The 72,089-nt window shown below is 42.6% G+C and overlaps 2 long non-coding RNA genes across 4 annotated transcripts; one reads left to right on the top strand and one right to left on the bottom strand.

Moving 5' to 3' along the window:
* Positions 1-21,485: 21,485 nt before the first annotated feature.
* On the bottom strand, positions 21,486-61,087 carry LOC311599452. The gene is made up of 3 exons (XR_014779898.1): positions 60,550-61,087; positions 33,575-33,679; positions 21,486-21,672 (listed from the first exon to the last, which is right to left on the bottom strand). It is a non-coding gene; the product is annotated as an uncharacterized lncRNA (long non-coding RNA).
* Positions 37,191-54,299, top strand: LOC311599224. Of its 3 annotated transcripts, none has more exons than XR_014779819.1 (7): positions 37,191-37,538; positions 39,282-39,379; positions 46,229-46,902; positions 48,774-48,857; positions 52,181-52,356; positions 52,488-52,645; positions 53,173-54,299. It is a non-coding gene; the product is annotated as an uncharacterized lncRNA (long non-coding RNA). The 3 variants fall into 3 exon arrangements; XR_014779820.1 differs by lacking the exon at positions 46,229-46,902 and adding an exon at positions 43,163-43,261; XR_014779818.1 differs by lacking the exon at positions 46,229-46,902.
* Positions 61,088-72,089: the final 11,002 nt, after the last annotated feature.

Genomic DNA, 72,089 nt, shown 5'->3' with positions numbered 1-72,089 from the left:
TTGAATTGCAAGCAGGAGGCAGATAGTGCACTGGAGATGGATGGATGTCTTTGACACTTCAAAACCTGCCTCATGACAGACCTGCTCCATCAAGGTCACACCTCCTAATCCTTCCCAAGCAGTTCCAGGTACCAGAGACCAAGGATTCAAATATATAAGCTGAGAAAGGTCATTCTCACTCCAACCACCACAGCACTTTTCAGTCTAGAGGCTCCACGTGATCATTGTGAAATCTAACTCTATTGTATTGTATTGTTGTCTCTAGAAATTTGCATTCAAATGAACCACGTGTGTGTGCTGAATTTGAGGTATTAATAATACAATACAGTGTTGTTTTTCCTATTCTAAAACACTATCTTTCAATCTTTAACACTTAGTATAGCTTTTGATATGGGACCTGTGTCATCAATTTTTTGTTCTTATTAGCACCTCATGTTTTTCTTTCATATCTCTTTTTTTGCCACTTGATTACAGAGTTTTAGAATTTCATTTATAATCATTTTAATCATTATTTTAACTGACTTTACTAGTGCTTAAAACATTAGTTTTTCACTCTGGAGTTAACATTTGAGTAATTCAGGCTGGAGAGATGGCTCAGCAGCTAAGAGCACCTGCTGCTCTTACGGAAGACTAAGGTTCTATTCCCAGCACCAATATGGTGGTCAAAAGCCACCAGTAGTAGCTTCAGTTCCAGGTGATCTGATGTCCTCTTCTGACCTCCAAAGGCACAAGGAATACATGTAGGCAAAAACACTTATACACATAAAATAAAAACAATCTACAAGTTAATTTAAGCATTGCAGTACTTCATACCTAGAACAGAAATCTCTTAACCGTGTGAGCTGGCTGCCTCTTCACTGGCCTTTGTGTATCAGCTTCCACAGACAGCCTATCTGCATCCATTTTGTGGGACTCGTGTGTCAATGTTCTAGTTTGCTTTGTACGGTCGTGTACAGTTTCAATGCAGCATCTCAGCACAGATCACTAGGCTGCCCTGCGTCGTTACCTGTGCATCCTCCTTTCCTCGGGACAAGCAATCCTTCTTGTTTCATTTCCCTTCACCATGCAGAGCATCCAGCCTCAATTTCTAGCAACTCAATTATCTTACTTTTCCTTAATTTGAAAAAAAAAAGAAGTCTTTATTTCACCTTCGGCCTGAAATGCTTTTGTTGTTTTTAGAGTTCTTTTCAACGTTTGCATTTAGGACTTTACAGGTTTTGTCCCATCCTTCTCAGGCCTGGCAGACTATTCATGAGAGATCGGGTCTTCTAGTGTGTTCCTTTTCCTGCGTCTGCCCGCCTTCACAGCTTTTCCTTTTGGTTTTCAGTACTCTAACAATTGTTGGCAAATCATGCTTATTATCAAATGTTAGTCTCTTTGGGACTCGCTAAGCTCCTTGGATTAGTTTGTTTTCTTCAGAAATAAAACACTGTCAGAAGTCTAGATCACTACTTCTCTAAATAATTGGCTTCTTTTTCTTACTCCTCTCTTTTCAGGACTGTCACCGGCGGCACGCCTGAACCTTTGAACATCCCCACACGACTTTAACAGGCTCTCAGTGTGTAGGGTCTGCATGTGTCTCTCTCCTTCACATCGTCCTTTGGTCTCTGTCACTTCTCTGCCTGCAGCGTTCTCTGTGATTTCCTCTCCTTGTCCATCCTGATCCTATTTATTTACCTGATGGTTTCTAAATGCCAGGTGTTAAAATTTTTCCATTTCTAATGCTCACCTGTAGCTTCTAATTTTTCTGTTGAGAATTCTTCGTGCTCCATCGTGAGCATAGTTAATTTTCTCTACGGTATATCTTCCTTGAAGGACTGATCTCTTAACATGGGCACCCGAGTCTTCCAAGGTCGGGCCCCTGTGCATTGTCTTTGCTTTTGAAGACAGGTCCACATTGTCCTGATTCCTGGGATGTTGGGTCACTCTGGGTTGTATTCCGTGCTTTTCACATGTGCTGTTTCAGAGATTCTCTGTTTTGTTATGTGGCTAAGAATATTTGTATGTTTTTGTTGGTGGTGGTTTTGTATTCATGTTTGTGTTTTCTTGACTACTAGGGTTCTTCACAGGGATTTTAACTTGTCTAGATGAAAACCAGAGAGTGTAGTTCCTGTGAGGGATGGGAGCTTCTATTCAGGCCATATCTTTCAGCCTTGTTCAACCTGGTTTTCAGTTGTTTGCCAAAGCATCATTTAGAAGTCCATGAGAAGCTGGGTGTGGTGGTGCAGGCCTGTGATCCCAGTACTTGGGGAGGCAGAGGCATACAGATCTCTGTGAGTTTGAGACCAGCCTGGTCTACAAAGTTGGACAAAGACCGTTAAGGCTACACAAGGAAACTCTGTCTTGGAAAAAACAGGTCCCCCCAAAATTAGTCCATTAGAACTTGAGATAAGTTCAAACACTAAATTAAGGGGCTTTTATTATTTGACTTGTTCCTATTGGAAATTTCCTAATTTTCTAGTATCTTTTGGTTTGCCACAAGACAAACCTTGGTTCATTTAAGGGAATGTCATAGCTAGTTTTTGTCAATTTCACAGAAACTTAGACATACCTGGGAAGATGGAATTTTTTTTAGATTATTTGTGTATTTGTATATATAATCCCTCTATTTGCATGTATGACTACATGACAGAAGAGAGGATCAGACAGAAAAGGGCATCAGATTTGATTGTAGATGGTTGTGAGCCACCATGTGATCAATGGAAATTGAACTTAAGACCTCTGGATGAGCAGCCAGTGCTCTTAACCACTGAGTCACCTGTCCAGCCCAGAAGGTGGAATCTTATTTGAGAAATTTTCACCATCAGATTAGCCTGTGGACATGTATGTGGGTAATTTTTCTCATTGATGATTAATGTGAGAGGGTCCTGACTACTGTGGGTGATGTCATAGGAAGGGCAGGTGGTCTTGAAATGTCAAGAACACAGACTTAGAGTCAAGGGAAGCAAGGCAGTATGCAGCACTCCTCCAAGGGCTCTGCTTCAGTTCCTGCCTTCAGGCTCCTGCCTTTAGTTCCTGCCTTGTTTCCCTCCATGATGAACTGTAACTGTAATCCAAACAAACTCTTTCCTGCCCAAATTGTTTTTGCTCGTGGTGTTTATTAGAGAAACAGAAAAGTAAGATGTAATAGAGAAGAAAAAGAATTATCTAGGGTTCTAGCCACTGGGTACCAGGTGGTGACTCTGGTGCATTCAAAGTAAGGCTCTCAAAGGCAGGGAACTCCCTTCAGTTGCTTCCCTCATCCTCTTTAAAATCAACTGCATCTGGTTGGTCTCCAGAGCCTTTATATAGTTCATCCTTTGTGTTTTCTTCAGAGTTCTGTCCCTAGCAAAAGTAGTTCACTGCTGCGTGCTGTGGATAAAATATTAGCTCCATTTTTCATGCAGTATATGGTCAAGTTTATAAGTTTAAAGTTCCAAGAAATTATTAGCAGAGACAAATAAAACTGTTTTTCTAAACATACCAATTCAGAAATTAAAGTTATGACTCCCAGGTGGCAGGCTTATTTCACTGTCAGCACTCAAATCACTTTCCTATTCTATTTCATTTGCACGGCATTGAGAAACCATGATTTATATGAGGGTAGAGTTGCAAAAGATTTTTAAGAAAACAATTTATCTTGGGATATCAAGTCAATAAACTAGGAGCTTGATTTGGAGGATTTTAAAGAGGAGGCATGTAAAGAGGAGTCAAATTGGCAACATGATCCCCTAATCCACATATCTTACAAGCATCCCATGGGAAGCAGACATCTGTTGTCAAATTTTGCGTGGCACATTCCACAAGAGAATCAGAGAATATCCAAGGCTCCAAGATGTCTTTTTAATGTCATTTAACCCCAGTGTCTCCCAACACTATTTTCCATGCAATCTTTCTTTCAAGCGGTACTCATTAGCAATTTATAGAATTGGTCATCTGGTGGTGGATATGTAGGCTGGGTCCATATCTTAGCTATCCTATACAGAGCATCGATATATATAGATGTGCAAATACGTCTATGGTAGGACATGTATATGCCAGAGGCGGTACAGTGGGCAACAAAACTGTGGTGCACCTATACAATGAAATAGTATTCCGAAAAATGAAGTTGTGAAATTTGCAAGAAAATGGATAGACCTGGGAAATATAATATGAAACAAGGTGGCCCAACTTTAGAAAAAAAAGTCATATGTTATCCTTCATACCAAAAGCACAGCCTTTGGTGTATTCATGTATATACATATAAACTGGTATAAAAATGTGGGTAAAGCTTTACAAAGTAAAGGAGACCAAGAGAGTGTGACATTGGGTGAATGTAGGCAGAAGGACCATAAGTCACGAGGCAGGTCAGATTGCTTTCCTAGTTTCGACTCTGTCATTGCCCTCCCCACAAATGGTGACATGTGACTTCAATGTACCATGTATTGAAGTAGCAAGAAACATTTTTTTTATATCACAAAAGAATCCACCATGTGCTCTTTCTTTGAGGAAGTGATTTCAGTAGCTGAGCTTGCCTTTGGGTTCCATCAACTGTTAGTGCAATAAGAAATGAACACGGTGAGTCACTCAATGAGTTCGTCTCACTGAATCACTTAGAAATGATGTTTTTCAATTGTGCTTAAAACTATATTAACTCATTCTATTATTGTGTGTTGGAGGTTGGTCTGATGTATTTTGATCTTAATTACTGCTTGCTGTCTTTTAATGTGTCTCAAGTATTTTTATGTAACTTGTCTAAAAACTTATTCCTATTTGACCAGTACAAAGCCAACCTGCCTGTCCAGGCAAATGGGCCCTAAGGTTCAAGGGCCATTCAGGACAGAGAGGATCCTGGGAGAGAAAAAAAACAGGATGGAGGAGAAAGAAGAAGAATGGCCATGGAATAGGAAAAGAGCCATGTGGACCCAGAGGAGGAACTCTGAAGTTCCTCATGGAAAGAGATGGCCAAAAATAACAACCTTAGTAAGTATTTTGGATGGGAGGGAGCCCAAATAGAAAGTATTAGAAGCAGATGGAATGGGCCGGGGACTGGGAGGTAATGGAGGGTAGCTTAGGAGGTACTATCTGCCTTGCCGCAGGTAAAGGCTTATTCTATGCCTATGTCTTTTTTTTATTGTAAAAGTGGGTTAGATAACACCTTTATCATAACTATAGCTTAATAATAAATATCCATTTGGCCATACTTTTCAATTAACCCTAACAACTGTGAAAAGTAATAAGTAAATTGTATTGTTGTACATAAGATAAAAAATGTTTTTAAAAAACAAAATATTAAACATTTTATTGAATTACTATTCCAAGTTTGAGCAAAACAAAAACAAAAACTGTTAGTCCTTTGGAAAAAAAACACACATACACAACACACACCAACAGACACATACATAGCACACACACACACACACATATACACATACCCACACACAACAACACACACATACATAGTACATACACACACAGTACACACACACACACACACACATACATACACAAACACACACACAGACTCCACCAGATGCTAGGAATGAGATGAGACGGATGTCAGCACCATAACTTTGTTTAGTCTTTTCAACTGGATTTAGAAAGTTTTATATGTATGTTTTCATATGTATGTTTTTTTTAAAAAAAAAACCTGAGACATAAGAAGATATTCTAAAAGCATCCAAAAGAAGTCTCACTTGCCCTGAGCACGCAGTGTCCTTGCTCAACTAAAACCTGTGGCTTCAGCTCCACCCAAGCACGCAGGAGAACTTGGATGCACGGAGCTGAGCAGGGTCCAGAGTCCGAGGACACTCAGCAGGGCAGCGGGAAAGGCAGCCATCTCTGTTGAGGAGAAGAATCACAGTCACGGCCAGGAAATGGTGTGAGCCGTAGAAATAATGAGTCCAAAGACAGGCAGGAGTCCAGCAGGGACATTGAGGTGAGAGGAGGAAAGGAGTGAGACAGACTTCAGGACAAAGATGAGAGAAACAGGCTCAGAAAAGGCAACTGTCTCACAAGAGGGTTAGGGTCTTCGCTACCGATGCATCTAGCTTTCCCTGTGGTTAATACGGGAGGTAATACATTTCCGAGTGAGTTGAAGATGTTGGTAGGTGTTAGAGGGAATACAGCGACAGCTGAGGTCACTTCCTTGAGGAAGGGTTCTTAGGCAGCCCTTGAACTCCAGCATCAGACAGCCACAGAGAGAAGGAGAGAAGCATTTATATAGTTATTAATAACGTCCTTTCCTACATGTGGGACAATATGATGATATGATATAAAAAATACAATAAAGGGGCCAGGAAGATGGCTCGGAGTGCAAAGGCTCTTGCTGTGAAAACCTGAACTTGATCTTCAGAACCCACATCAAGATGGAAGGAAAGAGTCAGATACACAAAGTTGTTCTCTGACCTCCACACACAGACAGCACACACCAATACACACAGTACACACCAACAAACACACTATACACCAGTACGGGCAGCATCTGCTCCCCTCACATAGCACGCACCCCTCAGCATGTGCCCAAACACATACACGGCACACACCAACACACACATACACAACACACACCAACACACATACATAGCACACATACCCACACACAACACACACATACATAGTACATGCACACACAGGACACCCACAGACATACATATGCAAACACACACACAACACAGTGCATGTGCACACACACATGTAAATTTTTTTAATTTGAAATTTTTTGAGAAAATAACTTGTAAATTTCAGACATTTTCAACTGTCTACGGAAATTCTCAAAGAAACGTCACGGCACTTGTGTATTTTAAGGTGTAATGATTAATTTTACTTTCCTTATCCAAATACTTTCGCAAACTTGTATTTCATCATTCAGTTCTTTAAGGTGTGTGTGTGTGTGTGTGTGTGCGCTCATGTATGTGTGTGTGTGTGCATGTGTGTGCGCATGCGTGTGTGTGTGTGTGCGTGTGTGTGTGTGTGTGTGTGTGTGTGTGTGTGTGTGTGTGTCCATCAGAAGACATGGAGTGGAAAAGAAATCACACATTTTATGAACTACAGCATGTGACTTCCTGGCTCCAGAGTCATTTTCCATTCTATAATTATCTATGTGAGACAAGTGACAATTATCACAATATAATTCTTTAAAATATGGAAACTTGATTTTTCCAACATTCTTCAACCTGTAGTAAAATCCTGCCCACCCTGGACTTGTGTCACCATGGTCCACTCTGTGCTCAGGAGTCTTTCTAAGCTTCCTGGAGACAAGGATGTTGTCCCTATATCCACTTTTTAAAAAAAAAAAACGTCATTTTCCGCTATGAAAATGATCGAATTGAAACAAAATCAGAACAAATGTAATACAGTCATAGTGAAATCTATGGAGAGGTTGTAATTCTTTTAAAGTGATTTTGTATTTTTTTTTCTGCAGCCTGTTACTGGTGTATATACTTTTCATACAGTTGTAATCAGATATTATAAATAAAATATTCAGAGTTCAAAACTATTATATTTTCTGGGACTTGAAAGATGGTTTAGTGGATATGACCATTTGTTGCTCTTCCAGAGGACCTGGGTTCTATTCCCAGAACCCACATGGAAGCTCACAAGCTTCTGTAACTCCAGTCCCAGGAGATCTGATGACCTCTTCTGACAAGCATCAAGCCTATGGTGTGGTGCACAGATGTGCATGTAAGACAAACACTTATATATATATATATATAAGAATAAAAAACTAAAAAAGATTATACTTTCAGGTTATTACTCTATTAAAGCATAATATTAGGTAATTTGAGAGTTTAAAAAGTATAAAAAGAAACCATAATGATATGAAATCCATCCAGAATTTATTTTAGTATTTCTTAGAATATTTTTTAATTTTTAAAGGTTTATTTTATGCTGTACAATTCTTAAAAGTATAATAAATTAAGAAATACCAGAAAGGAGCAAAATGTATGATTGCTTAACAAGGGAGTTTGGGTCTGGTTATATTTGTAACAAACTGGTTTCAAGTCAGAGCAATTATGATGGTTTTCATTGCAGAAAAGTGTTTAAAAATGGCCCTAACACTGAACAAATATGCATATGCTTATATAAATCAGCACTTAATAATTTCACCATCCTAGTTTATATGTAGGAGGGAAACCTTTTCCCCTAGTAATCTGTGTATCTCAAGGCATATCTGACATGCATTTGTTTGCTGGACAGGTGGCAAAGGCAGAGATGCTTTGCTCTGTGTAATGTAGGAAATTCCACTGAGTGGCAGAGCATTGTTATGTGAGGGAGGAACATTTCTAATACTGGGGAATTACAGCAGCAATGGCAGCACTGTTATGTGTGCTGCCTCTGCAGTGCCTGCTGCTTGCCAGGCACTCTGCAAACCACTGCACACATTCACCACATGGACTTATTCATGTATTTGATGTATGCAAGGCTGTCTGTCAGCTGTCAGGGATATAATAACAAGAGAAGAAGCCCATCTTCGAAGGATGCTGATTTGTTCTTCTGCCACTTAGAAAAAAGGCAGACTTCACCAATAACAACCAAATAGTAACACACAAAAGAGTTAGAAAGCAAGCCCTACTGTCTTAGAGTTTCAATAGCAGATAAACGTTAAGCCTGGGCATGTATGGGGTGTTCTCTGAAGGATCAGCCTTACTAGGCCTGCATGTTGACAGGCAAATGCAGCAAAGGAGAGAGCATGGTTGGAAGAAAGCAATGTATAGACACAGTCATTATAAATAACGGGAAGAAGAATTTCTGCCCTTGTAGAGACAGTGTGAGTTACTGAGGTACTCTCAAACATGGAGGGGAGGGAGTGCAGATCCACATGCCAGAAGGTCATGTAGACACAGCACGGTGGGGAAGCTAAGGCAGGGCTGAGTTGAATGACACAGCCTGAGTGAGGGCGGTGGCAGCAGAGGTTGAGAGCACGATGTGTGCTCAGGGGAATGCAAGGGATAAAGGAGAGGTGCAGGGATTCCCTGGGTTGGATTCTGGAGCTTTGGGAAGCAGACGCAGACGTCCAGCCCCACTCCTGGGCTTTTTGTTTGTATCTTTCCCTTTCTGTTTAATCAAAGGTTAAAGTCTCATTGATCTGGGATTGATACGGACTTCTTATCATTTGCCTTCAAAGGGGACAGGAGAGGGGAGAGGGGAAAGAGAGGGGGAGGGAGGCAAGGGGGATCCCACTAACTCACCAATACCTAAGGTGGGGGAATTCAGCTCCTCTGGTGCAGATGGACAGAAAACAGGGAGGGAGTTAATGCAGGGTACAAATATGGCCAACTGTCCTGAGAGCAGAAGACAGAGAGGGTGTTTAGGGATGCTGGTAGCATCACGGATACAGTGGACTGTCTAGGTTAAACTAGATAAAGAGTAAAACAAACAAACAAACAAACAAATAATAAGTCATGTTTGACAGTAGTCACACATAAGTCCACTAGAAGGACACTCGAGTGAATTTAAAGAATGTTTGCACAGTTGTCCAGTTAACAATAATAGCACAACTAAAAGGTCTCATGGTGATGGGGAGAATTTAGGGTGTGGCATTGAGGATATGTGATAGGATCACATGATGCTGAATAAGACTAATAGAGAGCCTGGCGTGGTGGCGCAAGCCTTTAATCCCAGTACTCGGGAGGCAGAGGCAGATGGATCCCTGTGAGTTCAAGGCCAGCCTGGTCTACAAAGTGAGTCCGGGACAGCCAAGATAGCATAAAGAAACCCTGTCTTGAAAAAACAACATCAACAACAACAACAAAAATAAAACAAAAACAAGAAAAGGAATGGGTAGTTGAAACGGAGTGATGGAGATAGTTGTGAATCCAAGTGAGAGTCCAGAACTGGCTTTTCCCCCAGGGAGATTACCAGGAGTGGGATGGTGCAGGTCCCTAATTCTGCCTGAGATAGTCAGTGAGAGACTTGGAGCAGGAGATACTGGTGCCTGGATCAGGGCTGGGGTGAGGATGTTGCAAGCAGGCACAAGGAGAAGAGAGGTTTTGTAAGGTGCTAAGGGCAATGGGGATCTGGAAGCAGAAATGGAGCATAAGGCTTAGCAAACTGCACTCCAGTCCTAAGGTTCACCATTGAGAAGAAAGGGCTCCTGCTACAAAAGGATACACAGGGAAAGCCAAGCCTACATGAAGCAGGTAGTTGAGATTAAGTGCATCAGATGATGCTGCCTGTAAGTTGTAGGGGCTTGGTTGGAGGAGGAGGAGGAGGAGGAGGAGGAGCAGGAGGGGGAGAAGCAGGAGGAGGAGGAGCAGGAGGAGGAGAAGCAGGAGAAGGAGCAGGAGGAGAAGCAGGAGAAGGAGGAGCAGGAGGAGGAAAAGCAGGAGGAGGAGCAGGAGGAGCAGAAGGAGGAGCAGGAGGGGGAGAAGCAGGAGGAGGAGGAGCAGGAGGAGGAGCAGGAGGAGGAGAAGCAGGAGAAGGAGCAGGAGGAGAAGCAGGAGAAGGAGGAGCAGGAGGAGGAGAAGCAGGAGGAGGAGCAGGAGGAGGAGAAGCAGGAGAAGGAGCAGGAGGAACAGGAGGAGGAGCAGGATGAAGAGCAGCAGGAGGAGGAGAAGCAGGAGGAGGGGAAGTAGCAGGAGGAAGAGGAGCAGGAGGAGGAGCAGGAGGAAGAGCAAGAAGAGGAGCAGGAGCAGGAGGAGAAGAAGGAAGAGGAGCAGGAGGAGGAGCAGAAGGAGGAGGTGCAGGAGGAGAAGAAGGAAGAGGAGCAGGAGGAGGAGCAGAAGGAGGAGGGAGCAGAGAATGTGCTGAGTCCAGCCAGTGGGGGTGGGGTGCAGGGAAGTGCTGGCTCCTGCTACTGCTGTTTCTGCTAATGGTATCATTAATCAACATCCTTCCCTGCAAGTGTGAAACTCACAAAGTTTTGAAGAACTGTGAAGGGGCTGTTTGGTTTTGTTCTTTTGCTTGTAACTCTCTGTGAAATATCCATTTGGCAGCCATCCCCACACTGTTTACGAGGCAATCTTTTGGCTCTATACGTACCACTTACTGTGACAATTCAAACATTGCTTCAGGAAAATAAAGAACTGATTGCATCATGGAGTTTTCTCTGGGCTCTGTTTGTGGTATTTTATAATACAGTATTGTAAATCCCAAGGTCTCTCAACTCTGGAGCACATGTGGCTGCAAGGGTTCGCAGGTGCCCATTGTGATTGTCAGCTTGCTGTGGCATTTTTCCTGATGACAATGGGGTTGATCCTATTGTTCTTCCTCACATGTCACAAATAAGAATGATCACAAATGCCATTAATTTTGTGTTCTCAAAACTAACGTTTAGAATTACAATGTGTATACATATTACGGTGCTGCCGTCGCTGGCCACTGTGAGGGAGTTTATTGGCCAGGAGACCTTTCTCTCTCATGTACCGCTGAGGCTGCCTCGCTGCCACCACTGTCTGAAGATTACCCACAGTTCACAACCGCACAGTTTAAGAAAGTTGGCCCGTGGCCTCTTCCTTCTCTCGGGCTGTGGTTCTGGAACCATAGAGGCAGAACTGGGAGAATTTTAGCTCATAGGAGGGACAGACAGCTTTTGTGGCTCTTCTGTCTCCATGTGTCCTGGAAGGATGCAGCTTGTCACTGCCAGCAGTCAGCCCTCTGCTTCTTTCCCATCCACCACTGTAGTGTCTCTGGTCTCAAAAATAAATAGAAGAGACATTCTCCTGATGCTTTAAGTGGGTGTTTTTCCAAATTTCTGGCCCGAAGTTAGGTGATCTTGATATTTAACTACTGTGACTTTTTGCCTCTTTCTACATGTCCCTGCTTATTTTTTCATGAGGTAGCAAGGAGAGCTGTGTCTGAAGCTAGGCAGCTGTGGTTTTAAAGCAATACCCGTGTCCTGTGTCTTCTGATACATTCCTTCTCCCAAGAGTCTTAGCATCCTGTCTGGTTTAGAATGCCATGAATTAGTGCTAATTAATGATTTGATTTATCAAGAATCACACTTTCCTGAAAGCCCCAACCTCTGCTTGTAATTTTCTTCAGCCTTTACACTCCTGGGTCCTAAGTAAAACTGAAACTGAAAAACAAAACAGAGCAAACCAACAACTAACCAGACTTTCCCCAGGACAGCTTTCCATCTGCAGCAGTGTGAATGCCTTCCTGTCTGAAGAAGAGGATCATGGGAGACAAAGAGTTTATTGACTGACAGAAGTTGAAATGGGAGGGCAGATGGTTGAGTGTTGACCCTGTCGCTCACCCAATGGCTCAGTTTCATTTAATCATTAGCGTCATGGCCATAGGCAGATTACCTGAACGTTGTACTGTTTGAACATGGCTTCCTTCTTAACAATGTGGCAGGGCACTATCTATCTTGTTGGGTTTAGTATTACACTGAGCTAATGTATATAACGCCCCAAGCTAGCACCCTGCCTAGCACCGTAAGCCTTCCATATGAGTTGACTTCATCATATACATTACACTGTAATACTGATTTATCACTTACAGTATTTTTATGCATTTAGATAAGTATTTTAAGGTTTCCTAAGCCATGAGTTACTAGTCACTTCTAAAGAGGTTCTATCCCCTTTGCCAATGACTTCATACGCACTTTCAGTACAGTGTTATAATTTCCCAAACCCGTAGCCTTTTCTACTTGTCTTTGACTCATGACTGCACAAAGGCAAGAATGTGGCCCCACGAGAGAGGCCATTCGGGAGAGATGAGTCAGCATATCACCACAGTAGCCATGGCTAGCCCAAAACTTCTTATGTAAGCCAGGCTGTCCTTCAACTTGTGATCTTGCCACATCGGCCTCCCTCCTGAGTACTAGGATTCCAGTCATGTGTGCCACCATGCCTGGTCCTGGGTCTTTCTACTCCTAATCAAAGTGCCTGACGTGGAGCCTGGGGTGGGGTGGGGGTGTGTGTGACAGAAATGTCTCACAGGATGATGTTAAAGATTAAATGCTGTAACTCAAGCCAATGGCCACCCATGTTAGGTGTCAGCTCACTTTTTCCCTTGCTGCTGTCTGTCTGGAGGAATTGGAATTGCCAGCCGGCTAGGTCCTTCCCACACGGGAATGTCTAAGATACTGTGGGCATGGAAGGTAAACATTCCGTGATGGCTCACATTCCCGCTCCACCTTGGAAAAACCCGCAGCTCGGAAGGGTCAGATGTGTTCAGCAGTCCCTTTACTCTTGTTCCTGGCTCTGCGGTGACAGTGCTCTGTGTGTGCTCAGAGGTTAAACATCATATCTGCTCAACCAAATATGCTGCCGTCACATATTAATTAGGCGACTCACTTAAATCAGGATAGAATTTCGTAGCAATTTAAAAATGTGGCATCTGCAGAGTATAAGGACTTTTTTTTTTTTCATGCTCTGCATGTAGTGAGGCATCTGTTACGGTGCCGCGCTGGTCATTCTGTGTCCCTCCTGCTCATGTTAAGCCCCACTCCCAATTTTAAGAGCATCTAGAGACCCGCCCACCACCCCAGATCCCTCTTTTAGCAGAGCTAAAAAGAATTTTGCCTTTCAAGCAAACAATATTTGCATTTGTCTTTTGGAAGTGAAGAAAGTTCCTCTTTAAAAATACAGATTATAGTTCATTGTTCTGGCTTTTTTCCCCTTTTCTCACTCTTAAGATGACACTTTTAAGATATTTTTACCAATTCCTCTTTAGTTTTCTGGGCATATTGGAGACTAAACCTAGGACATAGATAAGATATTTTAATAGTTAATATTCTAGTTATATTTTAATTAATTTGATCTTTGATAGTGAATAGATGCCTTATTCTGATGTCCTTTAAACACACACACACACACACACACACATACACACACACACACACACACACACACACGCACACACACACACACGCACATACACATGCCTGCTATTGAGATACTGGAATTGTTTCCACCAGCTCTGAGGCCAGAGGGGCACTGCCACACTGACACAGGCTTTTGAGTCTGCGCTTGGCACCCCGCAATGCCCTGTTTCCCTTTTATGACAGGTTTACTAACCCTAGTGTTCTCACAAAGTGGTGCACAGTGAGGCTATGATCACTATCCTTCCTTTTCCCCAAGTCTCTGTCAAAGAATAAGTGAAAGGTCTGCTTATTCACAGGAACTTTTGCAAATAACATTTTGGTCCACACACCAGATCTTGAATACCATGGTATGATCCCCTCAGTGGAGATGAAGGACATAACACAAGAACTAAGCAGTGATGGCGAAGTCCCGCAGCCAGCAAATCAGATTCTTCCCAGGTAAGCCATATGGAATTGAAAGAACAGCTGTGCCTTACCATAAGTATCTTCACCTACATTGCCAGTAGGAATGCAGATGTTCACCCTGCAACAACTGACGGTGGACCAAGGCTCTGAGAAACCTAACAGATCTGTGGAATCTTGCCTTAAAAAGGCCTCAGTGTCCTGGGACATAGAGAACAGAGCAGCAAGAACACAGTCACAGATTCCTGCAGTGGCATCTGAATGATTCACTAAACAGGAGAAGGAACAAGTCGCACCCTGTGACCAACGCTACAAAGACAGACCAGCCCACTAAACCCCAGAGACCGCTGACAGCCTCTTTCCTGGGCGACGTGGGAACCACAGGGCCACCAGTTTACTGGCAGTGCATCAGCTGAGAGCGGGGAGGCAAGCAGCAGCTTGAAGGACTGAACAGTCATGAGGAAGAGACCACATCACTCAAGAGGGTAGAAACCAGCACTGTTTCCACCATGGAGACAAACGTCTCCTCCCTCCCGTCGCTGCTAAAGAGAGGGATGCGCTTTGTCAGCCAGAACATGGAAAGGGAAGCCAGCTGTGTTTCTTATCATGTCAGGGTCATGATAGCTTCAAGAATTCGATCATCCTGCTTAAAGTGGCCATCTCCCAAAGAAGCCTGTTTAGAACTTAATTATTGGAAGTTCATTGGAAAAGTAAAAAGGGAGTTACTACTTATAGCTGTATTTTTTATTGTCACTTATTGCAAACTTATTCAAATAATACCTCTTTCTAAAATCTCTCTCTCTCTCTCTCTCTCTCTCTCTCTCTGTGTGTGTGTGTGTGTGTGTGTGTGTGTGTGTGTGTGTGTATGATTGTACATGCCTATACATGGGCATGAACAGAGGCCAGAGAAGACCCCAGGGGTGTCCTCCTCCATCTCGCGACCCTTATTTCCTTGAGACAAGGTGTCACACTGAACCTTGAATCCCACCTAGTCAGCGCCACCACCGGCACCAGCTGGCCCCCTGACTCTCCCGCTGCAGTGCTGGAGTTACAGGCATGCCTGAGCCCTCTGGGCTTTTCCCACGAGTGCTGGGGATTTGAACTTAGTTCTCCATGCTTGCACAGCTGTGATCTTACCCACTGAGTCATCTCTCCAGCCCATCAAATAAAAGTTTTGATTGTGTTTTGGAAGTTAGGGAGATAAAAACAAACAAACCTGAATTCAGTGTATAATACAGTGAAGTTGAGGTGTTTAATAGCTGGTCCAACTTCAATTAGCATCTGAAGTACAAAACCAGCACTGAATTTGCATTACAGATGACTCCAAAGTTCACATCTTTTCCATCTCACCACACCAGCTAGGTATCCACTTTAAACCATTCTACACTTACTGACTGATTTGTTTTCAAGGACCATATATACAAATTTTTCTCTTAACCATTGCTCTGATCTTCTTTATGGAAGAGATAGCTCAGTGATGGGTAAACGCTCTCACCTCACAGCCTTATAACCTGAGTTCAGTTCCTGGAACCCAGGTAAAGATGGAAGGAGAGAAGCAGCTCCGAAAAGTTGTCCTCTGAGCTCTATGCATGCACCATGGAACATTGTCTCCTTCCCCCAACGCTCACACACACACACACACACACACACACACACACACACACACACACACACACACACACACTGACACCACACTGACACAGTTACGCACAATAACAACTAATTAACAAAAAGCAGCCTAGTGCCTATGCATTTATGGCAGCTGGCTAGTCATGCAGCCGACATTTTTGTCAACTAAACCCTACCCAATTCTGAGCAATTACACACCATAGCTGTGGTTCTAGGGATGGCCCCCGGGTTACAACCTCCAACAGACCTGGAGATGGGCCACATCAGAAGCTGGCGTGCACCCCAGCAATACATGAGTCAATAAGCTCCGTAGGTAATTCGGTTGATAATATTGACAATATAGCTTAGGAACCGCTGTTCAACAGGCAACAGCAATGATGTTAACTCTCCTGAATCTCAACATCCCTCGAAGGAGACCTAAACACAGAAGACGAGGGAGGTACTGCTAGGATGCTGAATTGCTGCTTACAGAGATACCCGTTTGTCGATCGCAAGCAGCTCAACAATGTGATTCCATAGATGAAAGAATGAATCCTAGAGAAGGTGTTAAAGACAGGCTCGCAGAGGAAAATAGCACCAGGGATACAGTAGGATCCATAAACAACATGATGGCCTTCCTCGAGCAGTATTTCCTGCTGAACCAGAAAGGGGAGGGGGCTGCGGAAGGAGTTAATAAGTTTTATAAGCCAAGTTGTAGGATCTGGTTTAGGAACCAGCACACAACCAGGGGTCGGGATGGAATTTGACACCCAGGTTGGGACCTGGATAGGCCAGCACACAGCAAGGGAAAGGAAGGAGAAATCTGAGAGGGGTCTGGGAGGGCGCCTCTCCCCGCGCTGCCCAGCTCTGGAGGCCCCAATCCCACTTCTGCTGTGCCATTTGGATGAATTAGCTCACTCTGCGCCTGCTTCCTGGACCCTGCTCTCCCCACAGCTGCGGGATCTGATCCCCATCCATCTTCACCCAGGCCAAGAGCCCTAGAGAGCTCAGGGGAACATCCAGCACACAGCAGTAATGAAAAGCAGGACGTCCAGGAGCCTGCTGCTGCCAGGGAACCGCATCGCCTGCCTAACCAGTGGGACGCTACCAGGTGTGACTGGGCAGGTAGGGAATGTTTTGTTTGTGGGTAAGGAGACTCCATGATCCTGAACCTATCATCTTTCCTAGGGAGCAGTTGACATGTTTTGTTTTGCCAAACCAGGACATCATTGGAAAATACTAGAATGTTTCGGATGATGTAAATAATGGAATTTTTTGCTTTTCTTTTTCTTCTTTTTGTTTTTAACCTCTGATCCAGATGCTAGTAAGTTTATCCCATTTGGAATTTCTATCACTTCACCAGCCTGTTAAGATTTTAAATATCTAGATGTCTCCATCAAATTCTTTCCCTCAGAGCCCAGGGAACCCTGTGGAAAAGGAGCCAGGAGTTGTATGGACAGAGGAATGGAGGACACCAGAACAGGGTTCCCTACAACAACCGAGCAAAGCTGAAATGAACTCAGAGAGAGCAAAGCACCAGTCACAGGGCTCACACGTGACCGCACCAGGTCCTCTGTGTGTACCACAGCTCTTAGCTTGGTAGTTTTACGGGACTCCCAACTGTGTAAATGAGTAAGTCTCTGATTCTTGTGCCTTCTCTTGAGGCTCTTTTATTTTTTCTGTTGGCTTGGCTTGTCCAGCTTTGATATAATGGTTTTCATTTTATCTTACTTTATTTTATTTTATCATGTTTTGCTGGTATCTCCTAGAAGCCTGTTCTTTTCTAACGAGAGACAGATAGGGAGTGGATCTGGGTGGGAGAGGAGATGGGGAGGAACTGGGTGGAGGAGAGGAAGGAAAAACTGTATCCAGATTATAATGTACAAGAAAAGAATCTACGTTTAATAAAACAGGGGAAATATTTTGAGTATCTTTAAGCCCCCGTTGCCTTGAGTAAATGAAGATAATAACTGAGGTAATTTCTTCACTATCCCCACTACAGGCTGTGGTCATGTGTGAAAAGGCTTTGCAAATGTGCAAATTATCAGTTATGAACTTTCTTATTCATTCTTACTTCAAATTCCCTTGAATGTCTTCCTTAGCTTCAATTTAATGATCCACTTGGTGGTTACTGCATGAAGCTTGCTGTCCCACTGAAGACTTTAAATTCTAACAGGTAGTACCCTGACCCCAACTGCCTACCAGTTCAGCTTTCCTTTCATATCTCCCACACATACTTTTTCATCTTATCAAGACCTACTAGCTCCTCTATCTATCTCACTGCACTCTCGTCTCCTGCTTCATTCCCTTCACTATCCACTGAACTCTGTGGTCCAGTGAACTCTGTAGTCCAGTGAACTCTGTGGTCCAGTGAACTCTGTGGTCCAGTGAACTCTGTGGTCTACTGAACTCTGTGGCCCACTGAACTCTGTGGTCCACTGAACTCTGTGGTCCACTGAACTCACCTCCCCTCTCTCCTGAGTCAGCAGTTTGTTGCCAACAACCTCTTCCTTCCAAGCTCTGTATTCTCTCTCTGTGTCTACCTCACCTTGTATCTGTGCAGCTTCTTCATGTCTTTTTCTTTGCTGAGCACTGTTGAAATGTAGGACAAAATTGGATGCATTTGTGCTGTCATGAGTGTATGACCTCCAAGCTCATTTGAATCTGTTGTCAGAGCAATGCTCCAGTCACCCTCCTGATTTCTCTTCTTAGCATACAAACTACTGAAGCCACAAAGAGAAACCAGGCTGTCACAAAGTACCTGAAAACTCTGCTTGCAAAACCACAGACTTTAGTATTGACATCAGCACCCGATCTTCCCTTCTGAGATCCTGGCCAGGACAATAGACGCCTTCCCTATCCAAGCAAAACCCTTTAAGCTTTTCCCAGTCACTTACCATCTCGCTCCCCTGGAGAGTCCATTTTACCTGAGTGTTTCATCTCTGACAGGCTTTGGAGGAAGGGAAAGCCACCCTTACATCTTCCACTAGCACTGTTCCTCCTTTTCTCCTTTCCTCCTATCGAACTCTCAAGAATATTATAATCACTGCCCTCACATCAGCAGTTCCTAGCTGATGAGGATCTAAAAGTGTCCACTGTGCTATTGAACCCATTTTGCTTATATTCCATCCTTGACTACTTTGTGACATCTCATGGATGCTCTAAGTCCATCTTCTAGTAAATTCCTGATTGGCTTCCGAAATGTGGGTTTGCTTCCTCCCAGCCCACATTGACATCTCTACATAGTTCACACATTGGAGTAGTTTTGTCTTGTCTTTGTCCTTCATGCTGGAATTGAGTGAGCCCTCCAATCCTGTCCACTTCTCTTTGTTCTGTCTTCTCCATCCTCACTATGTCCAGCCTTTCATGATGCCTTTTACAGAGCGCTGGCATCATTTCCTAGTTGGGTTTCCTGCCTTCTCTTTCATATATCCACAACGTCAGAGTAAGTTTTCTAAGACAAAAATCTTCATTTCCACCATTCATTAAGCTCTCACTGCGTGTCAGGTGTGATGCTAAATTCTTCACATTCATAGTGCTGGTTGAGCCTTACAAGAAGCCCAGGAAGGGAATGCTGACTTGACATTTTCAGTAGGGAAAGAAATGCTGAGAGATATTATGTTACTCACCTAACACCACAAAAGGACTAAGTGGGCTAGTCAACAATGAAGGCTTAGGCTGCCCCGCCCCTGCCCTGCCCCCTGCATCCTCCAGGATGGATCTCTGCCTCAAAGGCTTTGCACTCATGCCAGCTATCGTGATACCTCATAACAGAGCTTCTTGCCTCCTCTTCATGGGGTCTTCCCTTCTCACCTTTTCACACTTGTAGAAATTCCTGGTCTCTCTTCCATCACCCCTTTGGACTCTGTGGGGACTTCCTTCAGAGTACTAGGACAATCTCATCTTCCTTGACAATTGCTTTGTCATGAGTTTGGGTGTGAATTTCTGGAGATCATCTTGTTTCCACTATTTTTATGGCACACAGTACACAAGTCGGTGAGTTATAGCTCACAGACTAATAGTGTTGTTGTAAATAGACATTAAACAAAAAAATTGTTGAGATAATCCTACTTCTGGCCCACATGCATGTAATTTATGTCTGGTTTTGCATGACGATATCAAATCTGTGCTGTCAGTAATCCTACAATAGTTGCCATCTTGCCTTTTACAGGAAATGTTTGTTGATCCTGATATAGTAAATGCTAAGATACTCTTGAATAAATGAGCAATTTTACGCAAGGCTATCTGGATAAAATTATGAATGAATGAATCATTTTAAGTACAACATCTTTTCCCAGTGGGAAATAAGAATTTTTAAAATCTCATTTATGTGTGCATTTAGCAATCTTCAAGCTATTAACTTTTTGAAAACAAGCTTTCCCATGTTTAAAAAGATATAACAACTCCCACTGACAAAATAAAATGAATCTGAAAGACCTTTTAAAAAGCCGACAAGTAACAAATGTGATAGATTGTATTTAAGGATTGGCTTTGGAATGAACATGCAAAGCTCAAAGCCCGTCTCTGCATCTTCTATCTGTTGACTATGTGGCATTGTAAAATATGTTTAACCTCTTGGCCCATGATTGCCTTCCATATGTAAGTTAGGTATGGCACACCAGCCGGAAAAACTGTTGCAGTGATTAAAGATAATATTTTTTAAATTAGATCATTAGGGTGGACTCTCTGCACCAAAACTCACTAGCTATGTGATCTTAGGCAAGCTGTTAAGTTTAGTACAGTTTTTTTTACTTGTAGGATTGGGACAATTCCAAATTCATATACTTCTTGTAGGCACTAAATGAAATACCACATATACTTATTTAACACACCGTGATATACAGATAATATTTGTCATAGGCTGAAGTTTTGTATGGTCTTTGAACTCATATATTGAAACTCTAATTCCAGTGTATTTGGGGGTGGGGAGCCTAAGGAAGGAACTAATATTAAATGAGGTCATGAGGGTGGATCTCCTAATCAGAGAGGATTAGTGTCTTTCGGAGAATAGATTCCAGAGCAAACCTTTCCTCCTTCGTTCCCTACAATTCTAGCCATCACCGCTTGGCCTATTCCCTACCTCCTTTGAGGGTGTACACTAAGAAAAGGTCATGTAAAGATTTAGCTAAGAGATGCCATCTACGGCCCAGGGGAAGAGACCAACCTTACTAGCAAAATGAGCTAGAATTTCAAACCTTTATAATTGTGAGAAGGTAAACTGATATTGTTTAAATTAGTATATATGTGTGTGTATGTGTGTGTGTGTGTGTGTTTTTTATATATATATGATATATATGTGTGATATAGATATATATATATATATACACACATTATTTTGTTCTGGCAGCCCAAACGGACTAATATAACATCCAGACAATGTTACTCTCTGTCATGCATCATCATCATCATCATCATCATCATCATTGTTATCACTGTCAACACCGATGGCTTATTATTGTCATTAAACTGGTAAAGTAAACTTCTTGACACATTGGATATATACTACTTTTACTTATTGCTATTAAAATACAATAAATAAAAGCCTGGCAGTTGTTCCAGAGGAACTCTGCTTAGAGCCTGACAGACAGGACTTAATGGAAGAGTTGTGCTCAATGGAAGAAGTTTAGTCAGTTCACAGCCCAGCAGCATGGAGACCAAAGAAATGAATACCCACCCCACATTCCCCTTTCTCCTTCTCATGGTGTCTGCACCCACATTAGCTAAACATTAGCTCAGAAAGCACAGCTACCAGTTGCTGCTTTAACGTTCCCTCTCCTGCAGCACAGAAGACTTGCAGAGAGGCACAGAAGTAGACTATTTACCTGCTCAGAGTGCAAATGGACCTTATCAAAATATTGGGTATTTGCCATCGTAAGTGTTCTGGAGATGATCAAAGACTTGTCTCCTTTAGCTCCTGTTAGCTTCTCAACCTGTAAGATGGAAATTTTCACCCTCTGCTTTGTCCAAAAGTAAAATAAAATAATAACACCAATGAAGCTCAGCAAGGTGAAAATTTAAACAACCGATTCACTTCCAAATGCTATCTCTGCAGCCCAAGCTAGCCCTCTCTGCCCATGAGCACATAGGTCAAAGGCCACTCTTAGGTTACACGTCTGTTCTTCTGCATGCTGCCATCCCCTGCAGCTTGAGCCTGTACATGGACACCTTTTCGTAGGCCTCTTTCGGGAGCTTTTATTATTTTATTTACCCCTGCAGACTTCTCAGGGATAAATGCTGAATTCGTGCTTTGAAGCATTTCCAGTGGCTAGAGCTGGCCTGTCTGTTTGGATAAGGGGTGTGGAGGCCGCCCTGGCCACGTCACACCCATGCAGATAAGGGAGGGGATGCCACATAACCTTCTGACATTTGCCGTCGCACAGCAGTGGAACAGGGGAATGGAGCATGCGGGTGTGCCTGGTTAATCGGGCAGAGCAGACTAAACAAGCCCACACATTCTGACCGTTTCCTTCCTTTGGCTTTTTTAATGAAAGTCCTCTCTACCAGAGAGTGAAAACAGTCATTTGTTCATTCATTTAGCGTGCACAGAGTACCTACCCTAAGACAGGCCTTATGCCGGTACAGGGCTGAGGAGATAAATATAGCACATTTCCTCAAGGGGGTCAGGGCCGATGGGCAAGACAAACGCATAGACACCAGGACTCCAAGGTGATGGACACAGTGTCACACCAAGTCTGAGTAAGGCTGGAGAGTGAGCCAGTTCCTCTGCCAGGGACACGGACGAGCCTTACAGTGGAGCCCTCACTGGCTCTGGCTTTTACAGAATAAACACGAATTTAGCAAAAGGATAAGACACTAGTATGTTCTTGGCCATCTTTCATGACTCTAAACTTACGGAAGTACTTTGTACTCCTCACTGGGGATCAGTAATTCAGTCTCACCGGAAATGGAACTGGAGCTCAGCAAATCACCGTGCGCCCAAGTCCATACAGGCGGTAAAGGCCAGCTATTTAGAGTGATCCATTCAGTAGAAGACAGGGCGTTTTGAATAGCAGAAGCGTACTACCATAGAACATATGTGTGGGAGACAAGCCGGAAGGTGGATGGTGACAGTGCGCTCAGGTGATTGAAAGGCTGTGTGCGTGCGTGCGTGAGTGTGTTTGTGCGTGCGTGCGTGCGTACGCATGTGCGTGTGTTTGTATGCTGGCCATTTACACGGTTCCCCCTTGCTGTTCCAGGGGGAGCTAAAAAACAGACTTCTGCTTTAGAAACGCGACGCTGGCAGAAGTGAGGAGAAAAATTGGAAGCAGATGACAGGAAACGAGATGAACCAAGAGCCCTTTGCCTTCATCCAGGCAAAAGGCGCAAGCGAAAGGAATGAAGGGGGTACTGAACAGAGTGAGGGATTGCAAAATCCGAGTGAGCTGGGGCAGCCTTCTGGCGTGGCTCCCCAGGTAAAGCAAGCTTCACTCAAATGCTCCTTGCGATCATCTGAAGTTTGCAGCTGGCAATTTGAAGTCCAGAAAGATGAGGACACTCAGAGTGTCATCCCTACAGCTTCCCCCCGCCCCCACCAAGGGAGTTGGAGGTCCTCTGTTCTCTTCCTCACAACCTCTTTCAGTTCAATGAACACATCACTAGACGCCCATCCCGCCCTACAGCAGTGACGGCTTTCCAGCAAGTCATGGTGGGATAGCTCCCAGAGCATGGACACGAGCCAGTCATGTGGAAGGGCTGATGGCGGAGGAAGCCCCTAACAATGAGCAAACGTTTAGGGGAAACCCCGCTTCGTGATTTCCCCAAAGGAGCTCCGGCAAAGGAAGCCTTGCCCGAGCACACGCTTCACTGAGCAGGGTGACTGAGCCGAGCTAGGGGTGATGAGACGCAGGATGCCGTTAGCCTGCAAAGCCTGAGTGGAGCTTTGAAGAGGAAGCCTGGGTGCAGTCAGGAGAAATAAGGTCTCCCTTCCTCTGTGTGCCAGGCGCTAAGAAGAACAAAGGGACACTGTGCAGAGATGCTCCCTGACAAGGGGGGTGGGTGGGCAGTGGCTTGCTAAAGGCCCCCTTCTGGGTTAACAATAACCACAGCAGCCCCCCCCCCCCACATCCTGCACAGGCTCCTGTTAGCCTTCTGAGGCCATGTGTCTAGCATCCCAGGAGGCTCTACTGAGGAGCCTGCATTTCCTCCTAGGCAGCTCCTTGACTCTCTCCTCTTCCTATGTATGGACCTGGCAGACACCAGCCAGTATCCCAAGCATCTTGTATGTCTCACAGGAGGGAAAAAGTCTGTACTTGGTGGTTCAGCAAGTGCAAAGTAGTCAAAACAAAATAAAGCAGTAGGAAAATGATAGGAGCCAAAAGGAGCCAAGTAGCTTTAAAGGCAGGTCATGGTTGGGGTAGCGTGTGACCCTCAGGTGCAAAGGCCTGGTTCACAGCATTACACACCTTTGTGTGCTGGTTTATTCAGATAAAACAAGGAAACAAGGCTCCTTTCTGGTGTTCTCCCTTGGAGCTTACACCTAGAACCTTCCATGAGTATTAGCCTACTATATCACCCCTTAAAAATAGTCCTAGGTTTACCGCCTGTATTGTCCTTGTCTGGTGCCTACCAGATCTAAACAATGGACAGAACACTCTCCACAGTAGAGTGGAGAGTGGGATATTACTTTCTCACACACTCTGGTGCCTCACCTCTGACCATATCCCCTGGACGGGGAAACCTGATGGCACTCAGAGGAAGGACAGCAGGTTACCAAGAAGAGACTTGATACCCTATGATCATATAGAGGGGGAGGTAATCCCCCTCAGGAACTGTCATAGGGGAGGGGAATAAGGGGAAAATGGGAGGGAGGGAAGAATGGGAGGATACAAGGGATGGGATAACCAATGAGATGTAACAAGAATAAATTAATAAAAAAAAAAAAAAGAAAAAAGAAAAAAAATAGTCCTAGCAGCTCTTGGCTCCTCGTTGTAGGTCATTACTTTGTTCTGTTTGCTGTGCCCTCTGACCTTTTCCTTAACTCTCAGCCGTAGCTAATGTTCCGGCTCATTTCACACCTCTTTTCCCATAAACTTTGAGTCTGACTTTGAGTTGCCCAGAAAACAAAAGGGCGAGTCAGACACTTGTGTGCTGGGAGTTTTGTGGAAACCAGGCCCAGGAAATAAAAGTGAGGGACGGTGGTTACTGAAGGAAGAGAAGGCTCATAGGCCAGACTGCCATGCAGGAATATCCTGAGCAGTGAGCCGTGGAGAATACCTCTTGGAATTCTCTACCAGATGGGTATAGAGCAGGCATTTAAACTACAGGCTTCCGTATCCCTTGGCCCTTGCCACTCTCCCTGGTAAAGACAGTCTGGGGTCACTGTTTTAGCTTAGCCCTGACTCTTAAACCTCAGATAGGACCAATGTCCTCCAAGAGGAAATACAAAGAAACATGTTCCTGAAAGCACAGAGTTGATCCTGACAGAACAAAGCAATGTGAATGCATGTTAGGCAGCAACTTACCACTCCAATCCCTAGGGCTTATCCGTCCTGAGACACTGAGGGAACCAGTGTGGAAAGAAGCCTCAGAGCTGTCCATGCATGGAAGAGAGGGCTCAGAAAGCCTGACACCACTGGTTCCTTCCGTCATCGTTGGGGCTTTGCAGCCTGTCCCTGGATTTGAGGTTGAGAGCATCACTCTCCGGCCCTCCCAATATTTCCAACATTCAAACATACAGTGAGAGTAGGGCTTACCTGTTGGGGAAAGCCAACGGGCATGGGATTAGAACTCAAGTCCGTGTAAGCAGAAGGCCCATGGACGTGGCCCTACCCCGGGGTGTGCTTGCCTCCCAGGAATCAGAGGAAGAAGCAGAGAAACAGGGGCTCTGCCTAAGACAGATGGACTCGGAGCTGCGCCTCTCAGAACTGTGGTTGAGCTCAGGGTCAAGTGGAGGTGGGGAGGAGATGAATGGAAGACTGGGGGTATGCCCAACACCATCGCTCACTCTGCCAGGCCAGCTGACTGCCTTTCCTCTGAATACTCCCTTCTTAGTGATGTCTAGATGCAAAGGCTGCCCTGCACTTGTGTAGAATCTCTACACTTGAAAGCAAGTTGTAAAGTCTTGGGTGGGGGGTGGGATCTGAAGCTTTGGTTTTTTGTTTGTTTGTTTTGTTTGTTTGATTTTTTAGCATTTGGCACAAATATTTGTATCTGGCTATGATTTCTTTCTTTTGGAAGGGCGTAGAAAAAAAAATAGAATTCGTGCATGGTCTTTTTCCCTATAAGGTCATTTCCACCCCACCCACCCCATCTATCAATTATTTATGTATCTTGGTATCTATCTGTGCTCTGCATATCCATCTATCTCGGGTCTTAAATCTGCTGTGCACATCTCAGAAATAACAAGAATGTCTCCTCTCCTTTCTCTACATTAACCCCGATAACTTGCAATGCTATTGACCTCCCTGGTTTCCCATGATTCCTTCCTTCGGTGGCATCCCTTTCCGTCAAGGTGTCTGTATGCCAGACGCGTGGGCCAGGTCGTATCCTGCAATGTGCATCAGTCTTCATTTTTTGCTGCTGGGAGCCACAGCCTACCTAACAGAAGCCTCAGGGTACAGTGCAGCATCTAGGATGAGCACCCAGCTCCGGCTTCAGCGGGGCGGTCGGCAGGCCTGCCTCTTGCCTAACTTGGCAAGGGACACCATTTTGCATGATCAATTGGGTAACACCAGCCTGGGAAACGGGACATCTGCTTGTCCCTTCTCCTCTGTCCTGACAGGATGAGGACAGATAGAAGGGGCTTGAGGAACAGGAATGAGGCGTAGAAATGTCCTAATCATGTGCAACACACGCTCCATCTGCAGCCTCTCCCTCCGATTCCAAGGGCTGTTGCTTCCCTAAGCCCTCAGAAAACAAATTGCCTCGTGTCAAAACAGCTTGGATTGTTTCACAATAAGGAACATTTCCGGTGCCTTCCACAAACCCTCAGAAATAATTTGGCTTGAATAGGGGAAACTGGACCTGGGCTATTTGACAGTTTTTTTTTCTGCCACTTCTACCTCACTGAAGGTTTTTAAGGACAATGTTAGGTAGGAATGAACAGTCATTATTTAAAACAATTGATTCAAGCAAGGTACTTTTTTTGCCCTACTCCTTTTTTTTTTCCCAATAAAATTCCTGTTCCCCTTCTTGAAACACGCCAATGAGTTTGAAATATGTCCTTAAATATGCATGTATATGTGTAAAATATGTAGTGTTAAATTTTCGGTGTGTGTAGGTCTTTTTAGAAATCACCTGGTGTCATAACAAACTTTCTGGGTTTCACTTTTGTTAGCAACATTGTGACTTGGATGTGGTGGGAAGGGGTTTTATTTGCTTTATTCAATGATTTCTTTTTATTTGACACAATTAAATATGGATGTATATGCGTATATAGGTGTATATACGTATATGGATGTATACATGCATATATGGTAGAATATCCCACTCTTTTATAGAGAAGTCATCTAAACCAGACTTATACAAATCACTTTCTTCTTTGTTGCTTTATCTCTGCACAGTCATTTTCTCTTGTCTTTATGTAAATTACACATACAGAACATATGCCTTTGTGGTTTGTTCTTTTAGCTCAACGTTAGGGTTTTTGTTTAGATTTGTCTATGTGACTGGTGAAGCTATGCTTGATTCGTCTTCACTGTTAAAGGGTATGCTGCCGTAGGCTATTCTGTCATTAATGTATCTACTACAGGGGAATATTTGCTTTTTTTGTTTTTTGTTTCCTGTTGTTGGTATTCCAAGCTGCTCTGTGATGAGTGCTGTGACCCTGTTTCCACGTGTCGCCAGGGAGGAGATCGTCTGAAGAGACACTGACACTGAAGACTCATGGTGGCTGAGTCATATTCACTTCTGCCCCAAGCAATGCCAAACCACCCTTCAAAGCTGATCTGTTCACTCATATTCTCCCAATGGCTATGAGAAGTTCCTTTGCCACATCCTTGGTAACACTAACACTGTCAAAGTTTCTATTGCTGTCAACCTACTGGCCGTGAGAAAGTGTTCTTTGGGGTTCTAGTGTCAGGAAGCTAACTCAGCTCCCAATAAGCTTGAGTCATCTTTTCGTACAAGACATTCACATCTCTTCTCTCAAATAAAATTTCTATTTGAATGTTTGCTCATTTGCCCTTCAAGATTTAGCTCCTTTTACATTCCCTCATGGAAAGAGTTGGGGGAAAGGTCATTGTCATCTCACTGGAGATTCTGGTCACTCTTGTCCTCCTGTGCATCGCGTACAGCTGCAAATGTGCTAGTGCATGCCTATTCCAGAACAGGAGATACAGACTGAAGAACCAGAAGCTGCAAGCCATCCTCAGCTCATATATACATATTTAATTTTACTGTCATTAAGATAGGGCCAGGCATGGTGGCTCATGTCTATACTCCAAGGACTCGGGAGGTTGAGGTAGGAGGGTTGCCTCAAGTTAGAGGCTGGATCCAGCTGGATGTTGAGTTCCAGGCTCTGCTAGGCTAGAGTAAGGCCCTCCCTCTCTTGTGTTCCTCTCTGTCCTCTCCTCTTCTGTATAAATCAAATGGCAAAATGATATCTAGTGTTATGTATCTCCTCTGAGACTTAGTTTGTGAAATATTGTATCTTGGGAGCTTCATGAAAAAATGCATTTGATGACTGAGAGTCTAGCAAAGCATTTCACACATGGATGGCCCTTGCTAAGTATTGGTTTATTTGCTGGCGTACAGTCTAGATTTCTGTTTCAAGGCTGTTAGATTGTTACAAGTTAGTTCATCTAATGTTCAGTTACATCCTGAACACTTTGTTGAATATTTTATTGTTTGCAATAGCCTTATAAAGCATGTGATATTAACACTGTATAAATAAAGTAATTGAGAGTCCGAAGAATTAATGATCAGCCTTTAGATACACAGTTGCTAACTGGCCGTCTTTGTATTTCATATCCTATTTTCTGGGAAATGGTTCGAGGAAGTTTGGTGTCTTTGGTGTACAGGCAATGGCATAAGGCCATTGGGAAATCAGTTATATCTACAGGCATATGTGTATATATGGAGGTACAACAGAAGGAAGACGTTATGGAGAGTTCATTTTTCATTTTAAGGCCATGAGATGATTTGCTCTGGTCTATGTACTCCATTTCCACAAACCTAGCTCAGAATCTCTTAAAAGCAGCCACTCACCGCTGTAACGGTCTGAGTTGTCAGCTCTCCTGGTTTACATCCTTAAAAAGATGCCCATAACTTAATCAACCACATTGCTCCTCTCGGAGGAATTCCACATCAAGAGGAACAGTGCCTCAGCCAGGTAACTGAACTCCAGTGATTATCTTCCTGTCAGAACCTTGAGTCGCCTAGGCTACATGTGTCAACAGACTTTACGGCTCTGTTTATTTGCCTCTCCCGAGGACAGAGGTAGAAAAAGGATCTCCCACCACCAATCAGCTGCCCAGACAGCCGTGCTACTCAGTAACCACTTGCTAAAGCTAACACTCTCTTGGCGTGTGGTTCCCACCAGATGAATTACAGCACAGTGTACACTGGACTCATTCAAAGCACTAATGTTAGATCTGGAGGGACGCCTCCCATACTGCGGCAGGAAGGGAGCAGACTCCAAAGACCGGGTGTTCGGGTGCAAATCCCATCGCTGACTGGATGCAGTTCTATCATTGGATCTCTCTCACCTACAAAATGAAGACTTAAAAAGCCAGCCTATTCTTCTTATATTTTGGAGGTTTGTGGGGAAATTAGCAACATATGATGATTCTCCCTTAACCTGAGGACAAAAATCTATATGAAAGAGAAGGAAATGAAATGCAACCATTCCTTGGTAAGTCGAGGATTTTAAGTGCTGATTTTGAACAATCCTTTTCTTTAAAATGTATAACATAGGACTGAGAATATAGCTCAGAGATAGACCATAAGCTGAGCATGCAGGAGGCTCTAGGTTCATTTGGGCTTTTTTTTTTATACAAACAGATATTATGGAGCAAGTACATGAGGCTTGCAACAGCTATCAGAGGAGGAAGGAAAGGGGAGAAGAAAGGAGAAAGAAAATGTATATAGCATTGGTTTGCACTATGCCAGCCTATGGAAGATCCTGATGGCCACTAACTGTTCTTCTACTGGGCTTTAAGGAATCTCTTTCAATATAATATTCTAAGAAATCACTAATAATTATCTCTTAAATTTTTAAAAATATTGCTGAGGAACAGTGGACTCAAGACTATACTTCATGTTAAGTTCATGTGACAAAATAAAATAAAGTTTCTGCTCTCTTTTGTTAACTTGGCGTCCCAAACAAGAGCCACCAACTCTGAAGTTGGCTTAGGTGGTCCCTTTGATAGCTTAGCCTGGACTAACTTGTGCAGCTTCATGCCGCTAGAGCCCTGGCTATGATGGCCAAGAGGGCTCCATTCGTCTGGCTGCTGGTGTTGGTTATCAGCTAGGTGCCTCAGTTCTTCACGTGGTCTGACATCTTGCAAAAGACAAGGCTGACTTTCCTCCAGTGCTCCCCGCCCCCTCCCAGGGCAGCATTTCATGTGGCCAGGGACTTGGAAGGGCTGGCCTTCAGAAGTCACATGGCTCTGCTTGCACTGTTTGTATCAGTAAGAATGAGTGACTGAGATGCCTTGGTTTGAGAGCGTGCAAAAATATTCCATTCCGGGATGGGAGGAGCAACAATGGCTCATTGGGAACGGGATATGCACATGTGTGTGGGAAACCACCTTGTGACCATTAAATGATCTGTTAGTGCTTCTCTTCTTACTGACATTCCCTCAATATGTAAAATGTGTCTGTTCCAAACCAACATCTGCAAACTCACACCCCATGCATTTCAATCACCCACTGAGACACAACAGAAAATTCCAAAACTTAGCCACCCAAGACAGCAGTAAGCATTTCTGATCTCATACAGTTCTAAGGGTCACAGTTCAGAGAGTCAGTTAGATGTCTTTGCCTTTGAGTTTCTGGTGATGTCAGGCAAAATATCAGAAGTGTGGTCATCTATAGATTTGAATGGCGCTGGACAATCTACATTCAAAATGGTTTGATCACATGACTGTGGACAAGAGGCTATGGATCCCATTTCACATACCTCCCCACTAAGCTGTGCAGTGCTCTTCTTTTGGTGTGATGCTAAAATTTCCCCCAGAATTAAGGGATACAAGAACCCAGGAAATATCCAAAGCACTTCTTGTAACCTTAGTTCACAGACACATACATCACCAGGCTCAAGGTCCAGAAGTGCACAGACTGCCTCGGGTCTGGGTGTCCATGAAGTTCCTTAAATGAGATTCTTTAGGAGAGAAACTCTTGAACAGCAACTTTTAAGCTCCATTCAACATCTGGATAGAGAAAGCTCACCTACAAACCACTATCCCATCCATGGGCCACATATTGAGAGTACTGATGAAATCCAAATGATCTCTCACCAGAATCCCAGCCCCAAGGGGGATAAGTACTAGTTGACTGCAGGCCAGTTCCTTCCTGTGAGAGCCCTCTGTGCTCTCGTAGCTCCTCGCTGAACCAGTAAGATCCTTGTCCACCTTTCTAAAAGGCTCTTTGGTTTCCAAAGGAAGTGCTTCCTGGGGTGTATGGGAAGATTTCTCCAAAAGCAATGCTTCCTCAGGAAATGATGATGAGAACTGACAAATGGGACCATGTGAAATTCAAAGGTCCCATTTATCAGTTCTCAGCAAAGGAAACAACCAGAAGCCAGCCTACAAAAATGGAAAAAGATCTCAGCCAGCTTAGTTACACACCAGACAGGGGATTATTAATAGCTAGCCTATATAAAGGACTGCAAAAAATAAACTCCAAAAAGTCAAATCACCTTATAACTAATGAACTGCATAGACTGTTCTTGAATATAGAAATGTAGTAATAAATAAATTCTTTGAAAAGGTGTCCATCATCCTTAGACATCAGAGAAATGCAATCGAAAGTACTTCAAGATTTCAGATCCTCTGACAGAATGGCTGTCACAAGAAAACAAATGACAACAAACACTGGTGAGCCTGTAGAAGAAGAGGAACTCTTATTCATTGCAGATGTGGATACAAAGCTGTATGGCCATTGTAGAAATCAGAATGAAGATTCATCAAAAAGCTGAAAGCAGAATTGCCATGTGACCCAGCCACACTACTCTTGGATATGTGTTTGAAAGACTCTACAGGTGCATACAACAGATGTACATGTGCCTCTGTGTTTGTTACTGCACTATTCCTTATGATCAGGAAACAGAACTAACCTAAATATTAGTCAATAGATTAATGGATAAAGAAAATGTAATATAGACACACATATTATGGAAGTTATACATATATGTATATATAATGAAATTTTATGCAGCCAAAAAGAAAAAGGAAATCATGACATTTGCAGGAAAATGATTAGAACTAGAAATCATACTGTTAAGTTAAATAAGCCAGGCTCAGCAAGACAAATGCTTCATCTTTTTTGTCATATAGAACTTAGTTTTAATGTATATAATATATTATATATATTTATAGAGAATCTAGATTTAATATATATTATATATATTTATATAGAGAAAACCTAGATTTAATATATATTATGTAAAGAACTTATATTTAATTTTTTATACACACACACACATATATATATATACCTTCATGAAAGATATGATTTTCTAAATATTAAAACCACACCCTGGCAACAGTCTAAACTTCCTACCATTTGTTTCCTTAGTCAAATTCCCTAGAAACAGAACCTAAAGCAAGGAGCAGAAGGGGAAGTGATGGAGAGGGGAGTGGGAAGCAGTGCACGGTGAGGTGCTGCAACAGGGACATCTTCCCAGGTGGGCACACACCTAAAACAAAAGCATATAGGTAATATATCCATATGTGTATGTGTCTATATGTATTAGTTATAGACATGTGCAGGAACTGGTGCAATGGCATTCACGTGATAAGGAAGCAGAATGGAGGACTGACTGGGGAAGCAGTGGATCTAGGCTGAAGCGGAAGTGTGGACCGTGACGGGACAGCAGGAAGGGAAAGTGAATGAGAACATGGCGCAGTAAACGGCGTCTATTCGTGAAGAGTCACAGTTTCCTGCAGATGTGTCTCCCGGTGCCTGTTGGCAGGTTCATTCATACGGGTGCGCTCTGCCAGGCATCTGGCTGGCTGGAAGCTCTCAGATGGCCTCACTTGCATACTCATTCGGTACCGGCTATAAGCTAAGAACAAGTTAACTTTTCCCAATGTAGGGAAATTCAAGAGATATTTGGCGGCTCTGTGTGGCATTTACTGCATCTAATAATTAGAAGCCAGAGATGTTGGTGAGTATGCCATAATACACAAATCAGCCTCCCATGGTAATAACTATCCTAAAATGTCAGTAGCGCTGAGGAGCCCAGGGGCAAATACGTTTATACAAAATATACTCTTAAGTCTTTACAGTCACCTTAACAGATGAGTGACACCTTCATTATCTACGAGTGAGAGAGTGCCACTGTAAGGCGGTGAGTAGCCAACCATAGCTCGCGGTGGTAAAGGGAGGAGTTGGGCCGCTCTGAACTTGTTGATTTGACATAGTTAACAGCTTCCATCAAGATTAATTGTCCTTCACAGAAAGTGCTTCTTGATTAAGGGGTAAGTATTAAAAGCCAAAGCCCCTTATTAGGAGAAGGCTGCCGGTCATAGGAGAGACTGAAGCCAAGGTGCAGTCACCTAAAGTCTCAACACTGGGAGGCTGAAGAACTGCAGTAAAGTACCGGGTCACACAGTAAGGTCAAGGCCAGCCTGAGGACATGTGGGAAGGCATGATGCTTACCTGTTCTGCCTCAGGATGATGGTGCCAATATTGGGACGGGCTGGGGGAGGGGAGGGGGGACTGTCTTACCTCCCGGGCGTCATCTGTCCTCCAAGTCATCTCAATGGCTCCAGATTTGAAATCTCACTCCTGTGAAGCTGTCCCAAGTCATTCTGTGGATCCATTGTCCCAGTCCTTGTTTAAAAAAAAAAACAGCACATCAAGTGGGGTTCCAGGAAACGAACAAGATGATTCAGACACATGTGCACACCAGGGAGAGCAGGGCCAGCCAGCGCCCCATCAGGTCACTGCACTCCTAATCAGCTAGCTGGAGACCACATTCGCTAGTTGGCAGAAGCAGCACACAGTTGCCTCATACTGTGCACTAAACCTCCTCAGACTATTTCACTGGCTGCCACAGAGGCTTCCCTCCCCAGCCTGTCCTCCCCTTGATTGGACTTGCCTGGACTCAGCTCACACACTTAGCTTCCCTTAATTTATTCTGAGATTACACAACTCTAAGTGCTCAGGGCATGCATTTCTGAGTGGTCCATGTGTGCACTGTTGCTTGTAGAACACACATAGTAAATGCTGCTAGCTAGAGGGGTCATTTGGGCAGGGATGTAAGCAAATGGAAAGTGCTGTGAGGCAGGAACTCTGGGGCGCTGGGAATTTGCTGCCATGCAAAAATGAGCTCAGAGCTGACAGGTCTTCTGGTTTAAAAAAAAAAAGCTTGAAAATCTGTGTGTTTACTGGATACACTCTTTTAAATGTTGGCCCCTAATTCACAAAATTTTAGCATGTACTATTGGGAGGAATAAAAGCATCTGTAGTCTGGGTTCAATTCACGATGTGCTTCAAGTTTGCAAGCTTCCCTTGTGGGGACTGAGGACTCACTCAGCACTGGTTTGAATTGAGACAAAAATGTAAAATGACTTGTGTTATCTTGGATTTAAAACCATAACATTTATTTTCAATGCTCCCCTGTTAATCACAGGCTTGAGCCCTTTAAAGCCAAAAGAATCTTCAGGGCTACACGGTTTCGTCTTTTTGTTTTACAAAGCACGAGTGCATGACTCAGAAGTAAGAAGTCACTTGAATTTTAGATAAATTTCTGAAAAGCAAATTTAAAGACTCAGATTTCTAGAAATGGAAGGAGCCATATTGTTCCACTAATTCAGGGCTCCTCAGTATAAGCACTATTGTTGTTTTAGACAAATTCATAGTTAGGAATGTGCATTTGTTATTTTTCTCATCACCATAACCAAACATCTAACAAGAAACCACCTGAGAGAGGAAAGGTTGATTTGGGCTCACAGATTGAAGGATTCCGACCCATCGAGGCAGGGAAGGCATGGAGGCAGGTGGATCTATGGCAGTGGCAGCAGATCACTGTCTTACCCTGCAGTGGAAAAAGTGAAGACAAAAGGCAATGCTAGGGTTCAGCAGGCTTGCTCAGTCTCCCTTTGTGTCTAGTCTAAGATGCCAATCCCAGCTTGGGGGAACCTGCTGCTCACAGGAAGTGGGAGCAGTGTTTCTCTGCTTAGGTAATCCTCTCCAGAAAGGCTCTGGCAGACATATCCAAAGGTGGGTCTCGCTACTGTCCAGTCAAGTCGACAGTTAAAATTAACCACTGCATGGTGGCTATTGGACACCCTGTGGGATGTTCAGCAGCATCTCTGATTTCTTCCCACTAGACTCCTATACTCAGCCCTGTAGGCATGAGAGGTCCTAAACGACCAAAATCACCTTTGCCCTCGGAAACCAATGTGACCTCTGGCTTTATCCAGTCCCTTCCCATGATAGATGAGGAAAAACTAGGCTCAAACAATTGAAGAAATCATCCCTCCCCCAATATTGAAAAACAATTGCAAGGGTAAGGCCAAGACTCATCTCTTAATTCTTAGTACAGTGTTCTCTTTACCAAGCTTAAGGTCTTTCTTATTATTATTAGTTGTATTTACATTTGTCATTATTGTATATATGTATGGTGTGTGTGTGTGTGTGTGTGTGTGTGTGTGTGTGTGTGTGTGTGTGTGTGTGTACACGAGAGTACAGGTATGCATATGAAGATCAGAGAACAAACGTCAGGAGTCAGGCCTCAACTTTTCCCACGTGAATTCCAGGAGGCAAACCCAGCCTTCAGGCTTGCATAGCAAGTACTTTTACCCACTGAGCCATCTCCCCCATCCTCAAGTTTGAAGATCTTAACCACAAGTCTTTAGCTAACTCAGCTGTCTGACACCGCATGCTTCGGATGAAGAGGCTTCATGGCCAGTGACAAGAGACATGGGGCCTAAGACTGACAGATTAGGTGTTGACTCTCAGCTCATCTCGTTACTAACTTTGTACCACCAACCAAGTAAATCTTCAAAGTCTTTGTTTATTGCTTTACTTGAAAATTATATTGTAAAAAGTATATAGTGTTTAGCACATAATATTAAATTGTCATTCTGTTATCATCATTGCTACTATAAATAACTGGTCCTGGGTTCTGTAAACGATATCTCACATATGCATATGGCCTGCTTGTGTTTAAAGCCTGTGAGCAGAGAATGCTTTTTATCATTTTAAATGATAAAAATAACACCGTTCGTGGCTCATGAAAATTGTGTGCAAGTCATAGGTCAGTGTCTATAAGTTTTGTTGAACACACAGTCATGTCAACATATAGAACCTATGGCTGCTTTCTGCTATTATGGAATTGAATTACTTGCAACACATTTTAGGTGGTGGATGAAGATTGATACACTATCTGATCCTTGTGGGAAAAGACCACTAATCCCTTAACTACACTTCTGGTCTCTAAGAAGAAAAAAATAATTGCAATTTACACATCGCCCTCTGGTGTGTGGGAGGTAATATAGCAAATGAATTCTTTACTTGCTTCTGATGCATTGTCAAGTACCTGTAAAATATTTAAAATATTTCCCAGGGTCTGTGTACACCAAGTCTCTTCAAAAAAACATAGGCTCTTGAGTCATCCAAGGGACATTAAAAACCTCTACTTTTTATAGACATCCTTTCTTAAATAAATCTCATTGTAAAATTTGTTCCTAGAGGTATTATTTTAAAATCTTGAGTATCAAAAAGAAAGGAAATGGCTTGCTCAGTGTTAAGCCAACCACATATTTTAAGCATTCCATGATTTGGACCAGACAATAAAGAGGGATATCCTGGAAAGGGAAAAACAGATAAGAACCACGTAGATGCCAAGATTAAAGCTTAAGGCGTGTTGTCATGGCACTCTGTTTTAATACCTTGAGTATCTTGCTTATAATCTAATCTTACTGGAGGCTGAAAGTTTAAATGTCCTGATGCCCATTTAGAACCATAACTCTTCCAATAGCGAGATGTGGCCTTTTTTGGAATTGACTTTCAGTTCAATGCAATCCGTGTATTGATGTCTAACACATGCCAGGTATGGCCCTGGACGTCAGAAGGGCGAAGATAAGCATTAGTTTTGCTCTCAGATATTTCTTAGCATCCCTAGTTCAGTCAGTGAAGCTATTGAGTAAACACCTTCTTTGAGTACAAAAGTCAGGCACTAGATTAGGCATTCCATCCAATTCAAGAAAATTTTATTGAGGGCCCTCCACCATGTTCTCTTCTCAGGAAATCTCAGTTACCCATCTACGTTGGTAGGTAACCAAGAACTGGGTAGGGTTCTGCCATTGTGACAATTTCATTCTAGAGTTCACCTACTCTCTCCCCCCCTTGAAGTAGCTCCTCTGTAATTACACTCCAATGAGATAAACGCTGTGCAGATATTTGAAGGCAACCCACCAAGTTTCCCCCTGTGGGAAAGCACAGACTTTACAAAGAAACAACACTAGAGCAAATTGCAAATGATGAACTCATTGGTGACAAGGAAGTAGTGAGGAGATGGGCCTAAAGCCAGACTAAAACAAATTAGAAGCTACAGATGAAGGCTGGTCCCAATAGAACCATTCCTTCCCCCCTTGGAGCTCCAATTCAAATCCCAGGCTGAAAGAGATGGACAATTGTCAGGAAAATACCAATCCAGATCGATAATCTGAGGGACAAGGATGAGGTAAGAGTGTCCCTTACTGTTGTTTGTGCCACATGTAAACTGAAAAGATTCATTTGAAAGGAGGTGGCAGAAATGAGGGTCCACGGCTCCCCCAGGGGAAAGGGCTGAGGAGTATTGAGATAGAGCCAGGCCAACAAGCCAGCTGCTCCATTTTAGGAATTTACTCTCAGTAGGTAGGACTTACTATGGTCAGATTGTTCTCAGGTCTCTTGTATTTATGAGAGGAACTTTGTGTGGCTTGTCAGTCCTGAGGGATTGTGAGCTTGTAAGCTTAGGTCTCATATGGTTGGGAGCAAAGGGAAAGGGGAATCAGTCACAGATCTGGGGAGAATGAGTAGACCATGAAAGTGAAAGCACAACAGGCAGGACAGCAGAGGGACCATTGTCACCATCCACCAATCCCAGCCTTCCCCTCCTTGTCCTTCAGTTGTCACCTACACGCGTGTCTATAATGGCAAGGAGAGCTCCATCACCTCTCCTGAGTAATTTGGCAACAGAATGGAGCATATACCCGTTGTTTAACACTGCTTTGGTTAAACCTACTCAACTCCCAAACTGTCAGTTCCACCGTAGGAGGAAAAGAATGGAGTTAGACCCGACTTCCTCAGGAAGGATCCCTAGACATTCCAACCCTTGAGGAAGAAAAATTGTGGAAGCCTCTGCAGTTCGCAATAACGGCCTCTTCTGTCTGTCCCATCATACACATCTTAGATTCCAAGGGCCCTCTGCAAAGGCCTGCTCCACTGTGGCTGGCTTAAAGCACACCTGGCCATTGCTAGTGGATCCCCCCCCCCCCCCCCCGTTTCACATGATTCTCTGTTTTCACTAGATTTCCTGGCCCACTGTGCCAAAACTTCCCTTTCTCTCCCTCCCCAGTCCCCAGCCTCCAACCCACTTCTAGCTGCAGTGTGCTTAGGGGAAATCCAATCCATATGTTTCCTCTTGTTTCTTCTGAACGCATCCAGCCATTGTTTAAAGAGGGAGGCCACAGCCAAGAAGAGCCATGTGAGGCCTCTCTTGGCCTTCTAGCCCTTCATTAGGGAGCAGGGATAAGATGAGCCTTCCAAGAGCAAACCTGAAACATTCTTTTGGGTTCAGTTCAATGCCTGCATACCACGTTCACATACAACATGTCCCGGGGAGCGTGGATAGAAGGTGTTCGCTGTTCAAGGACTTTCACAGAGGAGGAAGTAGTAAGAGTTCCTACCGTCATGGCCTAGCTTGGGATGTCTGCAGGGAAACGGTTTAGAGGAGGCTGTTTCCCCTGTTACCTCTGCTATCTATAGCTACCTATGCCCACTCTGACAGTAAAAGCGCTTCCCAGATACCAACGTACACTAATGGAGAATCAATGATTTAATTTCTGTCTCAGTCACAGAAGAGATATCTTAGGCTCAGAGAGGACAAGGGTCAAAGAGATGGCCAGACATGGTTTCACGTGAAAACCAGGACCCACAGCTTTGACCCATGTGCCTTGCGTTCAGATCTTACAGAGATGGTAAGTGCCTGGTGTAGACATTCTGCCTTGTTTCTAGGCCAATCCTTTGAAAAGTCTTCTTTTGGAGGGGGCGGGAGGGCGTTCTGAGTTTCTCTGTGTGGCTTTGGCTGTCATGGACTCTCTTTGTAGACCAGGCTGGCCTCGAATTCACAGAGATCCACCTGTGTCTTCCTCCCTGAGTGCTGGGATTAAAGATGTGCACCACCACCACCCAGCTGAAGACTCTTATTTATCTACTCTTCTAGGAACACCTTGCCAATTGAAGACCCAAGATCCCGTGACTAAAATACAACTAAGAGATCTCGAGTGAAATCATATCACACCAGGGTTTCAAAAAGCAGTGGTAAGAATCATGGTAAAAATTAAATTTATATTAATATACTAACTCATTAAGTAAAAATTGTCTAGAAAGCAAGGTCCTTTGAGTCTTTTTTTTTTAATTTTTATTAATTTATTCTTGTTACATCTCAATGGTTATCCCATCCCTTGTATCCTCCCATTCTTCCCTCCCTCCCATTTTTCCCTTATTCCCCTCCCCTATGACTGTTCCTGAGGGGGATTTCCTCCCCCTGTATATGCTCATAGGGTATCAAGTCTCTTCTTGGTAACCTGCTGTCCTTCCTCTGAGTGCTACCAGGTCTCCCCCTCCAGGGGACATGGTCAAATATGAGGCACCAGAGTACGTGTGAAAGTCAGACCCCACTCTCCACTCAACTGTGGAGAATATTCTGTCCATTGGCTAGATCTGAGTAGGGGTTTAAAGTTTACCGCCTGTATTGTCCTTTTAAAGTATATGTTTTCAGCAGGAATTTCTTTGGCAGCTTATGCATCCTCTGTTCTCTTACGTGCTAGGAATTTTATGAAAACCAGCAAGGTCCACATATTGGTTAGTTCTCGGTTGCTGGGAGAAAACACCATGACCAAGGCAAATTTAAGGAAGAAAGAGTTTAGTTTGGCTTGTGGTTATAGATAGGAGTCACTGTAGGCTTCATCTTTTTCAAACCTACATTATTTGGGGTTCTTTAAATGCTTATACCTCCCTTCCAACCCACCTACCCTAGATAGGTGAGAAAGGAGGTTTATGGGAACAGAGGAAGTAGACCTTGTTGGATTCAGTTCCTGGGAGCAATTCCCCTGACACAGTCAGCAGGATTTCAGCAGACCAGCAACTCCACCATAGTTAGTGCTGAAACTGGAACATCAGCCGGAGCCCAGAACCTCAAAGCCTTCTCTGGAGCAGTTCTCTCTCTAGGAGTGTCTCAAAGTGGAGCGATGAACAGATGAACAGCCAAACAATACCAAGACCCCAAAATCCCCAGCCTCCTATTGTGGGCATGTGTGTGTATGTGTGTGTGTGTGTGTGTGTGTGTGTGTGTGTGTGTGTGTGTGTGTATAATATATATATATATGTATACGTATGTATGTATGTATGTATGTATATCCTCTCAGAGTCTGTCCTAGGATGTTTTTCAGCTGGCAAAAACCAAGCGCCCCCAACAAAGTGGCTCAACTTCTAAATGGATAAACATCACCTGTTCTCTCACAAGTCTGTTCCCCATGCCACACTTGGATCAAAAAAAAAAAAAAACCCATGTTTACATCCACTACAAGTCACCATAAGAAAGTGGAAACATGGTGTCTGGAATAGAGAGCTGAGACCGTACATCTTCAAACTGCAAGTGTGAAGCGAAGACGAAAAAATGAAAACGGCTTTACATTCTGAAAGCCTACCCTTAGTGACACACTTCCTCTTACAAATGCTGCATCTTCTGAACCTCCCCCCAAACAATGCCACCAACTGAGGACCAAGTGTTCAAATACGGCAATCCAGGGGGCCCATTTCTTTTCACATCACTACAGTCCACCATACTTTGATGAAGTTCTTCCCGGAGACCCTCTCAGCTTTAACCAACCACGACTTTAAGGAAAACCTTAGGAAGGCTACTGCAGAGAGAGAGGGAGGGAGAGAGAGAGAGAGAGAGAGAGAGAGAGAGAGAGAGAGAGAGAGAGAGAGCATAAGAACAACACAGATGAGAGCAAGAGTGTGGACATGATGCTGGAGGCTGCAAAAATGGAGGTAGGAGTGTGGAGAAAGACAGGTGCTGACGTCATAGCTCAATAACCACCCCTCCCCCGGTCACACTGGCCAGGTAGCCTGGTGCCTTTGAAGTGAAGTGATGCAAACCCCAGTCCAAAGTTTCTCACTGCTACTCGGAGAGGCTGTTTGATTCTTGACTATTAGCTGTTCTAAGTACCCTGTCTGTAAATAAGGCTAGGCACATACACTTCTGAGGCTAGCCTGAGAGCACAGTAGACTTGAAGTACCTCACATGCACACTAGCCAAACAGGCAGACAATTCCATTCTCCTACCTAAGAGACGAAAGCTACAAAGGCGGGTTGTTGGTCTGACTGTAGCGTGTCGATTTTGACCCCAGGGAAGAATCTTCTCTTGAGAAGAGTATGTGGAAGTCACGAACACAAAAGTCCGCAGGCACAGCACCATTGAATACTTAAAGAAAAAACTCCTTCTTGTTTCAGCCAAGAAGCCTGGTTCCCTTCTGCTTGCATGTACCTGTCTTGGGTACTAAGGTATTAAGCCTACATGGAGGTGCTGGCTCTTGGTCCCTTAGTGGGCTCCTCTGTGTGTGCAGCTGCAGCCAATTATGCAAACCCAGACACTGTTTTGTTCTTTTGTTCCTGGAGAAAGAAGAATGGATGTTGGGCTTTCTTCTTTCATCTTTCAGTATTTCTGTTTTATCTTTATTTCTCATCATCATATTTAGATAGTATTTGTAGAAGGGAAAGCCATCATAATAAAGTGGTAATCAAACAAAGAGTTCTAAGGCACGATCACCAAAACCTCCACCTCAGAAATGTTTCCCTCAGACAGCAGGCAGGAGAGGGCACGGGAAAGTGTGCTTACATGAAGAGGGCGTGGGCCGTGCCAGCCGGCACCTCTCCCGAAGCTCTCCATGTGTTAAGTAGGGTCTAGGAAAGCATTCCCAGAAAGTCAGGCACCCTGCTTGTTTCCCAGGGCTGGACCATGCTATGAACGCAAGGTAGCTGAAAGCAAGGGCACACCCCTCACAGCCAAGAGCAAAAGCTAAGGGGCCACTACAAACCCAGTGCATCACTGGGTGAGGATAGAATCTCGATTACATCAGGTGGACTCAACAGCAAGGAAAACATAAATAGGAAATAAAAGCTGTGCGGAACAAAAATATGGAAAAATAAAAATATGTTCTTTAAAGAACATGGCTGGCTGATTACTTTTTGAAATTAAAAAATTCCCTTGGTTTGAAATTTGGGGATAAGATTGCGAGTCACGAAATACTCATTTCCTTTGACTTGATTCCTTGAAAATGAGATTTCTGGTCTAATCAGTACGATAATCCACTTATGAGGTCATAACCAAATGTGCCATTAAATATGGCAAGGATTATCCTTAGAGGAATTTGTTAAAAGCACAGCCAAAATGTGGGAAAGAGTCCATTGTAATGGAGAAAAATCTTAAGTAAGTCTCAAAGGAACACTATCCAGCTATTTAAAATGATTATGATGCCCAAGCAATTAAAATGATTAATGGACTACTTAAGGATACGGTTTGTGCACCACACCCAAGAGTATACGGATAGCACTAATTAGAGTCAGTGGCTGCATTGAATATATTCATAAATAAAAATTAGACAATAATGTTGTTGTAGAAACTGCCCAATAAAAGAATGTTTTAATTAGCTGTGAATAAATAAATGAATAAATAAGAACATAAATTTGTGTGGATGTGGAATAAGGGATGGATCTGGGAGGAAATAGGGGCAGGTGAATATGACTAAACTATAATGTAGGAAATTTTCAAAGACTTAATAAAATATAAAAAAGAATTATCTTGCAATTCTGAAAATAAAGAAAAAAGGAAAATGTATATACCATAGTAAAAATTAAACAGTTACATACAAACTGCATATGAAAGAGCTAAAAGTAAATCTATCAAATTTTCAATAATTTAAATTTTGATTGGAAATTCTTACTCCTTACTTCCATTTTTCCTCTTTTCTTTCTTCTTTACCTGGTTCCTTTCCTTCCTTTCTTTTCCTTCCTTCCCCCCTGCTTCCTTCTTGGTTTTAGGACTTGTGTTGTACATTCCTCAAGGTCTGGAAAGGAAGCAGGTGGCACAATCAAGGAACTGGATAGAGAAACAATGGATTACAGAGGTATCTCAGAAGTGTTAGTTACGGGAAGCAGCAAGTGACCATTAAATACTCGGGTCTCTGGCTGCTGGAGCCATCACTGCTTTCAGAAGCAAAAGAGAGGCAGGCTGGAACAACATCTGGAGCATTCACAGAACAAAGATGCTCAAAGAGGAGGAGCCGAAAAAAGCCAGCCCCACAGCGCTCATGAGGGGTGGGAAGGGGTGAAGCCAGCCCCACAGTGCTGCAGTGAGGGGTGGGAAGGGGTGAAGCCAGCCCCACAGTGCTGCAGTGAGGGGTGGGAAGGGGTGAAGCCAGCCCCACAGTGCTGCAGTGAGGGGTGGGAAGGGGTGAAGCCAGCCCCACAGTGCTGCAGTGAGGGGTGGGGAGGGATGAAGCCAGCCCCACAGTGCTGCAGTGAGGGGTGGGAAGGGGTGAAGCCAGCCCCACAGTGCTGCAGTGAGGGGTGGGAAGGGGTGAAGCCAGCCCCACAGTGCTGCAGTGAGGTGTGGGGAGGGGTGAAGCCAACCCCACAGTGCTGCAGTGAGGGGTGGGGAGGGGTGAAGCCAGCCCCACAGCGCTGCCATGAGGGGTGGGAAGGGGTGAAGCCAGCCCCACAGAGCTGAAGTGAGGTGTGGTAGTTGATAGTCCAACCCTTCTCTAAGCTCCTGCCAGAGACTACCGTTGGCTGAACACAGCTGAACACCACTGGATAAAAACACAGGCCCCTGAAACCCCCATCTTAGGGTGCTGAGAGAGTGAGGAGAAGGATTAAAAATGGATCTGAAGAATAAGCAGAAATAGCTCAAAGTCATGGGGATTTATTTTATTTCTAGCATAAAAAGTGCATATTAAAAAATAAATTGATAGGAGCCTAGATAGTGCAGCAGGTAATGCACTGATCCCTTAAAAAGAAATTGGCCGGGCGTGGTGGCGCATGCCTTTAATCCCAGCACTCGAGAGGCAGAGGCAGGCGGATCGCTGTGAGTTCGAGGCCAGCCTGGTCTACAAAGTGAGTCCAGGACAGCCAAGGCTACACAGAGAGACCCTGTCTCGAAAAACAAAACAAAACAAAACAAAAAACCAAACAAACAAAAAGAAATTGAACTCAAGTCAAAACTCATTTCTTTCATTAGCCAAATACAATTTAACTCTTAACACTGCTGACACAGAGTCCTAGGCAATGCCTGTGGCCAATGCCAACCAAGGTGCCCAGGGCACACATCTTCTAAAACACTTACCCAAGGAACAAACAAAAGCTCTGGGAAACATCGAAGCTGAGAGCCTCTGGTTATACAAAGCAGGCAGTACTGAGCCACTTAGCCATCTCAAGTGCTTCACAAGTGTTAGCTCAATAAGTTGAAGTCCTATGAAGCAGATATTATCCTTAGACCCATTGTACAGATGTGCTAATGTGTAGGGGGGGTGCGGACTGAGGGGGGGAGAATATGCAAATAGCTTGAAGCTATGTGCTAATATGTAGGGGGTGGGGTACGGAGGGGGGCGGAGAATAGGCAAATAGCTTGAAGCCTATTGAGTGAATAATTTGGGTTTTGAGCAAACAGCTCCAACTATTAAGCACAAGCTCTTAGTTGCTATGTCCTTTGTGAAGACTCCATGGTAGACAATATAGGACTAGAATTGAGCCTATAGAAATTACCTATGACAGGGCAGGGGAAGAGGTATGAAAGGAAAAAAGCCCTAGTTAACATCACTCAAGGCCAAGGAATTAGCATTAAGGCTTCAAGGGAAAAGAGCATCCCATCCCAGAGCCCTGGTGAGGGTCCACAGGCGGTTCAGAGAGCGCCAGCTAGGGCCACTCTGGGAAGGTCCCCAACAATCTGTTCCAGGGCAGGCTGAGCAGACCTGCCATGATGCTTTCCTGTTCTTCAGCACCCAAGTCACCCAGACCCTCAGGCTCAGCTACATTCAGTGTGAAAAGTCATCCTCTCCCGAGACAGGAAGATGAATGAGTAATGGGAAATTCAAAGTGAAAACCATGTTAGAGGTGTTCAGAAATATAAAACCAACCAATCAACCAACCCTGGGCAGGTAGCACATGAGAGGAGAGAGAGAGCAGAGGGGGGGTGAGGGGAAGGGAAGGAGAGGGAGGGGGAGGGAGGGAGAGGGAGAGAGAGGGGGAGGGAGGGAGAAGGAGAGGGAGAGGGAGTGTTTGTGTGTTCATGTGGTGTCATTTCTTCAGAGTAAACATGCTGTTTGGGAAGTATTCTGAATGAGAGTCTCTTTGCACCGAGTTGGCAGCGTTTGTGCTTCCTGTCCCTGGGATCACTAGGGCACTGCAAACCCCAAACAGGATGTGAAATGTGGTTATCTGCAATGGCCCCCATTGCCAGCTTTGGCTAGGCCTGTGGTTTGAATTCCTCACCTTTCCCTCCTATTTCATCTGGATTCCTTGACAGGTAGCTGAAAGACTATGCTAGCTTAACCAAGTCACTCCACTCTCCACTTGCCTCAGTTTACCTAGAAAATAAGTAAGGCTGCAACAGCTTATAGAACAGTTTTTGTCAAAGTAGGGGGACAAGTTCTCACCTGGGGCAGCAGACTTAAGGGTGTGGAGTGGACCACTTGGTACACGGACTGAAGATGGACATTTCAGGGTCTCATAAATGGGGTAATTAGTACCATGCACGTATTGTTGGGTTAGGGAAAGTTGAAAATCAAAGGAACTTTAAAGTCAGTGGAAGTATTCATTCATTCATAGGAAAACACATGCATATACCCACACATGACATGCTATCTCATGACCACACACACACACACACACACACACACACACACACACACAATCACAGATGCCCCCCACTCACACACATACACACTCATACAAAATCACAGATTCCCCACCACCACCGTATCAGTTTTCCCCACCAAAAAACACTCTCGATAAAAATATGTACTGATGTTGTGAATCATACTTGAATAGTTTCTGTCTATTTTTTTTTAATTTAAACTTTCCTAAATGGTAAGCAGATGCTTTCTATAGTCTCAGGCGCTCCCTGGACACTGTACGCGTAAGAGTGAAAAATGCCAGAAGGATACATATCTCCCACAATAAGTCTTAGATTCCAGTGAAGAAAACAAATATTGAAGAAACCAACCAATATAAAATCTGGCAAATAACTATAAAGAATAAAGAAAAGACTTCTGAAAAGGAGCTGAGGCCTTTAGAAAAACCTATGACTGGGATGCAAAGTCATATTTGAGCTAACATCTGAACACTGAGCAGGAGCTGTCTAGGTGAAGAAGATTAATAAGAGCATTTCCTAGTAGAACAGACATGATAAAGCAGAAATGTACCTGGTAAAGAAGATGCCCTTGTGACTGAAGAGCAGGGAGCAAGGACACCTAATGGGATGGAGATCTGGAAGGAGGTGGGCCATATAGTACCCTGAGGGGACCGGAAGGTCTGAGCTTTTGTTCAGTTACACTGGGATTTACAGAAGAGCTCCAAGGAGGGGACATTCAGTTCCTAGAGAGCACAAGTGGTGAACCAGTTAGGAGACAACATGCTGTGGTGACCCCTGCAGCTACAGTGGTCTCCATGACTGTGCTAAGCTGGAATACCAGGATATATTTAAGGATGAAAAACAAAGGAATTGATGTGGAGAGAGTGAGAAGATCCAGCACAGGAGTCCAGAGCTTGTGTGTGAACAAAAGGTCTGTTTTGTTTTTATTTTATCACTTATTTTTTGAGATTATAATACAATTATTTCGTTTCTCTGTTCTCTTTTCTCCCTCCAAGCTCTCCAATATACTGCTTCTTACTCCCTTTCAAATTCATGACCTATTTTTCATTAGTTGTTATATATATGTGTGTGTGTGTTTGTGTGTATGTGTATACACATATATTCCCTAAATACATAAATACAACCTGCTTAGTTTTTAGCAACATTAATCATATGGAAAGGGATGTTTATTGCTATTTGGAAGTTGCTTCGAGGAGCTCAGTATCTGACATACAGAGAATACTTTACATGCTGTACAAGTGCTTAAGTGTCCCACTTAAGGAATGCACAAAGGACTGCCGCAGTAGAAAGAAAGGGGTCTGTCAATCTACAAAGCTGAGCTAGCACCTAAAAGACAAAGAACATGTTGTAAACCCTATAAACTACAATAATGATGACAAGTTATACCCATTGGTGCAATAATGGTACTAATGTTATGGGAGCAACCAATGACTTTCTCAGTGGATTTAAGCCTCACTTTAAAGAAGGAAATACAAGCTTGGTATTGTAAATCTGGGTCCAAACCCATGTTTGGGAAGCCCTCGGGCCCCAGGGGTCAATATAGTTATTTTGCTAGATAGACATACTGTAAAACTGCCTTATAAATTCATATCTTTGTACCAATAGATTAGTGTAGCTCTCAGATCTCATCAGAGAAATTTCTTTGAGCAATGGATGATGGTTAATGCAAAAACTCTCAATTAGTCCAAGTATTTAGAGTAAGTGACAGTGGGCACACAGCTACAAATGGCTCGTCTACACCACATCCTTCCCCAAAGCTCAGGAAATATGGTAGAAAAGAGGGGTGGAGGAGTTGTAAGGGCCAGAAATAAGGGAGAGCCAGAGGGAAACAGTGTCTTTTCCATATGGTACAACAACTGCACTCATGAACTCACAACATATGTGGGCGCCTGCCAACCAATAGGAGTCCCCACCTCTAACTGAGAAGCTACAGACAAGCTTCTAGGACAGGAAGAGTCAACTTTTTTTAAGGGTGTGGCTCATGGGAGGTCAACCATGATTCAGTGGATAAGTTAATACACACTAGTATATGGACTGCACAGATTGAGGTCGACAGGTTATTAAATGTAAAAAATAAAGAAGACAGGAAGTTGGGGAGTGTCAGTTAGAGTTTCATTGCTGTAAAGAGACACCATGACCGTGACAACTCTTATAATGGAAAACATTTAATTGGGGCTGGCTTACAGTTTCAGAGGCTTAGTCCATTAACACCATGGTGGGAAGCATGGCAGTACGCAAGCTGACGTGGTGCTGAAGGAGCCAAGAATTCTACAGCTTGATGCACAGGCAGCAGAAGGAGACTGTGTGTACACTGGACATAGCTTGAGCATAGGAGATCTCAAGCCCTACCTCCACAGTGACACACTTCCTCTAACAAGGCCACACCTACTCCAACTAGGCCACACCTCCTAAGGCCAAGCATTGAAACACATGAGTCTCTGGGGCCATTCCTACTCAAACCACCACAGGTGATGAGTGGGGAGGTGGGAGTGGGTCTGGTAGGAATTAAGGGGAAAACCTAGAGGTGAAAATGACAGATAATAAAGTGAGTGAAAAGTGCCCAGCACTCAAGATAAATCTCAAAATCACATTATATAATTCTCAAATAATTAACAAAAATATTTACCTTTAATAATAAAAAGGAAAAGAAATGGAAGGAAAGTCTTCTAAGAAGGGGCTCAGTTTTTTAGGTGGGAAGGCTTATATGAAAGTAGCTACAACCATGCCTCAAAACTCATTGATGATGCTTACACTATTGTCACCAACCTGTCCCGTCACCAGGACCACATGGGCCCATGTCATTTCCCATTGGTTAAAGAAGAATGATTAACATCAGTTTCCTTGCTTCTTATTCATGCATCTGAGGTGTGTGTGAAAGAACTAATACTTGTTTCTGAAGTTTACAAAAAAAAAAAATATATATATATATAGCTATCTGGTTTGGGGGTTTTTGTTTTTGTTTTTGTTGTTGTTGATGTTGATGATTTTTTTGTCCTTTGCATTTTTTTATTGTATTCCTATGAGCTTAAAGTAATGCTGGCTTGGACAATTCCTATTCTGCAGTTGTCTCTGCACCCTTGCCCTGCTGCTAGCACGGGCCTTAGCACAAAGAGGTGCACAACAAAAGGTCACTAAGCAGTAAGAATAAGTAGAGTACTGATGGCCAGACACACAGATAAATAAAACAAAGCTTCTACCCTCAGTATAGTCACAGGCATACATCTGAAGGAATAAAAACATATACTATACATACATGCTTGTATGTTGTATAATAAATGTGTCCAAACAAATATGCATAGTCCCTCCCTCCAACTCAAAAGTTAACATACTGCAACCAAAACCACATGTTTTCAAATCTATAAGCATTTGAAGGCTTGAAATCTCCAAAGCAGAAAGCTAAGGGCACAAAAGCAGATTCAAGTACAGTCAGTAGAGTTCCTTGAAGTGACCCATAAATACTCACCGAGCCTTTCCCCAGCCCTACACGTAGTCATAAATCCCCATTTCTTTTCAAGAACTTCTACATGTGATCAACGGTGCAGGGTGATGTTTAAACCAGGCCATTTGGAATATTCGATTTTCATGCATAGTTTTAAGATTTTAATTTCCACTCTGCAAACTGGCTCAGATTTTCCCCGTCCTGAAATAAATCAGGATTTCTAAGACATGAAAGCAGGCTCCAAGCACAGAAGGGCTTTCTGAGCATTCAGCCTGCCTGCGCTACTCAGGCAAGTCATATTTACAAACGACTTACCTCTCACCTCATCCTACCCCTGGAAAAGGCCTGGAAAACTGGCAGCTAATGTGGTGAGAGAAAAATGCCCAGCACTCAAAATCAATCTGTCAAAAAGAGGCTGGAACCACTCATCAGGGGAGAGGGGGATAAACGCAAAGATGCTGTGAAATATTTGCTCAACCAATCTGAAATTAATTGGTCCCCTACTCAGTTTCCTCTCCTTTAAGCCTTCCCAGTGGCCATGTGCTCCAAGCGGGTAGCCAGCTCTTGGCAGTAGAATGGATGTTTTATGTACGATATTGACTGTATGTCACAACCCGGAAGACGTTTGAGCAGTGTCCTCAGATTTTCTTTAGCTGGTTGCTTGGTTTAGAAAGACAAAGCAGAAGAGAGACCTGAGGCTGACATCAGGGAGGAGCTGAGTTCTAGTTTGCATGGCTACACTCAAGCTCCATGACTTTAGGGCACTTAGCCATGGCAACCAACCTGAAAGTTATATTTTATCTGATAAAAGGGGGAAATCTCTGCTTGCTGGGATTCCACAAGAGTGTGGTAATGTGAGTGAACTCACTTTGGGATTTGAACTAACCAAATTCAAATGCAGATAGAAAATTATTTTCATAAAGGACTCACTAAGGGATTCCTGAATCCAACCAATGAGGGGAGACATCCTTTCAGTTTCTCATCAGGGTCTCCACATGGCCTACTGGATGGAATCTTAACAGCATCCATTCATTTTGTAAAAAGATAATGCTCTACGCAAGACTCTAGTGTGCCAGGACCTTAACTTGCACCATTAAGTGTTATTCCATTGAAAATCCATTGTATTTACCCTCAGGCCCTCTCTGGTTCTCTTTCTGTATGTAATAAATTTTAATTAAATATCACATAATCCGATAATAGTGTTATGTAACTGCATATTTTAATTAAGTATATAATATAAGAAAACTGATACTTATAATATCGATAAGCGTACAGTTGCTAAAACTGTAGCTATATGATAATTTTGGTCAAATTGGTGTGAGTAAGGCCATTATAAAACATTGCAGATGATTTTATAAAAGTTTAGAAGATTTCTATCTTCCACTGTTTTCCCAAATGTCTTTTTTTGTCTTGCTTCATCTTTAAAAAAATTTAAAAATCAGGCACCCTGTGAACACAACTATCTAAGCAAGACATTTGGAATTTGGCTTTCAAGTAGGAAAGCAGCCCTACAATATGAAACAATACGGACAATCCAGGACATTGTGTTTAGCAATAGAAGCCAGAATAAAGGAAGAACCCTGTATGATGCCAGTTGTACAAGGTATAAAATAGACTTTAAAAACCTCAGAGAGTGACACAATAGCTGTAAGAACGGGACACAGGGAGCTGCTGCTCAATTCATATAAAGTCTCAACACACAAGATGAGAGGGTTCTAAAGATCTGCCGTACATCACCAATGTCCTGGCTGGGTCTTGTTAACTTGACAGAAACCTAGGCATATCTGGGAAGATAGATATTGTGTTGCTTAACAATTAATGTGGGAACGCAAGCTTACTGAGGGCAGTGCTACCCCTGGGCACATGATCTGGGTATAAGACTGCTGATTAAGAAAGTGACTGGGAGCAAAGCAGTAAGCAAGCCTTTTCCATGGCTTCTGCTCTTGTTCCTGCCTATAGGTTCCTGGTTTGAGTTCCCGCCATGACTTCCTGAGAGTTGTAAGCTGACATAAGTTCTTTCCTCTTCAAGTTGCTGTGGACTGTGATGTTTTATCATAGCAATAAAAAAAGTAATGAAGACTACCGTGCCTAACATGCACAGTATTGGATTGTACATTAAATAGTTACTGCAGGTATATCTTGTGTGAAGTGATCCTATTACAGTGAAATACAATTAAAGAAAAACAGGGAAAGATGAGGGGAGGTAGGAGAAGAGTCAACTGGGAAATCTAATCACTGGATGTACGGAGAAAGCCAAGGCCTCGGCACTACACAGAAAGATGGTTATCCGAATTCTTCCTAACGAGATTTAATCACTCACCAGCACCATTCCTAGGTCATTTGCCCGTGCTTGCTGGCTGATGTTTTACATACCTGGTCAGCTGTTGATATATAGGAGCCCTGAAAGCAAATGACAGTTGTTGCCTGGCCCTGGTTATTAAGAAGCCCACCGTCTAGCTGAACACTGGTAACATGTGAAGCACGGACAGGCTTGCCTCCAAGTGCAATAAAACCAAAGGGGACAGTGCTGCGGGATTTTCTTTCCCAAATAGCTCACTGCTATAAGATCTCTCATTCACTGTCCATAATGACCAAATCACCTTCAGCACTTAGTACTGTGTAGGCTTTCCGTAAGGTCTAACAATCTCAAAAAAAAGTGACACACGTGCAGAATATTAGAGGCGAGAGAATGAGTCTGGAACCCTTTTATTCTCATAAATATTTTTCTCCTCCTCCTTTTTTTTCAAAGACAGGATTTCTCTATGTAGACCTGGAAGTCCTGGAAACAGCTCCATAAAGCAGGCCGCCTCTGCCTCCTGAGCGCTGGGATTAGAGGTGTGCGCCACCACCTCCCGCCTGCAAATACTCCTTGAGCATCTTCTTATCCGTCTTAACCTCTCTGCTTGTGGACAGACCATAACAGGGGTAATAAATTATGATAACTCAAAATACAGGGTCACTGTGCCAGGAGGTGCCTAAAATGTTTTAACCGTAGTGGCTTATTTTTCACAACATACCAGTGAGATGGGTGTTTTATGGTCATTTTCCTTTTACAGATGGTAAAGCTGAGATAAAGAGGAGTTACGGAACGTTCAGGATTTCACAACTGGTCAGTACTAACACTGAACTCCTACCAAGCCAGTCTCATTTAGCAGGTTAAGCTGAGCCAAGATGGCACTCTCACGCTCATTAAAAAGCTCAGTGCTTGCGTTAAGTAAGTACAATTAATAAATAAATAAAAGATGTTTTAGTGTTTATAGTCTTTGGGGAACGACAGACATGTGTACCTATACTGCAGACCAATAGTCAAACATCATCTTAGAGATAAGGGAGATCTAAGTAGGGGGGGGACAGGGGGGGGCATGGACCAATCAGGACAAGTGAGTCTCACAAACAGGGTAATTTAAGGCAATTTATTCTGGAACGATGAATACAAATTTTCCAGGCAAGGAAGAGAAAAGAATAAATGTGGGCATATAAACCTTCCATAAGAAATACCAAAATGCCATTTTCCCCTGGATGGCTGGGAGTCTAGAGAGATGGGAGGAGATGGAAGAAGATGAAGTGTAGGAGCGAAGAGAGTGAGCCTGTGAAGGTTTTGGAGTCAGGATTAAGCAGTGAAGAGGAGCGGAGGGCCAATGCCTCTTGCGATCCCTGTCTCAGAGGAATAGTGCATGGAGGGGCTGTAGACAAGAAGATCCTGCTCAGGTCTCTATCTGAAAGCATCTCTCTGGCAACAAGGTGGACTTTGTGGGCAAGTTGAGAAGACGCACTTAAGAAACTTTCACAAGAACAAGGATGAGAACAGAAATCCAAAAGGTGGAAGAAAGGGATGAAAGAGAAATTCCAGAATCCCAAGATTACCATGTTGTGAGACTCACCTTTGCAGAGCAAACCTTGTGTAGCTAGACATTCATCACTCACAAGGTAGTCAGGGGGATCGCCCCTACAGAACCAACTCATCTTGGCTCCGCTGAATAAATCATCCTCAATTGAGAGGAAAGTTGCTATTTTTATCCCTTATATTTATATCCACGAACTACATCTTTCCATGGAGGATTTAAGGTGTCTGGAAAATCACCAAATGAAATGCAGCATCTGATGACAAGGGGCTTACTGAAGGAACTCTTGCAGCCATAAATCAGCCACCCCTGTCAAAGGAGACAAGTTCAAGTTGAAGATAGCAAGAAGCATCCTCTGTGGCAGCTGCAGACTTGCCAAGTTGCTCCCTCTCTTCATCCAGAGAAACAAAGGTTCAGAATGCGTCCAGCTTGCTGGGATGCCAGTGTGGGGCCTTTTTGTGGGAAAAATGAAGAGATACTGAGACCAGCAATGAGTTTCAAAAAGCCTGGACACCCTTTCCTGGAGACATTTAGAATTTAATCAAGACCTGAGATGAAGTCAAGACTTTCAAGGAGACAGCATCTTAATTGTAAAACAGATGAGGCCCCAGGAAGATAGAGCTCTGAAGATCCCTGTGATGCGTTTGAATGCAATGTTTGTTGTTGTTAGTGGTGTTGTTGTTTTTGCTACTTTCTCCAGTCTAATCGTACTCAATTCATCTTGGCCACATATGAAGCTGCAAACAGAAGGTCTCCATTTTACGGACAAAAGAACTGAAGTTCAGAGGTGACTGTCACTTCCTGAATGTTATTCTGTTGAGGAAGAACTAAGTCTGAGCACAAATTTCAGTAATCCTCATTTCAAGGAAAGTTGGTGTTACAAAAAATAGGAAGATCTCACATTTATAGTAGCCACTGCGTGTTCTACATGAAACTCTGAAGCCACCCCACGGAGACGTAACAATGACTTAATGTTCAGAGCATTAAAAGTTCTCATGGATTAAATTTTTAAAGCTGGCTAATAAAAATATGAGCAAAATCAAAGAAGTGTTCCTTTCAAAAACAAAAGGATTTTAAAATAAATCCTGTCATGAGAAAGACAGGCCATATTAGTCCCTGCTGATTTTTATGATGTAGATGTTTTAAGTTGTCAAAAAGAGGGCTGCACCCATTAAGATAGAAATTAATTTCCATGTTGCTAACCCTGTAAGTGTCTGCATACACTTAACAGTTAAAAATATTTTGAAACACTGGCTATTTGTGCCTCTGTACTTACAGATTTATTTTGAAAGATAAAAACCTATAATACCCCCCACGATAATAATTCAAATGTTAAAGCAGGGATGAGCTCACTAAGTACTGAGCTTTATGCGACCCCAACAATCTTCAGCTTCTAATGCGCTAGAACACTGGATTCTACCCAATGGGTCATTATGGGAAATCACCCAGATATACATGGGTATATCAGCATGGACAATTATTGTGACAGTTGACCTCAAAGGTCTTATTGTCGTTTATTTTTCTAAAACGTGGTTTGTTTGTGTTTGCCTTTGTTTTTTTTTTTGTTTGTTTGTTTGTTTGTTTGGTTTTTTGGTTTTTTTCTTTGTTGAGCTAGCCTTGTTTAGCTCAGACTGGCCGGGAACTCAAGGCAAGCTCCTGCTTCAGCGTCCCAAGTCCTGAGGTGATAGGTGTGTTCTGCCATAGCTGACTTATCTTCCATTTTAAATATTTATTTTTCAGGATGTAGAAGTTAAGTTTGGCTTTTGTACATATTCAAAGACCTTTCACTATATTCTCCTCATCATTTTTATAATGAGAATTTAGCATTCGCATACATACATGTATATTCACATGCATAGACGTACATATATATGATGTATCTCCTTTTAAGATTTTTCTTTTTTGTGTGTAAAATTTTGCAGCTTGGCTGTAATGAGACTGTACTGTCATCCTTGCATTTATTGGTTGACATCCTCTGGCCGAGGAGGGGATTGGCAAGTGTTTTCTATCACCACCACATTCTGAGTATCTAAATTACATGGGTAGTGTCTGTGCTCTGTTTCCTCAGGGTTCCTGAGGTGGGAGACTCTCGGGCCTTTCTCCTGTATGTGCTTTATTGGATGGCTTCAAGCTCTTACTCTTTTATATAGTCTCTCCATGAATATTTCATTTTGGATGCTACATTTTTTTCATCTCTAGAATTTCAGTTTAGTTCTCTTAAGTCCTTTATTCCTTGGCTCATGTCACTTGTGTCACTCCTTCCATCCCTTAAATTTAGTGGTTTCAGCATCTCTGTCTGCCACATCCATCACTGCTCTGACTTCTGAGTTTATTTCCACTGACTTTTTAGTTTATTTTCCAGTTACGGGTGGCATTTCTCTGTTTCATTGGTAACTTATATTGCATGCTAGACATTGGAAGATTTATGTTTTTGAATAACTGGATTTCTGTTGTCTTCCTTTAAAAAGCATGGGATGTTATTTTGTCAGGGACTTCGGCTGTGAATCATTCAGATGTTTTCAAGACTTCTTTGGCCTCGGCAGAATGCCCTGGGTCTGTGGCTAAGTCTCTGCAGTCTGGATGCTCAGAATCCCTGGGCCCCATTGGTCCTAGAGATGGGTTGGCCTGCCCATCCTTGGAGAGTTCCTCACCAGATCGTTTTTTGTCTGCTTGCTTCAGAGTGGCCTATTCTAGACATGCTGAAGACCTTGGTGGGACACTGGATAGTTCTGGATCTTTCTGGGTTCACATCTTTCCACATTGTCACTCTATGCTGCAGTACCTGCCACTTGGGGCTTCTAAACTTCCATATGTTTCCACAGCCTATGAGGGCACCAAGCTCTTTTTAGATTCCCTCTTTGTGTACCATGTCCAGAAAATATTTCCACACTGCAAGCTGAGTTTGTGCGGGGGGAGGCCCAGCCTCTGGTGTTATCTTCTCTCAGAGAACTGCACTGTGCAAATATGAGGCATCAGAGTATGTGTGAATGTCATACCCCACTCTTCACTCAACTATGGAGAATGTCCTGTCCATTGGCTAGATCTGGGTAGGGGTTTAAAGTTTACGACCTGTAGTGTCCTTGGCTGGTGCCATAGTTTGAGTGGGACCCCAGGGCCCAAATCTGCCTATCATAATGTTCTACTTGTAGGTTTCTAGGACCCTCTGGATCCTTCTCCTTTGCTATTCTCCCATGCTTCTCTCATCTAGAGTCCCAATACCTGGTGGCACGCAGAGGAAGGATAGCAGGCTACCAAGAAGAGACTTGATACCCTATGAGCATATAAAGGGGGAGGAAGACCCCCTCAGGCACAGCCATAGGGGAGGGGAGTAAGGGGAAAATGGGAGGGAGGGAAGAATGGCAGGATATAGGGGATGGGATAACCATTGAGATGTGACAAGAATAAATTAATAAAAAAAAGAACTGCACTGTGCAAGGAATACAATCAAAGGTGTTGTATATATTATTCAGTTTTCCTTGTCAATGAAGTGAGCAGTTCTATTATCTGTTACAGAAAATAGATACTTTTAATATTTTAACAAAAGTCCATATGCAAATCCACACATTTGTTTACACATCAGTTTGACAAACAGTTATGAAATATATGTTTCTGGCATCATGCCTCGGGGAAGAACAAAAAGTGGTAGTTGGGAAATGTTTGAGATCTGGACTTCATCGACTCTCTGCCATGCACTGACTTCGAGAAGATCCTTTAACCTTTCTTCATCTCAATTCCCTTACAGTCAGACCAGAATAATAAAATGCCTCCCATATAAGATTATTGTTAGGATTAAATATATTGTCTATAAAATAACCAGCCAATCCACGGCTTATGGCCTGAGCCTGATTGATTGCAATTATTATTTTTATCAAAGGCGCTTCTGGAAAGAATTGAAGTGACAATAAATCACTGGGTCTGGGTGAACCGCCTCCATTGGTGGCTAGTAATAACTTGGTGCCTCGCAGTAAAGGGATAAACTGGGTGACATCCAAGAGAAAGAATGAACAATGAAAACTGAGAGTTTAAAGAAATAAACTTTTATCTCCTGGTTAAGTAAAGGGAGAGTCTTGTAATGTGTAACGTGAGATTTCAGAGTAAGTAATTCAGGCACCCTCCTGCACCATCCGGCAGAGTCTCCCAGCTAAAGCCGAGGCTTCGTCACACACAGAACAAACATTCCTCTAATCTGTACCAGCCAGGAAAATGAGAGCTCAAGTCAATTAAATGTAGTGGCAAATGACTTTGGTGATTTAAGTGTGTGTTTAGCTTCCCAGAAATACTCAAGAGGACTGAGCAGACTGGGGGCGACTGCTAGCTCATAAATAACCCACGATGCTAATTACTTGGGCTTGAGATGAGGGCGGATGCTGCTGCTGTTGTTAAGCTTTGCATCAAGCCATTCCCCAAGCCCACCAAAATCCAGATTTGGTGCTTTCCTCACCAAAACCACTTTCCAAATAGCGCTGAACAGAAACGTGTTTAAGTTAGTTAGCATTGTGTCAATATCCTCACTTTTATATTTATTCATGACAAAATTCAAGCACCTTGAGCTCACCCAGTGTCAATTCTTTTTCTTTGAACCACACCAGTAAATAAAATACTATGCAAGACATGGTTTTTAAAAATTGCTTAGCAAATCCAGTAATGAGGTCCTTAGTAGATGTCCAATGAATATTTAAGCATAAAATTTTGAGTGACTGCATGAATAGCAAAAAGGTCAACCTTTATGGCACAAATGTTGACAAGGTGACTGTACTGGTTAAGTTTTTGTCAACTCGAGTCACCTGGAAAGACTAAATCTCACTTGGGGAAGGAACTGTCTCCATAAAACTGGGCTGTGGGCACGTCTGTGGGCATTCTCTTGGTTGTTAGCTGAGGTAGGTAGGGCATGGCTAGTCCACGGTGTGTTGGCTGGCCGTGGTCAGATGGGCCAGGACTGTGTGAGACACGCAGCTGAGCCAGCTAGGGTGAGCAAGCAGTGGAAGTAAGCTGATGGGCAGCATTCTTCCACACTTTCTGCTCCTAGCTCCTGGCCTGGGCTCCTATGCTGGCTTCCTTCAGTGATGAAATGTAACCTACAAGCTAAATAAACCCTTTGTCCCCAAGTTAGTTTTTGTCAGTGTTTTATCACAGCAACAGGATAATCAACTTTCTCACCAGAAGCTGATAACTGACCCATCAGAATGGCAATGATTCTGGCCCACTTTTTGGCATAAATATTCCACGTTCCTTCAGTATTTTGAAACAGAGTCTCGTTCTATAGCCTAGACTGATCTCTAACTTATGAGAGTCCTCCTGCCTCCGCCTCCTCCTGAGTGCTGGGGTTGTAGGCAGGAGCCATTGTGCCAGGCTTGTACAAGGCTTTTGAATAAAGCGCCCTTCCCTCCAGGATCCTGCTCACTCTAGCCATAGAAAATACAAATAGTCATGGTTACTTTGAGAAAACTTCTCGCAGGCACCAGCAGTGGGAAATAAACAGGCTTATTTGTGGTATGAGAACTTAACGCAATTTGGAAAATTTTATATAATATTCTCATTTTGGTTGGTTTCTGCTTTATTACATTACAATGCTTTAAAACGAATGACTATGCAAACAGATTCAGGCACAGAGAAAGCGCTTCTTAAATATCATTGTCTAAGGGAAACTATTTGTATGAATGCTTTCCAGAAAATCAGTTTTCTTAATGGCATCCCTAGGAGTATTTCGTAAAATGTGTTGAGCGTGGCCAAATCACACCATGCATTGATTTCTATGTAGCTAATTTAAGGGCAATTACATACGACATTCTAGAAATGGTAGGGATAATTCAATTGCTCTAAAACCTACAAAACTTAGGGGCAAAAAGTTCTGAATTTGTCCTCGGTGCCTGGTGTTCATCATAGTGTTCATCATGGGAAGACGGCCCTTTGAGGGTATGGTTTTTGCTACTCTGTAAGCAGACTTCTTGTTCCCATGGCCATCTGTAAATGTTCAGAGCTTAAGACCTAAGTTTTTGTTTTGACCTGCATGGCTTTGGGTGTTGAGTTGATCAGGAGAAAGAGGGGATAAAGAAAGGACATAGACACCCATATGGAAAATCTTGCATCAGATGGACCATGCCCTCCGATGGAGATAAGCAGGAGCCCAGAAGCTCTATAAATTTACTACATACCACTGAGCAAGGAAGTGGGTCTGTGGTGCACATTGGAATGAAGAGGAGACAAGTTAGCTAACTTCAGCAGGAAGTCTCCACAGTGGACCTGTCTTAGATAGTCATTGTCCAGAAATGGTTGATAGTTTCTGCATACACTGGTTTTAGCTATAGATAATCAATCATTCATAACATCTATACTGGAACTAGAGGAAGGCTTTGCCAATCCTCTGAGCGTGACCTGGGGAAGGCTTGCCATTCCCATTGGTCTAAGGCACTGGGGTCTTTGACATGGATGTGACCATGTCAACAGTACACATTCACTCAAGACTTCATCTGCTCCCCCACAAGTTTGTATGGATGGCACTTGAGTGACTTGGGGACACATGGAGACACCCTCCAACATACCTGCCTATAGCACCTTATTAACCCAGGAACAGCATCTTTCTCCTTTCATTGGCCCCAAATGTATGCTCCATTCCGCCTTATGCATCCCATCCTCTCTGTAATTAACTCCATTCCAACACAAAATGAGTAGCTGTTCATGTTACTAGCTTCCTAATTGTGTGAGCAGTGATTATACCCCTTTCAATGGACGCTCGCTTTTTGCTATAACCTAAACTTTAAAAATTGACACTTTCCAAACTATACAAGAATAAATGAGTCTTTGAAGGTTAAAGTTAGACTTAATAAATGCACATTCAGTATATAATGGATGGAGCGCCCGCAACTGCATGCATCCATGTTGTCAACATTTCCGTCAACCTAGACAAAGTTCTAGCACTGTCCACAAAGTTCTCTCGTCCATTTACTAGGCTCTAAATGAGGAATACTTATCCTAAAGTTTGCTTTCAGTCATAAACTAGGTTTGCCTACTTTAGGACCTCATAGAACTTGAATAATATAAAGAATATTATTTGGGGTTTTTTAAATAACTTTTTGTTGATTCTTTTTGAGTTTCACACCATGTTCTCCAGTACTGCTCATCTACCTGTCTTTTCATACTTCCCCTTCTCCATTGCGATCTCCCTCCCAAGTAAACTGCACAAACAAGCAACAACAAAAATAAAGCATAGACAACACCTCATCGTGGAAGCTGTAGTATGTCAAAACATGTCCCACAGTACATCCTACTGTTCACTCACCTTCACTTGCAAATGTTCATTGCAATGAGGCATTGGTCTGGCTCATGGCCTCTGGCTTCTGTGGCATCATCAGTATTGGATAATCATCATCAGGATCCCTCCTGGTTATCCTGTTGCTGCCATGTGCCAAGGAGATCCTGCAACTTTGGTACAGCAGGACTGGCCCTTTCGCATCTCTCAACCTTCCACAGATGATATAGATGCCATCTCAGAGTCACGGATCTGGGTCTGGGTGATAGCTAAGCTGGTCAGCCTGCCAGCTCTCCCTTATCTTCGCCAAGCCAAGCTCTCCAGCACTGCTTTGGCGCGGCCACCCAATGCTGCTATCGACAGGAGGCAGGGTCAGCTCTCCTGCTCTCAAGCTTTTGGGCTGGCTCACCCACCCCTATGCCTCTAGAGGCAGCTCTACTGTGCTGACCAGTTTGTTATTTTTTGTCTGTCTTTATTTAAGCCTGGCATGGAGTTTGTGAGACTCACCCATGAAATTCATTCATTTCTAAGTAGCATTGAAATCTTTGAATAGACTACTATGTGTTTCTCCATTCATTTATTATTGGTCAAAACCATTGTTTGTAGATATTCTTGTGCAAGAATTTTTGTGGGTAATTACTTTCATTTCTCTTAGAAACATATTGAAGAATGAATGTAACCAGTCACGGGCTAAGTACATTTGAATTTTATGAATGGCCAAACTTTTCCATAATGGTTTACAGGATGCTAGACTTCTCCTTCCAGAACTAAAACACGAACTCCCTCAACTGCTGAAAATGTTGGCAAGAACAGCTTTCGCTCTAGAATGTATCTCAGGTGCAGAGTCATTTGACACAAGACAACGCCCAGGGATGGATGAAACATGTCAGGCAAGTGAAGGCCATGAATGCAAGATTCAGGAGGCATAGCCCTGAGCTTTGAGTGAGTACATCTTCTCTTCATCTGCTGCCAATAAAAATTCACAGAGGATTTTTTTTAAACTTCTCTTCTGAGCCCAAGAACTGGGCATGCAATCAGATGAATAATTATGCCATCAACAATAACTTTTCAATCTGTAGAGTAGTATGCAAATTACCAAGCAATCTCCTCTCTATTCTCCTTCTTGCTTGGTAGGAAGTTTGGCAAATCAATAGAGACTTTAAAGGTAAACATGAGATTAGTTTCTAACATGAAGCAGCATTGCCAAAAAACAAAGCTGGAATTTACGTTCAAGTCCTTACTCATCCAAAGTCCCAATGTAGGCACAAATACCTTCCCAGTGCGCTACAGGACCCTTCAGGACAATATGGTTTGTTGAAAAGAGTAAGTGAATGGAAAACGCAGGATCCGTGATGGTGTAAATGTTCCTTTTGCCAAAACAGTGATGGAGCACATGGGCTCTGCATTAGCAAAACAAGTCTGGAGGCTGGGGCTTCTCAGCATATGAACTTTACTTCTCTCATCATGTGCAATTCGTTTCCTTACTTGGCACCAAATCACTCATCAGTAGGCCCAGGGTTGCCTCCTGGTCCTTTAATAATAAAGTAAGTCATCTTAGGGGAATCACATTACTTCTTTGAGTTCACTTTCCCCATCTGCAAAACTGGTTTCCAGGAAGAGTTGGGGGGGAGGGAGGGAGGGAGGAAGAAAGAGAGAGAGAGAGAGAGAGAGAGAGAGAGAGAGAGAGAGAGAGAGAGAGAAGAGAGAGAGAGGACATTACCATGTTATTTTTCACTGTCAATGTATTATTTCATGAAAAGCAGAACAAAAGACATTCCTTCAGAATAAATACACTCAGTTAATTTGATGAATGAAATTCATCATGACCAGACCTTAGCCAGAGCTTGGCCTTAGGGAACCCCGGTCCTGGGTGATCCCCACGGTTTTTAATTTATGAGGTTATGAGCCTCTTTGAAGGCAACACAAGCCGTTCTGTGAGAAGGATCTCTTGGTGGTAGCAGTTTACAACGTTTCTAATTTTGGGGGGAATTTCATTAAATTCATGGCTTGGCACTAGGAGCAGAGCATCACCAGAGAGGTGACCTAAGGAGCACTGTAGATGAAAGACTGATTCCCAGCTGGTTCTCTTAGCGCACAGTCCACACCCAGCAGTGGCCCAGGTTGTGAAAATCCCCCACAAACAGCACCCTACCCTACAGCACTGCAAGCCCAGTGAGGCCAACTGAGTCTGGAGCAGGCAGCACAGAAAAGCGCCTTCCAAGTACATGCAAGGCAGAGAACATTCAGCTTTCAGGCCCCATTTGACAACAAAACAATTCAACTTGGTGCTTTATGTTGATTTGTTTTTAGTCTAATATTTTTAAAAGTTGGTGTAACTTATTCCAGAAATATCATATTGTGTTTCATAATATACAAGCAACATCCTATTAAAGGTTTAAATTATATTTTTAAAATACAATTACAATTTATATTTAAATTATAATTTAAAATACAATTATATCATTTCCTCCTTGCTCTTCTCCCTCCAACTCCTTTCATGTTTCTCTTGTTTCTTCCCAAACTCATGGCCTCTTTTTCTTTAATTATTACTGATTTATAAATCGCTCTATATATGAACAAATGTATAAGTTAAACCGTCTGAGTCCATTTAGATTACTCATGTGGTTTTAGAGCTGATGACTTGGTACTAGATAACAATTTGGGGGCTAATGCTTGGAAAGGTCCATTGTCCCTCTCTCAGCCCTCATTTGTATATAGCTCTGCAGCTTCCAGGTAACTCCCTGAGAGATTTGCCCCATCCACACTGGGATGGCAACTACTATTGGAATTGTCCCGGTCTGAGGCAGCCATGGTGTTGGGATTTCATGGGAATAGCTTCCCTGTGATATCTGGAAGGCACGGTCTACAGTAGCCTGCCGGGCCCTCTGGCTCTTGCAGGCTGTCCACCCCTTCTCCTAAAACATCCCCTGATAACTCCTACCTGCCTTCTAAACACTGACTCTTATGCCCACAGAGAAGAGTAGCTCTCACTTCTCATCAGTGAAACGTCTTTTTTACAGCAGAGATCATTGCAGAAATACACATCTGGTCAAAATGCAGAGAACAGACAGCCCCGACTGATACATCTACAGTAAAAAATGTTCTTATATCATAGTCTCATATTAACTCACTAAAATACATTCAATCTTCTCATTCCAATATAGAGTCACTGCAGCACAGATGAGGAAACAATTTGCAGAAGACAATATGGCTCAGTCCTGGTCAAATCTGAATATCTACCTGGGTTAGTTGTGAAAGACTAAAGTCTTCCTAGGTAAACATGAAACTTGCACCCCGCATTCAATCCCAGCACTTAGTATATGAATGACAGTGAGTGATTTTGAGATAAGCAATAACAACCAATTGACAATCAAACATTGCACTTACTCTTCTGTTTAGGCAGCTATGAGTAGTCACCATGAGCTTCCTGAATGACTGCAGAATTGCAAACAATTTTTATAGATATTGGTGAACACTATAACTTCATAGTTTTACATATCCAACCCCTATTCATTAAACAATTACCCCAGGAAGTGCAAAGTACTTAATAATATGGAGGATTTGTGACAATATATGCAAACCTTATCTGTGTGTGGTTTGAAAACATAGCACAAGGAAAAACAAATACAACCTCACAACATTCTGGCACCTTCCCACATCTCCCTCCCATTTTATTTCCAACTTGCTTCCTGCGTCGGTAAGCTGGGAACTGCAAGCATTAGCCTATAGGGACAAGGCGAAGATTTCCTGTTACTTATTCCAGATTGCCATGGCAGTCAGATAAACACGGAAATAATAGAAGGTCCAAGATCTTTCCCATCATTACTCTGTTCCTGGTAAACCAAATATGTCTTCTACAGAAAATGTTTTCAGATAATTGCTTTCAGGAAAATTAAAGAATTTTGGTTTTGTCTTCAGTTAGTAATAGTTTTAACCTGAAATCTGAAATTAGTAGTTTCCCAGTGTTAAACCCACTCACCAAGGGAGTCTTATAAACGTATAATGCAATATCCTGACCCTGACTTCACAGATCCACTAAAAGTGAATGTCTCAGTTTCTCTTTCAAATTGCTTTTCCAAAAAGAGTAGGTTAGGAGTAGATATGCAGTGTTGCTGTGTAGAGAGCAAATAAAAGAGGGAGAAGTTGAGGATGAGAGTAAAGAAAGGGTATATTTAGAAGATGAAATATTTAACACGGTGTTTACATCTTGATGGGAAAGGTCCACAAAAGAGGGGACATGCCAGTGATACAGGAGAGGATGCAGGCACTCAGAATGCATCTTCGTGCAAGGTTGAGGGTAAAGACCCAGTGTGCAAGCGGAGGGGCTGCATAGACACAATGGCAAGTGTCATCTCTATTTAGGGAAGAAAGAAAAGCACGGTGGGTTGTGAGATGCTGTGGTAAGAGTATATGGAGCTTCCAGTGGAATGAGAAGCAAGGTCCTGAGGAAAACTATGGAACAATACAAACATCTGTGTGGCTGTATTTAAAAACAGGAAGAGAGAGAAAAGAAAAGTAATAGTGGTAGGAATGAAAATATAACTATCTGCAGACAGAAATTCTGTAAATCAGGAAAAGTACTATCAATAACTTTATGTTCACATGTTTTAAAATGGAAATGAATTCTGGTATTATATAAATTTTTACTTAAAACTGACTTGGAAAAACTACACTCCCTTTAGTGTGATCAATTACAAAGCACTAAAAATTTGTTGTGATGAAAATAAATATAATTAAAAATAAGCAGGGCTCGAGAGGTGGCTCAGCAGTTAAGAGCACTGTCTGCTCTTCCAGAGGTCCTGAATTCAATTTCCAGCAACCACTTGGTGTCTGCTGTCTCACTACCACCTATAATGTGACTTAATGCCCTCTTCTGGCATGTAGGTGTATATGCAAACAGCACACACACACACACACACACACACACACACACACACACACACACACATGTATATATATATATACATATATTTAATACAATCTTTAAAAAATAAGCTGTGTCTATTTTGCTGATGACTTCCATTAACTTTTCAAAAATTAAATAAATATTCCATGGGGTATGCCAGAGGGCGTGAGAATTGGAAGTAACTCCAATGTACCTTTAAAGAAACAAGCCCCACTTCAAAACCTGAAGAGGAACTCAGAAGAAAAGCATATTTGAGTCATTCTCACTATGACAAAGACTTAAAAATCATAAATATAGGAAATGACAGCAAATAAAATTTAATGAGACATTAAAATAGCATAACTAATTTTTGGTTAAGATGCATGTATGAGAATCTGCCCTAAAACAGGCAACTTAGGTGCAGGCAGAGTTGACAGCCGCACTCTGCCAAATCAGGGTAAGCAAGTCCTCAATAGTTCCTGCCCTGCAAACAAGTCTGGCAGAAATATTAGGCAAAAAAAAGCTGAAGATGAGGCTCCAACGTTATAAAGTGTATTGGGTGACTGGTCAGGCAGTAAACTGTCTTAAGTCAATTTGTACATTTTGGAAGCTGCTAACCCACACTGCTGGTTCACTCAGGAATTTAAGTTTTATGCCTTCTCAAGTCTCTGAGGGGCATTGAAGACAAGATAGTATAGTTTTATAACCAAGATTAGTTGGTTAAGGGACAAGATTGTTTTAGATCAAGATAAAGAAGTTTAGCTATTAGAGTTGAGATAGGATAGATATTGAATCTCATTTGGAAATTTAGACACAACAAGACAGGAAAGACACTTCAAACAGGTCAAATGCAGATGGCCAATTCACTATGAATGTAACATGTATAGAACTCATTATTCTCATGATTGTCGCATGGTTCTCCCTGCTGTATGTAGTTTGTTTCATACATATGTAATAAATTTAAAGTATTTAAAAAATGAAGTAAAAATGGAAGTAACGCAAGAAGCTATAAATATAGTTATGTCTAAGAAGAAAAAAAGATGCATGCATGTATATAATATACTTATATATGTTTAAAAATATATAGGTTGATTTCAATTCTCAACTTCTAAAAATAAGACACTATTAAGACTGTAATAAACATAAAAAACAATACAATTTTCCATTGGGAATCATTATAGTCAATCCCTATAAGTACTGGATAAAAGTAAATTTCTAATCTTGTTCTACTAAACTTTTCACCAAAAGAATCAGACAATGCAATAAGACAGGAAAAATAATAACAGTTGAGAAGGGGTTCACAAATGACACCTTTTCTACATAGAAAATATAAAAGAATATTCACAAACACTCCTAGAACTGTTAAGAGTGTCCAACACATATCCTTAGTACTGAATTACAATATGGATGACTTCTAGCCAAAACAGTTAGAAAATATACTTTACAAATATTACTTCAATAGTAATAAGCAACATAATTACATAGAAATAAACTAGCATGATATAGTTGATACCTTTTGAAGAAAAGTTACTAAGATTTATTGGAGCTTCCTCTTAAGACCAAGGTGAACTAGAAAATTTCACACCTGTTGTTAAGAAAAGTCTAAATAAAAATTGTAATATTCACTTTAGCTTTTCTTATTTAAAAACCCCAGTAGTATCACATTTTAAGCAATAAATTCCAAAGAACTGAACAAGCTGATTATAAAAACCCACATAAAAGACTAAAGCCTACAGGACCTAGAATAACCAAATCAAAAGACAAAAGAAAAAATTAGTAAAGTAGAATTTACTACACTAACAAAATTGGATACTATCTTCATGAATTATGTAAGGTCAAGTTTTTCCTAGTTGTAACACAATAATAATAAGATTAAAATATTTTGGGCTGAAGTGCAGTTCATTAGTAGGATCTCCTAGCACTGCAAGACCTGGGTTAAATACACAGCACTATAAAAAATTAATAATCATAATTAATTATATTAAGGGCATTTCACTGTCTAAGTAAAAAATGTCTGACAAAATATATTTGTAAATAATACTTCAAGCTATAGCCCATAAAATACATCCATAATCAGTGTAAGTGAATATTATTACCCAGAATTTATGTCTCATATGAATCTATCTTTGAAAGATAACTCAAAGAAAGACAGGAAATGATATGAAGTTTTGGTTCATGAGTATGACTGATATGTTTATGAAGATACAAATATTATTTTCCAGATTTCAGACTGATTAAGACAATTTTTTAAATCACAAACAGTTACATTTTTAAAATGAGATACTAATTTGCATTCAAGTTGAGCCAACATTAATAAATTTACTAACATCTAATTTGTGAGAGGATATACTGAAAAGAAATAGAAGTTAAGTAGGATCCTTAATTGGTTGGAGAGTAATTACATAAGGTCAAAGTTAAAGACTTGTTTATTCTTACAACCTACTTTTAGGTATCCATCATACGAAAACAAAGCCATCACAGCAACGAATTACATTCCATGTCTAAAGAGACCTGTTGAGAACCTTTTGGGATGGCCAAAAATCAGAAACTCAAACCTTTCTTGGCAGTGGTGAAAGAAAGTATAAGCTGAGGTGCATCCATCTACAAAGCACAGGTCTAGTGGTATCCGGTATGGGTCAGGTTGTTTCTCCTCAGAATTCCTATGTTGACATTTTAACCACAGATGCTTTAGATAGATCTATGTGTCTTGGAAAGAGCATTCTCTTCCACCCATCCCATCCCACTCTGGGTGTTGCATTTTGAATCCAAGGCCTTGTGCATGAGCACCCCACTACTTAGATATCTAAGGCAGACATTTCCAAAGACACAATTAGTTCACAGCAAGGCCATCAGAGAAGGCCCTGGTCCGATTGGATGGGTTTTCTTATAGAAAGAGGGCAGACACAAAGATACCAAGCCTGTGCATACAACCAGTGAGGAAGGTGACCATCCACAAGCAATTAATCCTTTCTGTCTTAAATATACACTCTGAAGGATTCTCTCATCTATTAAATTTATTTGTTTTCTAGCTGTAATATGCAGTTTTATTTGACATATGTTGTTTGTCTTTCAAAATAGTCTAGGCCTCTTAAGAGTCATGTTGCCAAAGCAATTGCACAGAGAAAGACTCAGTCAGTGATTAGAAAGAGATATGTGTTTGTTTGCTTGTTGGTTGGTTGGTTGGTTGGTTGGTTGGTTGGTTGGTCTCACTCTATACTCAATCCTTGTCATAGATGTTCTTAAAAAGCAGAAATGAAACAGGAAAGTTTCTGGGCAGAGCTGGCACAGGCACCTTTGTCCTTTCCAAAGAGAGAGGTGCCACCATCTTCCCCACTCAGATTAAACAAGTCTACAGAGGAGACAGTCTCGCCATATGAACCAAAAAGAACATTGATTCTGAAACAGATTGTTCTGAGATTCAGTTAAGATCCAGACCAGAATAAATGCCTAATTAGAAGGGGAAAGCATGAGAGTAGGATCCCCCCCATGATTTCTCCAACTTTAATAACACACACATGTACATAGGAATAACATGGTAAATATGAGATTTCTCTAAAAATTCACTTTTTGGACACAGTTGGTTTTACTGCGCATATGTTCCCCAAACCAATGAAGGCTTTTGTCCCATGGTCCATAGTTTCAGGATACGTTTGACCACAAAAAGGAGTTATTAGGGATTTCTAGGGAGGTATAGGTTGGAGTGGCTACAAGTCTTATTTAGAGAGGGCTGTACATCATCAGTTCAGTGCACCCAGATTACTAAGTAGATTACTGGGAAAGGATTGTGTGTATAGCTCACATTGAGAAGCTTCCAGGTCCTGACGTTATCCCTGACCTTGCCTGCTTTAACTTCAACTTCCCCTGGAGAGACCTATCTCCATAGTTCACTAGAGGAGCTAAAGGCGGGAGGTTTAACCTGAGTCTGCCTTCTGCTGGGGAGCTCTTGGTAGGGATGAGCGGGGCCGAAATCTTCTTTCCTCTACTTCACCTGAAGTTTTGATGTTTCATGCACCCTGCAGAGTCCAACAGGTGTCTCCTGCGCCACTAGTACGTAAGTGTCTCACTTCACTGGTCCTGGTGGCAGCCATTTGATGGAGGACTATTTGCAATTCCAGGTGTCTGATTTAACGGTCTTCATCTGGGCTGGACCCTCCATCCACACCGGCCATGTGCTTCTTCCTCCACCTAACCCATAGCATTGGCTCTTCCTTCTTCCTCTTCTTCCTCCCCCTGTCCCAGAGAATAGGATTTATCATCTAGAATACTCTATAGAAGAAAACAACAACAACAACAAACAAACAAACAACAACAGCAGCAACAACAAACCAAATGAAATCAGAAGTCTTTAGAAGCCAGGAGTGGTTATTGTAAGCATAAACTCTCCTGTCTGTGGTCCAGAAGCCATGTGCCTTCTGTTAGCCTCCATGAAAATGGCAGAGCCCTGTATGTATTAGGTTGCAAGTGAGCCAAAATCTTAGATCCTTTCTTTACCTTTCTTAACAAATGATATCTAATGAATGAACGTGGCAAGTGCAGACTCTGAAGATGTGTGTTGACTGTTTAGGAGGCGTTGGTTGCGTCACCATTTAGAATCATTTAATCCTTACTCTGACTCTATGAAACATCAAGACACAATTGCATTCTGTTAGCTGGCTGAAGCGCAGGTGATGGCTTTGGCTTTGGCACTGCCAGTCCAAGGAAGAGTATTTGTAGTTTGTTCTGAGTTTAAGGGAGGGTCTCACTCTATAGCCCCCAGAAGTAATTATTTATCCCAGACTGACCTCAACTTCTGGTCTTAGCCTCCTGAGTGGTGAATCTGCTTTTAATAATTTGGTGTTCCTGCAGCAGCTTTTCATTACACACTGCTATTGTAGGTGGCCCTGCATGATAAACATGGACTGGGAATCTCACAGGGCCAATAGACAATGAGCTACTAGCAATTACGGAATGCTGAGGGTGGAAAGAGTTATCCCCAGGAATGAGCTCCCAAACTGGCTATCCAATACTAAGTAGTCAGCTCTGAAATTATATATGTGTGTGTATGTATATGTTTATGTGTGTGTGTGTGTGTGTAACACTGAATGACTCAGCAGGTGTTCACTTATGTGTGCACGTATGTGTGTGTGTGTTTGTGTGTGTGTGTGTGTGTGTGTGTGTTTGTGTGTGTGTGTGTAACAATAATAGAGAAAAGGAGACCATGAATTTGAGAAGGAGCAATTGGAGGGATTGCAGGAAGAAAAGAAAAATGGGAATTGGTGCAGTTATATTTTACTTCACTTTATATATATATATACAATTTTTATATATTAAATTTATATTTAATTAAAAAACATTGGTGCTTGCCCCACATAACAAAACTCATACATGTGAAGTTAGGGTGTCAACAAGAGTTGAAAAGTAAATGGAGATAAAGATTACTAACCTAAACAGTTGCTTTCAGTGGCTGGGGAGGTAGCTGTGTGGTCGAGTGCTTGTCCAGCATGCGAGGCTCTGGGTTGGATTCCCAAGATGGCAAGTAAATATGTAAATAAAAGTGTGGAAGGGGAGTCCTTTCAAACATTTTGAATGAACACCTTGATTCCTGCTATAATATTTCTGAATTCTCTATTTACCTAGTGATTTGTCTCTTAAAAATCTAAGAAAGCACCCTGTTTCAGATAAAATTGACTCAAAGGTCTAAAATTAGTGGACTCAAGCTTGAAGGTAGAACTTGTATAATTTTGGCATTGTCTTCTCCAAGATGTGTTCAGCAGCCAGGGCCAAAATAATAATAAAGATGAATAATAATAATAATAATAATAATAATAATAATAATAATAATAATAACAATAGTCTACAGGAAATTGAGCAGCCAACTGAACTCAGTGATAAAAAAAAATGCAAGACAGAGCAACAGCATCCCATGTACAGAGTCACAGATACAAAACCTTTAAAAAGAAAACAAAGATGTTGCCAAGAAATGTAGAACCTCATTCTAATCATAAGGAAATACAGACACATCCAAGCCAAGAGATGTTCTCCAATACAGTCAGTCATCAAACCTTTCAAGGGAGAGAGGCCATGTGTGAGCACCTGAGGTCAACCTCCAGCACCCACAGAACATCTGGACATGGCGGGACACAACTCCAATCCCAGCACTGTGGATGCAGAGAAAGGAGGAGCTCAGGGCCTTGCTGGCCAGCCATAGCTGCTGAATCTGTGTGGTTCAGTTTCAGTGAGACACCCTCTGGCCCAAAATGTAATGTGGACAGCAATTGAGGAACACAACCAGACATCGACCGCCAGCCTCTACACGTATGTGCATACACGTGCACCCACACATATATGTGCACACACAAACACATAAACACACATAAGCAGTCAAACCAGTGCAATGAAGTAAAGTCAAGAACTTCAAAGTCAAGAGAAGATGAGAAATCTTCACAGACTGGAGGAGTTAAAGGCAAAGGGGCAGCTAGATGCAAGAGCCTCGGCAAATCGTGAAACACAATTAAATTCATGTTGAAGTGTGCAGATTAGGAAGGGGACTAGTTAAAGTAACAACAGCATACTCAAGTCCATCAAGATAGTAACAGTGGAAGCAGAATGTGTGGAATTGGAGGAATCCTTTGTGTTTTCATTTTAATTCCTTTCTGTCTACAATAAGTTCAAAATGAAGCATTTATAACTCAGTGGCCACACTGAT

This window comes from Acomys minous, assembly GCF_964271855.1.
Source record: "Acomys minous genome assembly, chromosome: 6".
In the NCBI taxonomy this organism is placed as follows: Eukaryota; Metazoa; Chordata; class Mammalia; order Rodentia; family Muridae; genus Acomys; species Acomys minous.
Note: the sequence above shows the minus strand (reverse complement) of the source record. Positions and strands in the feature narration are given on the sequence as shown.